The following is a 67,999-nucleotide window of genomic DNA, read 5'->3' as shown; positions in this document are numbered from 1 at the left end:
CAGTTCGAGACTACAAATACAAAAATCTTTGTGAAAACTTGTTCAGGTCATTCAAAAGTCATAGCATAGTATGTCGAAAAAAAATGAAATAAAAGTCATATTATATTATGTCAAAATAATGACATACTATAATATGACTTTTATTTCATTTATTTCATAGTATAGTATGTTGAAAACAGTGAAAAAAGTCAAAAGGTACACATTCAGCCAGTTGGAACAGAAGAACACACCAGAATAGGCCTGTTTAGTAAGCTGTATGTGATGGCCGCATTACTACACTTATAAATTGCAATTCAATGTGGAATTAATCCAAGTATTCAGAATACGTTACTCAGATTGAATAACGTAACGGAATACGTTACAAATTACATTTTTGGGCATGTATTCTTTATTCTGTAACGGAATATGTTTTGAAAGTATCCTTCCCAACACTGAAAAAGTCATAGTATAGTATGTCGAAAAAAGTGGAAAAAAGTCTTTGGTTAACTTCAAACAGAGAATACATCAATTACTATGTAGATATGTTTTTTTTTTAAATGTGATGTGCAGATTACAACTCAGCCATTGAGCCTTGTGCATGTGCTGGATGAAGACAATGACCCCATCCCCCAGATGTACCGGCAGCCACACCTGTGGCCCCCGAAGCCAGATGCACAAACCACAGCATCTGATGAACATCTGCCAGATGCACATACATCAACACCTGAGGAACATCTGCCAGATGCACATACATCAACACCTGAGGAACATCTGCCAGATGCTGAAACAACAGTTCCTGTTAAACATCTGCCAAATGCAGAAACAACAGCTCCTGTTAAACATCTGCCAGATGCAGAAACCACAGCGTCTGATGAACATCTGCCAGATGCACATACAACAACACCTGAGGAACATCTGCTAGATTCAACAACACCTGAGGAACATCTGCCAGATTCACATACAACACCTGAGGAACATCTGCCAGATTCACATACATCAACACCTGAGGAACATCTGCCAGATGCTGAAACAACAGCCCCTTATAAACATCTGCTAGATGCAGAAACAACAGCACCAGATGCACAGGCAGCCACACATCCAGAGGAATCTCCACAGGTAAATATTGTGATGGTCAATAATGACATGGCTGATATCAAACAAATACTACTCTATGTTAAAATAATGTTGATTGAAATAAGTACAAAATACGTCTTTTGTAGTTTCCCAGCAGTAAACAGTAAGAGATGGTAATGCTTAATACTCTGGTTCTTAATTGTGCTACTGGTGAAACATAGCCCTGGCCGTTTTCAGTATGACCCTTCTCTAGCCAGAGCTGATGAGCGTTATCAGGCGTGTTCAGCCAATCAACATTTAAACTGAAAACCTCTGCTTTAAATATAAGACCCTTTTTCAAAACAGATGTTTTGACTTGACAAAACAGGAAAAGCACATGTGTAAATCATAACATTGATGATGGAAACATTCCACTAGCTATCCCAGTAAACCATGTCATTGAGTGCATACTAAGGGTATGCATTTATTGTACATTTCAGAAAAATAATGCCCTATGACAGCTATGATCAAAGTGCATACAGTTCGATTTGGTATTAGGCAACTTCATGAAAACTTTAAGACTTTTTCTGATTAAATTTCATTGTGTTTTGCAGTTCAGTTAGTCAACAACAACATCATCATCAGGTGAAGAGGAATATGCGGAACAATTATTTACGCATGAATCGCCCAAGCAACCCAGTTTTTTTTCATTCACGAAAAGGAATGGAAAAAATTTATTAAAAATTAATTTTAAAACATTGAACTGGACAGTGGTTATAGCAAAAGGTATACGGAGTGTGCATCCTTATTGCAGTTTTGCATTTAAGGATCACAGTGTCCAGATGATTGGGTCCACAAGAAATGCCCCACTATTTGTGTGTTCTGGCTATTGCCTTTTTGACTGCCCTGTCAAAGTTCAGGTTACCATTAAAGACGAGTCACTTAAGGCAATAGTTTCCTTCAGTGGAGACAATGTGAGGCACCACTGCGAGCAACTCAAAAGACGGCCTGTACGTGCAGATGAAAGGGATGCCATAGCTAAAGCCCTGACCACAACACTGCCTCGAAGTCTCCACCTTAAAAAACTAGATAAGCTGGAGGACAATGTCGTGGCATCTGGATGTCGGGATGAGGTACCAACAACAGGTGTCATGAAAACACTGGCATATAATCCATCCATCCATCTTCGTCTGCTTATCCGGTGTCGGGTCGCGGGGGTAGCAGCTCCAGCAGGGGACCCCAAACTTCCCTTTCCCAAGCCACATCAACCAGCTCCGACTGGGGGATCCCGAGGCGTTCCCAGGCCAGGTTGGAGATATAATCCCTCCACCTAGTCCTGGGTCTTCCCCGAGGCCTCCTCCCAGCTGGACGTGCCTGGAACACCTCCCACCTCCCACACCTCCCACTGGCAAAAAAACAGAAGACACAAAACGGAAATGATTAGTCTTCAAATGATGCAAGAGGAAGAGCAGGGATCTGAGGATGCAGTTTTTCCAAAAACTAATACTGCACACCAAAGGCATAATGCTTTGGTCGGTCAAAACTGTCAACATCTTCCATGAATGATGCAAGGAAGACATTGTGTATATTGATGCAACAACTTTATCATGCATAAAGAAAAAGGAGAAACTGCAGTTTTTTATGTCTATGAAATGGTTGTAAGACATCCATCAAAAGGATCCTCCCCTGTCCCTGTGGCCACATACTTAACAACTGACCATACCACAGCATCTGTGTCGTATTTCCTAGGGTCATTTGTTACACACGCAACAAAACTCCATGGAAAGAAAGTAAAGAAAAGGCCAGTTATGCTTATTTGTGATGGCTCCATCGTACTACTTCAATCACTGTCCTATAACTTCTGCGGAATGAGCCTTCAGGAACTGCTCTGCAGATATTATATGACTGTGACAGGACAAGGACAGTAGGATTCTATGGGTCTACCAATTTTGCATCGCTGTTTGAGTCATGTCATGAAAAAGGACCTCTGCCGGAAACAGTGAGTGATTGCTATCCATCAATATGCTCATTATTTCTGAAATCATAACATGAGAAATCGTTGTAATATTAATTTTGTAATAATTGTTTTTTTGCAGTGCCTCAAGACATTACCATCTGGCCATGCATGTGTTTGGTCGAATGGCACAGGCCACAACACTTGAAGAGATGGATGAGGTGTTAATCAGTGCCACAACGGTTTTCTCCAGTTCCTACAGTGTGACTAATGTTGAGAAACATTTTCAAAATCTTCAGAAAATGTTGACTGAAAAAGGACAATGTGGCATTGATGACAGCCATTGTGGAGAAAGACTTTATGGTATGTAATCACTCTGCCAATTGCAAATGTTTGCCTTTCTCCAGATAAGGAAGTGTTGGCTTTGTCAGGACTTTTATTGTAGAAGTTTACATGATTTTATAAGATCCATGACTAAAGAAATATTATTTATATTTTTTGCTAGAATGAAGTTGGACCAACACCATTCCAACATCATATTGAGGATGTTATTAAGAAAGAAGAGCTTGAAATGAGGGTGATCCCAACGTGTACTTTAGCCCAACTTTCATCCCTACCTTGCTCAAGTACTTTCTTCCTCAGGCTGCTCCGTGGTCTGGCCTACTTCTGGGTTAGTACTCTTCTGTAGCAGTTTATTTGAAATCTGTTTCTTTTAATAGCTATTCCGGTAATGAAAAATAACAATGCATGTCTTATGTTTTGGAAGGTGACCTTGGACGCCACGGAACGGGTCCAGTGTATGACAAACTGTCACAGAGGTTCAAAAGAGCTGCTTATAAACCCACCCAGGTACAATAAACAAAAACATCAGTTAGTAAAATGGAATCATATTGTATTATGCCATCCTGGATATTATAGATTGAAATCCAATTAAAGTGAATTAAGACATATTTACTTTATATAACGTATATGTTCATCTCCAGAATTACACTCAGGACAATAAAACACAAGGGATAATGGAGAAAAGTCAGTGGGACTTGAAAAAGATCTCTTTCCAACGAAGACAACTGACCAGACTGGATGATTTTGTATCCACCTACAAGATCACCCTGAACGCCCTTCTTAGGGAATACAGAGACTCTCTGAAGAGAAAGAATCCCAGCAATGTGCATCTGTTGAGCAAGACTACAGTAATATTAGCATTAATTGACTCAGAAAATACTCTTTGGTTAATTGTAGACACATGGAGTGGATGTAGAGCGGTGGAAACAGAGAAAGCAAAAGAAGCGAGGAGTTTATGTAACACACATAACCAAGCCTTTTGTTTTCAAAAACTCAAAGAAAAAGGTAATAATTTTTAGGACTATTTATTATCATTCCATATGTGTAAATAAAGCTTAAAATGTTATAGATTTGATTTGTGTGTCATAAAGATTTATTTTTTCTTTGTTAGAGCACAAAGAAGCAAATATCACCACAAGCTCCATCTACACAAAACATGACAGCTGTTCCCGACAAGGACATTAAAGTGGTGACCACATGCTCTCAAGATCTTGCTCCATCACAGGTAATCCATTTTGTATTGTTTACCTGATGAGAGGAAGCTAAACAAAATTATTCATCTAAAACTACTTTTTTTAAAAAGGTTATTGTTTGTTAATTCATTTGTTGTATTGCCATGAAATGCTATTACCAACAAAGATTTTATCATGTTGGTGGTTTGAAAGCATGTTATTAAGGTTACGATAATATTGCTATTTCTATATCTAGAAAACAACAGACAAAGTCAGATCTCAAAAGCAATCCACATCCTTGACAGACCATCATGAGGAAGATACACAGGGAAGCATCATTCAAAGTACAGTTTATACCCTATCACAGGTAATCTTATGTACAAAATATATTATCAATACAGTCAATGCAAGAAATGTATCTGTATTGTTAATTGTTCGACATTTCTTTCAGTGCAATTACTTATACAGGATATGTGTTTCTCTAATTGACAAAATAATAAACAAATAATAAAAGTGCAAAATAAGCGTTAAAGTGAAATTAAGGAGGGAATAATTAAATTAAGAAAAGGAAGCAAAAGTACAGTAAAAATGCATAAAGAAAGGATTTACATTATTAATTAAGACTTAAACTGTGCTTAAATAAGGAAAAAAAGGATTGAAACAAGGTAGTAATTGTTTAAAAAGGACCAGCGAACACATAACACTATATCATAATTGTCTATTTACATAACATGTCAATGTTTACTGTTTTGAAAAGATAGGCTCTTTAGACCAACATAAATTGGGCACTGGAATTGCCCATTGGGTCCAATTAAATGTCTCCCTATTCCTCACTGCTTCCTTCTACTCCAATACTGCCTCACACGGCTGCTGCTGGCAAAGCTTGCCTACACCTTCCTGGTTTAGAGTGTCATTATAACTTATGTCTGACATTTTTTTTATATCTTGGATTGGGCCCACTCTTTTGTACAGGGGGTCTCAGCAGTGTGCTCCCTGTTTCAGCTTAGCATGCTGCTTGGCTGATCCAGGGAGCATCATTATAACAGAGCCTTCATCGCCAAGTATAACTGTATTTCCATTTGTTGCAATAAAAGGTTTAATCTATGACGATAGTTTTCCTGACTGAACATTCACTATACTGTTTTTCTGACTCTCAGCTCAAGGAATTGTGGAAAAGAAGTGACACAGAAGTGGTTGTGTCTGTGGTCCCCTCTCAAAAAACAGGGAACAGCATACTTATCCACCACAGTGAGCTACGGACACTTAGACCTCACTACTGGCTTACAGGCGAGGTATGTTGTCCTAATAGAACAGAACCAATTATCCTAAAAAAAAAAGACGAACAAGCAAAAATTAACTCTGCCACCGCCATGAAGACCACAGTGGTTGTTGAGTACTTGAAATTATTCACTATTTCTAGAGGTGTTATTAAGTGCATCCACACTTAAATATGGACTTAAAAGGCATTGCATGTAATTTTTACACTTGCGAACAAGTACACAAGTAAACTAGTTTGACAATTATATCAGCTGCATGTGTGGTTGTAATTGTCATAAATGTAAATTAATGTCTTGTCTATCTACATTTCAAATATCTCTCAAGATCATCCAGAATCTCTTCCATCACACTGCCAAGGACCTAAATTTGGGGAGTAAAATTTATATTCTCTTTGACAACTATGAAGCAATAGTGTCTTTTGTGAACGTACACAATGTACACTGGAAGTTTCTGGTTAGTAGTGACTCCGTTTGTATTTATTATGAATTTTTTTCATGAGGTTGGGAATCATTTGTGAATAATACTTAATGTGTTTCCTGTGTAGTATATGATTTACTTCCACACATGGTGCGATTTGGCTGAGACATATGGTTAGAGGTCACCTTCTAGAGGAAGTGACTTTGCTGAAGCAAATGGGGACCACTGACTGAGTGGCCCCAGGACTGAACTACCCCCATCACCATGTCTCATGTTACACAGGACAGTATATATCCACATTTGAACAGAAAATCCTTAGAGTAGCCATATTGACTGAGGAGCTCTCCAGACTTTCTATGGAGTCTTTTAATTGATGCTGAATCTTTGATGTAATAAACCTTTTATTATCAAGATCAGTGTCGGCGAATTCTTCTTCCAGCATACAGCACCGCAGCAATGAAACTAAAGATACCACACCTGTGTTTTCAGTACATCAGTACCGCAACAAGCAGCATGTATTTGGTTGATCCAGCACGCAGCTCCACAGAGCTGACAGACCCAACCATGCTACAAAAGATTGAAGTATGCAATTTGAGTTTTTTTTTTCCTAAGTAGATTTAATACATTCCCTCATCAATTTATGTAAACAATATTATTCATGGTAGTAAAAGGAACATTAGTTTAGAAGCAATGGTCAGTAACAGACTAACAATAATTGGCCGCTGTTCATAAAACACAGTTATGAAGCAGATTTACAATATGGAAACAGGCTGGACAGCAAAATTACATTAAAGTTACATGTAAAGGGGACTAGGAATTTGGAGCAGTTGTAACGGTTTGTGTGGGGATTTGGTGACAAGAATGGTCATGAAAGTGTGATGACCGGAAAATATGGGGTACCTGCCAATGCCCTCATTGGTATCTTTTTATTGCATATGGGTCCCTGTAACCTTTGGAGGAAGACATCCAATGAATACAATAGGAAACACATTGTTACTAAACATAAGATGTCCTTCCATCTTAGGCACATCAAAAGTGTCCCATCAATTCCCGATGAGAGAGGAGAGCTGGATCTCTTGACCAATCACAATTAGAACTGACACTTGTTAATTTTTAGCATTTATTTTTTTATGGACTGAAATAGTTGTTGGACCCTGCGACCACCTAACCCTAACCCAGCCAAAAAATATATTTAAATAACTTACTTGGCGACCTTCATTTTACAGCACAGAAATAAATTAACTAAGAGAAAAAAAGAGATGCCTTTCTCTGGTACTCAGATGTAAAAGGGGATTCAAATTAAGAAACCAGTAAACACCAACAGGGATTTTAATTTTTTTCAAAAAAAAAAAAAAAATAGCACGTAGTGTGTGTGATCAATGGTAGAAGCATGTTACTAGGAGGATCTTGAGCAAAGGAAGACTAAAACTCTTCTCTCATCTTAATTTGACACATAATGATGTTGATGGTTTATATGTTATACACATTGTGTGTGTCTAAGTGCATATAGAACATTATTAATCTCATAAATAATTCTCACACAGTGAGTACTTCAAAATGAGGAGGACCTCCCTCGGCAGGACTGACTGGGTTGACATAAAATGGAAAGGAGGTGTTATGCAACACCCAGTGCAGCAGGATGGAAATAGCTGTGGGGTCCTTGTCATCATGGTAAGATTAATATTGCAAGATATTACAAGATTTTTTAATAATCTCCATTAATTCAGCATTTTGGATTTCATTTTCCAGCATTTACAATCGCTACATTTTTTTATCAAAAGTACATCACATATTGTGTCATTGTTTAGATGGCAAAGGCAGTCATGGAGGCCTTTCTGAAAATTCCAAAACTTGCATTTGGTACAGCAAAGAGAGAGATGGCACAGCAGCGTAAACATTTCGCTTTGGAAATACTTAAAGCCTCAGGTGGGTGAGACCTTTTCTTAGTTATTATGTTATATTGTAGTACTACAGATCAAAAATATTCTTTTGTATATTAATGTTTATTTAGAGATTATAGTGCAATAAAAAAGAGAAGTGATTGTCTATGTTTGAGATGATTACAGAGAGGGGGTGTTTGACTCTCCGAGGGAGGCGTTATAAAGTCTAATGACCACAGGCAGGAAGGATTTCCTGTGGCGCTCTGTGGTGCATCTGGGTGAGAGGAGTCTTCTGCTGAAGGTGCTCCTCTGCTGGGCCAGTGTGTCGTAGAGAGGGTGTGAGACATTATCCAAGATGGACTGAAGCCTGGACAGCATCCTCCTCTCAGCCACGGTCGTCAATGTGTCCAGCTCCTCCCCCACGACATCACCAGCCCTCCTGATCAGTTTGTTCAGTCTGTTGGTGTCAGCGACCTTCATCCCACTGCCCCAGCATGTGACAGCGAAGACGATAGCACTGGCCACAACAGACTGATAGAACATCCTCAGCATCGTCTGACAGATGTTAAAGGACCTCAGCCTCCTGAGGAAAAAGAGTCGGCTTTGGCCCTTTTTGTAGACAGCCTCAGCGTTTCTAGTCCAGTCCAGCTTATTATTTAAGTACACCCCCAAGTACTTATACTCCTCAACAGTGTCCACAGGGACCCCCTGGATGGAAACAGGGGTCACAGGTGATTTCGCCCTCCTCAGATCCACTACGAGCTCCTTCGTTTTTGTCACATTGAGCTGCAGATGGTTCAGCTCACTCCAAGTGACAAAGTTGCCCACAACAGTCCTGTATTCATCACCCTTTTCTATGCAGCCAACTATTGCTGAGTCATCAGAAAACTTCTGAAGGTGGCAGGAATCAATGCGATAGTGCGAGGTGAAGAGGGTGAAGAGGAAGGGAGAGAGGACAGTCCCCTGTGGGGCCCCAGTGTTGCTGACCACCCTGTCAGATGCACAGTTCTTTAGGCGTACGTACTGTGGTCTGCCCGTCAGGTAATCAACGAACCAGGACACGATGGGGGCCTCCACCTGCATCGCAGTCATCTTCTCACCCAGTAGAGCCAGACGGATGGTGTTGAAAGCACTGGAGAAGTCAAAGAACATGACTCTCACAGTGCTTGCAGGCTTGTCCAGATGAGTGTAGACTCTGTTCAACAATTCAACAATACATTTCACAATTTAGTGGAAATTTTTTTGTATAAGGGACAGACACAGGTTACATATATTTTACTTCAGGTGAATATAATCCATTAATCTTGCTTTTATATGTACTTTGTACTAACACCTTATTTTGAAAAACGGAAGTAGTCCCATGTGTATCATCTCGCTAACTTTGTTAGTTTTCGCTAGTCCGTTCTGTCTTTACTCAATCTGGGCTGTTTGAATGCATTTACTATGCGTGCCGGTATAAGGCCGGCTACACACTGGCTGCGTGGCGTGAGCTTGGCGTTTCTGTTGCGTGTCAGTTACGTGGCGGCTGCGTGGATTTTTCTATGTCTTTACACACCAGAACCGTGTCTGACGTGGCACTGCTGCTGCTAGCCTTGTCTGTACACATGGATGTTTCCTATTGATAAATGAATAAATGAAATACCATGTTAAACATAAATATAGACTGATCTGATCTGATTACAGCAAAGACAACGTCGGCAGTATTGACGGCAAAATAGGCTACAGAATATTTCGTTCTGTATTGACAGGTGCAATGTTAGAAAATCGATTTTTTTTAAATTACATTTATATCTGCGTTTATATCAAAACCTAGACTTTCAAACATCAACATGTCATTTATTAATATGTATTCGTGTCAAAATGACATATAAACATATTTTCGTATTCTATTTTGTCTGGAAACACTTCCAACACGCTTGTGTGGAAGGTTCTATTTCTAGCATGCATGCATTTTTGGCGTGGCTCGCAGGCAGTGTGTAAGCTCTAACCTGTTAACATAGGAGCCGAAATATAAACGGACACTCCACGCAGCTGACACTCTCACGTGATGCATCCTTGCATCAACAGACGCGATTGCCTTTAGCATGCACTGCTATGTTTCCAATTGCATAATTTTGCTTGTGAAAGATTATTACTTCTCTTTAGCCTCGTGTTTTTGCTTGGGGAAGTGTATTTACTATGTAACAAAACTGTACTTTAGTGGTGTATTTTAGAAGAATAATTACGTTTCGTAGTTGTTTATAAGTCTTGTAAAACCGAAAATTCTCAGTCCGTTTTTTCTGTCTCAAATCAGCTGTCTTCTGTCTTTAAACGTTGTCACAGCTTTCCTTTAGATTAAAGTAATGATTTAGTATGCTTTTTTAGCCGTTTCATCTGGTTTTCTCCATCGAAAATCGTGTAGTTAGAGCCGTGAATTTACTGCACGGCCCGAGTTTTTTTTTTTTTTCCTGCGCCATTAGGTGAAGCAATGACTTTGAGCTCAGCAATGCTTTTTTTCTTCAGCATGCACTGCCATGTATGCAACAGTATAATGAATGATTCCCAAAAGATAATAATAGACAAAAACACAGCATGTAGTTAAGCCACAGACAAGAACCTTAAAGCTGCAAAGGTTAAAAAAATGACTTTTTCGGATCACTTTTCTTTTTGCAGTATTTGTCCAGTTGTGGGAGAGGTAAATGCTGGTCAAATATTAGCGTCCAATTTTGAAGCCTCTCTGAGATACAACTTTGTCTTTATGTTGAAATAGCACTTTAAAGCTGCAAATAGTGAAAATTAAAGTTTTTCGGATTGCTTTAATTTTTACAATATTTATTCAGCTGAGTGAGAGAGTGAAAATGTATATTCTTAATATTGAATAAAACAACATTACTATTGCTACTAAGTCACTATTATGCATTATTAAGAGTAAATTAATAATAAATGTGATATATGACATGTCTAATAATGTGTAACATGTGTAATTTTATCATCAGCATCCCTATGGTATCAAAAACTTGATCTTCGGGACGAGGACAACAGCAGCGACGAACACCTTGACAGGGAAGGGGCTCCCGTCCCAGAGGATGAGGTGGCGGAAACGGGATGCCTCAACCCTGCCTGTCAGGAGCGGCTGTCCTCCTTCCTCCAGGTCAATGACATCTTTAAAAGGAATGAGAAGGGTCTGAAAAAACAGATTGAGAGATCGGAGAAGGAGCTGGCCTCCTGCAGGAGGGTCTGCCGTGAGCAGGAGAGAAGGCTCCGTCGGCTCACCGAGTGCTGCTGACTGGAAGGTGAGAAATAAAGTTCAGAAGTGCTTTAAAAAAATGACCCTCTCTTTATTTGCGTTTTGTTTACCAAAGTCAAAGAAAAGCCGGAGCGAGTGGGCGGAGGAGGAGAGGGAGGCCAAGGCAGCTGTCGGCAGCGAGGAGGAGGTTGCTGCTGCTCCGGAGGAGGCTGGCAGTGAGGAGGAGGTGGCTCGTGGTGAGGTGGAGGTGGCTGCCAGTGAAGTGGAAGACGCTGGCGGTGAGGAGGACGAGGAGCCTACCACATCCACTTCCGACACCTTATCACACCTTTAGAGGTCAACTCTAATCTTCGGTCCATGAAAAGTAAGACCTCCCCAAGGCCGGATGGCATTTCCAGGAAGGATCTGCTGGACTGGGATCCCGAAGGTCTTAAGCTGGCATGCATATTCTCCTCCTGGTTGGTTTCAGGGACCCTGTGTCGGACGGTGCTTATACCTAAGACCGCGGACAGGAGTTTATATGAGGATTTAAACCAGTGACGACCCATTACTTCTGCGTCCGTGGTCTTGAGAATTTTCTGGCGGATCTTGAAAGGTAGGATGACGGTAGCGTGTCCTATTCATCTGCGTCAACGGGGTTGTGTGGCCAATGCTGGTTGCTCTAAAAATCTCTCCTTGCTTGTCGGGTTAATGATGTTGAGCAAAAGGGGAAATTGCTCCTTAGCGGTGGTATTCATCAACTTTGCGAAGGCTTTCGATACCGTATCACACAAGCATCTCCTGAATGTTCTGAGGTGAAAAGGGTTTGCTCAACATATGGTGGAGTTGGTCAAGAACTCGTACGAGAACTGCGTGACACAGGTGAGATGTTTGGAAGGTGACACCGCACAGATTGCCATGAAGGTCGGGGTCAAGCAAGGTGACTCCATGTCACTGTTGCTGTTTAACCTCGCCTGGTTTAATCAAACCCTCGAACGCGAAGGTCGGGATTTGTCGCAGAGGCCGACTCTGCCATTAAAGCGATGGCTTTTGTGGATGATCTGGTTTTGTTGAGTGATTCTTGGGAAGGTATGGCTACCAACACTACCATCCTGGAGCTTACTGAACTGAAGGTCCAGTCCAGTAAGTGTTGTGGGTTTTTAGTCGAGAAGATAGCGGGGAAGCCTCTTTCAATCAACACCCGCAACTTGTGGATGCTGTGCGGGGAGGCCGTCTGCTGGATCTTGGCGATTGGTAAAGCGCCTTTGAGCCCGATGGAAAAGGTGTTGTTGTTGAATAGCTATGCTATACTGAGGGTCATCTTTTCAGCCGACAATTGCATGGCATCTGCGAAGACCTAAGAGCATTAAATTTGCAGTCAAAAAGTGGTTGAGCTGCTGTGACGCTTGGACGCAAGCGTTTGGTCCTGTGTGACTGGCGCCTGGTCGAGTTTAACAGGTGGGCTGAACTTGAGGTTCAAGGGAAGGGCGTGCGCATGTACAAGGCTTATACATTTAGTAACAGCTGGCTAGTTGAGGATAATTTCAGGTTGGGTAGCTCTTCAGCTAAGGGCTAATGTATACGCTTCAGACAAGAGGGCGTCCATCCGCCCTCGCTGCCATCTGTCGCCACTGCCGGGGTTCTCCCAAGACCTGTTGACATATTCTTGGTGCTTGCCCACAGGTTCGAGGAGGGTCCAGCTGCAGCTTGGGCGTTCCCATCATGACACAAGAACACCCATTGGGCGTTCCTGGTAGCATTTCATCAACCAATCGTCAAGAGTTTCGCAAGGCATACTGGGTATGATGTCATTTCCCTTTCCATATTGGAAATTTTTACCGGGAGAAGAAGATGAAGAAAATGTAGTCAAGTGGTGACTCAATGAGAGATTATGTCAGTAAGTAGGCTACTGTTTATTTCGACAACATTGACTGGGAAGTATTCTCATTTATATCACTGATATAGCTGTGTCGTCTTAATCGTATACGGTATCCGAATCCGATATTAATAATCGCGACAAGCGCATGGTTCGGCAGCAGCTAATGTCATGCTATCTCGTCCTAGCCATAGCTAATAGCCATAGCAGCTAGCCAGAAGACAGCAACGTGTTGCTAGAAGTAGCTAGAAGCTAGAGTTTCAGCCCGGTCTCATGGCAAGACAGCGCTACAGGGAGACAGGAAGCACAGCTGATCATCCTCGCAGTGGCAGACCATGTGTAACAACCCCTGCATAGGATTGGTACATCCCAATATCACACCTGTAGGACAGGTACAGGATGGCAACAAGAACCGCAAGAACTGGTCAGTCTGGTGCAGTACATGAGGAGGAGATGTACTGCAGTACTTAATGAACTGGCCAGTCTGGTGCAGTACATGAGGAGGAGATGTACTGCAGTACTTAATGAACTGGCCAGTCTGGTGCAGTACATGAGGAGGAGGTGTACTGCAGTACTTAATGAACTGGCCAGTCTGGTGCAGTACATGAGGAGGAGATGCACTGCAGTACTTAATGAACTGGCCAGTCTGGTGCAGTACCAGCCCGGTCTCACGGCAGTTCGTGTAAATGTCACGTTATTTTAATCTATTGATTCGTGTTTTTCTCGTTTTTTACGTGATGGCCAGCACAAACATGTGAAGTAATGTATTTCAATGGGAAGCATATTTCGTGGCCACAGCACGAAAATGGTAGGGAGTAGTATAAAAAGCCGAAAATCCACGTAGGGAGGTTGGTCGGGGTGGTGGATGGGTCATACAACATAGGACTTTCACCCGGGCCGTGTGGCGCTTTGTTTCCCGGGGATGTGTGCCGTTTTGTCCCGTGTGTTATTGTGGCATGTCCCCTGTCCTCCGCGGCCGTCTCCCGGCATATAAGGCGCCCTTTCCCCATCGGGTTTCTCCTACACCCAACCTCCGCCATCCCGTTATTGTGGCGCGTCCCCAGTGGGCCGCCTCCCGGCTTATGGAGCGTCATTTTCGTCCATCTCCCAGCTGTCTCCCGGCGTCCTTTCCCCGAGAAAATAACGTGACATTTACACGTAAAAAACGAGGAAAACGTCCCCGTGAACACGAATCAATAGATTAAAAATAACGTGACATTTACACGAACTGCCGTGAGACTGTGTTGAGAGTTTGCAGCGAAGACTTTGTCAATTATTTTACTGTGTAGTTAACATTGCCATAGTACATTGTCAAGTAGGATGTTAACGTGATAGTGTGGGCGCGTTGCTTCGTTTTGGTGGTAGGTAACTTTGTGTAACATAGTCTTCTAGAGGTACAGAATTTATAAATGCACATTGTTTACTAACTTCGTTTTCATGTAGTTAGTTTTTTAACAGAGTTTTAGCTTTCTTACGTGAGGATTCATTGGATTCAACGCAGCAGGTAATAGCTAGTGCTAGGAGGGTGAGATAAGTAAGTTGAGCTTGACTAATGTTTTCTATCTATCTCTAATCTATAGCTACATCTGTCAATTTTGCCGAGCGGCCACAAGCCCCAGGCCACAAGATGCTTTGAGGAAGGATGCCAATTTCTCCACTGCCCATTTTGCCCACTTTATAAGGGTGGCTACTCAAAAGTGGAAACACATTTACAGTCACATCTGAAAACAGTGGTACAGCATGGAGGTATGTTTACTGATTGCTTATTCATTGGTTTCGATTAATAACCTTTGTGTTGATAATATGAAGAAGGTGAGGACACTAAGCATGGTCAAGAAGGCACTTGTGTTTGGACCAGTTATTAAAGCCTGCTTTGTTTTTTACCTTCCTTTCAGAGTTTGTGATGTATACCTGCAAATGGGGCTGCAGAAAGGAGTCCCACTACCACTGCTGTGCTTGTATTCTAATGTTTCAAAGAAAAAAACAACTGCTTAGACACTTAAGCATATGCCACCCTCAGCCAGCTGAAGGCCAACCCCACCCTCAGCCAGCTGAAGGCCAACCCCATCCTGAGCCAGCAGAAGGCCCACTGCACTCTTTTTCACCTCAAGCCTTAGAAGGCCAACTGAACCCTATGGAGGCCATGGTAGAAGCCCAGCTTCACCCTGTGGAGGCTATAGTAGAGCTTCAGCAACCAAAAAAAGCAGTTGGCCTACGTTCGAGGGTCAGAAAGGTTAAGTGCACAAAGTGTGAGTTAGTGCTGAATAAAAAAAATTGAAATCAGCATATGAGACAACGCCACTCAACTGTCAAGGAGGACATTACAGCCGACCGTCATCTGGCATGTCAGCCAATAGAGATTGAAAGGGGAATAATTGCTGTTGTAAAGTCCTTCAGCAGCAATAGTGCACCCATCCATGTACAGAAGCGGACGTTGGGTGCAAGCCATCAAATTCGTTGTGAGCTGGATGCCTGTGTGCGCAACAGTGAGGTGATGCACAGGAGTGGGTTTATATCCTTTGATTATGCCCATCTGCAGTCCCTGCAATACTGCCCACCACCCATCAGCCCTCAGATAGAACTAAGGGAGGATGTCCTGAGGGGCATTGTCAGTGGCAGGTGGTTCAGTGAGGAGCGGAAGAGGGCTTGTCTTCTGAAAAAAGCGGCGGCAAACGCTGAAGGGATCCCATTCAGTGTTGAGGTTGAGGTGGAAAGCTCTTCCTCAAGAAGATATGTCTCCGTTTATGAGGCAAATCTGTCTTACTATAAAAGGTTTGGCAGGTTGATGGTCATGTTTGACACAGCAAATAACACGTGGCATTGCCATTGTGTTAAAGCCAAACAGGCCTGTGTCCACAAGGCCATTGCGAAATGGCACTTTTTCCAGACAAGAAAGGAGCTCTTCACTGGAGATGAGCATGAGGATACTCAAGAGAGTCAGGGCTCTGAAGACAAGGTGGAAACTGTCACCTCAAGCAATTTGCAGTATCCCCCTCGAGATCAGGACTTGGAGAGAATTGTTAGGTACATTCACAACAAGAAAAGGCTTCCTGCAGACTTGCCTGAAAAGGTGTATGGCTTGACAAGTGAGACAGAAGTACCTAAACATCTGATACCCAAAGAGTGTGTTTGTCCCGAATGTCCTGGCGATCTTCCCCTTGGTGAACCCCTGATCATCAGTAGATCAGCAAAAATCATCACTGTCAAGGGAATCATCGAAGGTCTGTGTCACGTTTAAACTAAAATTGACAGTTATTCTTCCTTTTCCAATTTGTATATATCACTAAATGCCCCAATGATCTACTTATGCATTTCAGGTGTGACAACTTATGGGAAAAAATGCAGTAGATGTGTTATGATGGTGCGATACCAGGAATGGGAGGATGGCTTACATAACTTTAATGACAAAGTCATTCTAACCCTCCATTTTTGCCTGTATCTTCGGAACTGCCTCCAGGTCAAATGTTCAAGAATTTAATACGTGAATTTTTTTTTAAATGTGACCATACGTAATTGATATTCCATATATTTATGCAAAGTAGTCCATTAATTAAGCAATTACAACTCGGGTGCAGGATGAGGTTTCTAAGCTGACAGCCATGACCATTAAATACATCATTGGAACTTTCCCTGTTCCACACTTGCATGGAATTACATTTTCTAATTTGTTATTGATGTTTTATTTCAGACTCACACAGCTCTGGGTCGAGCCATCGAGACATGGGAGCTGACGTCGGGACAGCAGTACCCAAACAAAAATAGCCTAATACATGGGTACCTACATTTTGAAGCACTGACGGACCATGATTATAACTTCTCCTGTGTCTGCTGTGAACATCACCCTCCTGTGGTGGTCATGGATCTCCACAAGAGCTGTGTCTTCAGCTTGGCAGGTACAATACAGGTTTTATTTACATGGTTAACCCCTCCACCCCTCCAGGTCGTCTAACTACAGTATATTGATATTTCTTTTTATTTTAGTCAGTGAACTAGAGGATACACCAGATGGATTTGATGGGGAGGTGGACATTGATAAGTTCTGGGACTCTCTATGTTTACAGAGGATTGCACGTGGGTTTGTTCCAAGTAAGTTACTTTTTATATAGGTTTGTTTCTCATGTTGCCCAGAGACATATAATTTCTTGGTAACCTTTTTTCCCTGTCTTTCTCACTCCACTTTAATAATTACAAAGTTAATTTTGAGCCATCAATGCAGACTATTTTTCTTTCCGTTGATCAACAAAATCCTTTTGCCGTTAAACCTTCATACCACCACTGGGCCCCATGGATTGGACCTCACACCCGCAAATCCAACAAGGTGCTCAATACGTAGCATAAAAAGGTCCACACAACAAGGCACCCAAAAGAACAGACAGAGATTGACATAACAGAGGACAGGCTACTGGATGAAGTATCCAATTTGAAGGTAAACGGGTATGTGTTACGAGTGTCTTATGGAGGGGAGACACTGATGTTTGAAACGCCGTCGGAGGCGGAGGCATTCTACACTCGAAGGATTGAGAGGAAGGCCGGCACTTCTGCTGACCCTGAACATGAGGATTGACTGAACGCTGGCTATTCAATGATGCCGGGTAAAGTAACAGCCGGGGCTAGCTCAGTGTAGCTCAAGTCCTGATTTGCAATGTTATCATGTATGATTAACCCTGGGCATTTCAAAACATTTGGATTTGTTATTTCATTAGGGCATGTTTAAGTGCTATTGCATATGGCTGAATACTGGATCTTGATTTGTGTTTGGAGTTGATTTGTTCCGTTAATATTCAGGAGCTTTCGAAAGCAAAGTTTAGGAGATTAAGGTGAATTGCTGGAAGTGTTCAGAGGGGGGACGAATCCTGCGCGCTGCCAGTTTGGCAGAGAAAGGGAATGTTCTGGGGCTAATGACTGGACCCTTTTTCTTTCTTGTATTTACTGTAAATTTTTTGGGGTTTTATTATTGTTCTATTATTTATTTATTTATTTTTTCTCTATTGAGGAAGGAAGGCGTGACATATACATGGTTATATACATGAACAAAACGAACTATGAACACTACATTTATACCTTTATTGTGTGGCTATGACTAACAATTTAAATGGTGGGGGGCCAGCGATCAGGTTTGCATCATGGAACATTAAAGGGCTCAACAGTCCAGTAAAGAAATCTAAAATACTTACTCACCTTAAGCATTTAAAAGCCGATATTATATTCCTTCAGGAAACTCACCTACGTAAATCTGACCAACTACGTTTAAAAAAACAATGGGTGGGACAAATCTTTCACTCTAGTTTTAATTCTAAAGCAAGAGGAACAGCAATACTAATACACAAGAAAATTAAATTTACCTCCTCTGGTGTTATATCTGATTCACAAGGCCGCTATGTTATAGTCTCTGGACAGCTTTTCCATACACCTGTTATACTAGTGAATCTGTACGCTCCTAACTGGGATGATGCAGGGTTTGTGCAACAAATTATCTGTCAATTGCCAGATCTTAATTGTAATTTTTTGATTTTAGGGGGTGACTTTAACTGTGTCATGGACCCCAACTTAGACAGATCCAACCCTAAAGTACACACCCTCTCGAAAATGGCCAGTACATTTTCAAAAATTTTCGATCATGCAGCATGTGTGGATCCCTGGCGCTTCTTGAATCCTCAGAGCAAAACTTTTATCTTTCTTTCTAACGTCCATCACTCATACTCGAGAATTGATTACTTTTTTATTGATAAAAGACTGATGAGCTCCTTGGAGAAGATTGAATACGGTGCCATTGTAGAATCAGACCACGCCCCCGTACTGATGGATCTCTCTTTCGACCACAACTACAACAGTTGTCCTCAGTGGCGCTTTAATACTACATTATTATCAGATGGGAAGTTCTGCAATTTAATTTCTACGGCCATCAGTAGGTTTTTGGAAACTAACAGGACAGACTCAGTTTCTCCATCATTACTTTGGGAAACATTTAAAGCTGTTATTAGAGGAGAAATAATAGCATATTATACATTACATCAGAACAGAGAAAGAAAGAAAAGAAAACAGTTAACAGATTTAATATTTGATCTAGATAGGAAGTGTTCCATCTCTCCGAGTCCATCACTATATAAAGAGAGAATAGATCTTCAAACTCAGTATAATTTACTGTCTACTTCCGAAACAGAGCAACTTATTATGCGATCACGTGGGATGTTTTATGAATATGGTGAAAAGGCGGGCCGGCTTCTGGCTCATCAACTAAAATCTAAATCGGCATCACAACATATTTCTCAAGTTGAAGATATGACAGGAAAGCTGACCACAGATCCTCTAAAAATAAATGATATTTTTAAAAATTACTATTTTGATTTGTATAATTCAGAATCATTTAAAGACATCACTTTTCTTGAAATTTTTTGATAAAATACAAGTTCCTACCCTCTCTGATGATCAAAAAGAACAATTAGATCAGCCGTTGGGCCTTGAAGAGGTTACCTTTGCCATCTCTGCAATGCAAAACGGGAAGGCCCCAGGGCCTGATGGCTTCCCCATTGATTTTTATAAGAAGTTCTCTGGTCAGCTCGCCCCCCTGTTGCTAGATATGTTTAATCATTCCTTATCCCAAGGTAAATTGCCAGGATCCCTTACTGAAGCATCTATTACACTTTTGCTGAAACCTGGTAGGGATGCGTCTAAATGTGGTTCATACCGACCTGTGTCGCTGTTAAATTCTGATGTTAAAATACTCTCTAAACTGTTAGCGATGCGATTGGAGGCACCCTTGCCATGCCTGATCTCAACCGACCAGACAGGCTTCATTAGAGGGCGGCATTTATTTTCTAATGTGCGACGTCTTTTAAATGTACTTTACAGCCCTTCACCTAATGTCGTACCAGAAGCTGTGGTTTCATTAGACGCAGAAAAAGCATTTGACCGCGTGGAATGGGATTATCTTTTCTTTGCTTTGAAACAATTTGGTTTTGGTAAAATATTTAGCCAGTGGATCCGACTTTTTTATTTCTCCCCACAAGCATCAGTGGTCACAAACCAGCTACGCTCACAAAATGTTCTCTAGAGGTCTAGAGGTACTAGACAAGGTTGCCCACTTAGTCCACTTTTATTTACATTAGCAATAGAACCATTATCCCTGGCCCTAAAATCTACACCCTCAATACAGGGTATTCCCAGATGGGGAGTGGAAAATAAACTATCCCTTTATGCGGATGACATGTTACTTTACATATCAGACCCACTGTTAGGTATCAATGAAATACTTTCACTGCTGCGTACTTTTGGACAGATTTCTGGCTACAAACTTAATTTTTCAAAAAGCGAATGTTTACCTGTAAATGAATCAGCGATGAAAATCCCAGATCATGCTCTACCATTTCATATATCAAGGTCAGGTTTTAAATATCTGGGCATTAAAATAACTCCTACCTTCAAAGGTCTTTTTGATGGGAACTTTGCCCCACTCATTGTCAAACTTAAATCGGACCTACAAAGGTGGGATATCTTACATTTGACCTTAGCTGGCAGAGTGAACTGTGTCAAAATGAATATATTACCAAGGTTTCTATTTTTGTTTCAATGTCTCCCTATTTTCTTATCAAAATCCTTTTTCCATCAGATAGATAAATTAATCTCAAGATTCATATGGAACGGTAAGACTTCTAGGATAGGTAAAGACTTTCTCCAGCGACCTAGAGCAGTAGGTGGGTTGGCCCTCCCTAATTTTAGGAGCTATTACTGGGCAGCAAACATTCACAAAATAACATATTGGATGCAATCTCCAGATACAGACTGGTGTGAGTTGGAGTTCAGGTCATGCATGTCGACCTCTCTTAAGGCTCTGGTCTCATCTAGCCTCCCTGTCAAGATTTAGCAATTTACATCTAACCCAGTGGTCATCTCCACTCTCAGAATATGGACTCAGTTTAGAGGGCATACTAACACGAGGGGAACACTTTTGATTCAGAGCCCGCTGTGTAATAATCACATGTTTTTACCAGCCAAATTAGACCAGGTCTTTGCAGAATGGCATAGGAAAGGGATCCACAGATTTAGTGATTTTTACAGGAATGGGATATTTTCTAGTTTCAATGACTTGAGTTCCAAATATGACCTTCAACAAACCGATCTATTTCGTTACTTTCAAGCTCACCAATTTGCTAAGAGCCATAGCTCACAATTTCCCACTCTCCCGGAAAAGTCACTAGGATCACTTTTGGAAATTCCTTCTAGGCTGAAAGGTTTCACAGCACACTCCTATTCAATGATTATGTTACTTGATGATGTTAAGATAGACAAGATCAAAACTATGTGGGAAAAGGAACTCGGAACTGAAATCTCAGAAGATGTATGGACTAAAGCTCTAACAGGAGTGAACAACAGCACTTCCTGTGCAAGACTGGGTCTAATTCAATTCAAGGTAGTTCATCGTCTACACTGGTGTAGAGCTAAGATATCCTCATTCTACCCTAATGTTGATAGCAAATGTGTAAGATGTCATGTCAATGTAGCTGACTTGTCACACATGTTTTGGTCATGCCATAAACTAGCAGGATATTGGTCAGCTATATTTGATATATTGTCTGGAGTGCTTGGGGCGTCTTTAGAACCATGTGCTATGATTGCCATATTTGGCGTACCAGATGAAGGAACAAACTTGACGCCAAAGCAACTCAACATCATAGCATTTGTCTCTTTATTGGCACGTAGGCAAATTTTACTACATTGGAAATCAAGCGCCCCGCCCACTGCAGCAAAATGGCTCAAGGATGTAATGCTGTTTCTACATCTGGAGAAGATTACATTTACAATAAGAGGTTCTAACAAATTCCTCTCAGTGTGGGAATCTCTATTGTCATACTTTAGTAACCTCCAAGCCCTACCGGTGCAATAAGTGACCATCCTAGTTGACGCCAGAGGAATGACTACCCCCCCTATATTCAAGCTACACTATGTATAAACACCTGGCTATAGTATTCCACTGTGGTGTGTCATGTCACAGAGTTTAGAAGGCATACCATCCTCCACGTAAACCATATATGTTCATGTTTCAACTTAAAGTATGTATTTCCTTTATAATTGTCTGTATTGTTAATACTTGGTTATTTGGTCCAGTCGGGGTGGGAAGGGGTGGGCTGGGAGGGGGGTGTTTTGAGTTTAAGAAAATGAAAAAATGAAGAAAAAACGAATATACCTGTACCGACGTGTCTATTTTTATGTATCTATATTTCTCTATATGTATCTATATGTATCTATATTTCTCAATAAAAAGAAAAGACGGGTATGTGTTTTTTTGTTGTTTATTCTATAGAATCAGTATAGCTAGTATAAATGTATTTACAGTGTACACCTTTATTTATCTATTACAGGTCCATGCCATCCGAAAGATCTGCAGGGAGTGCAGAATTGATTCACAAGGTTCCAAAATGGAATTGATTCTACGGCTGAGAGAATAAATGAAAACCCGAAGCAAATTTGATAAAATCTTTCAAAAGGTTTGGGGAGCATCTGGTAAGTAAAAAAAAGAAATGTCAACAATGTTGATCTATTCTCCTTAGATGACTGCTGGTAATTTAGTTTGACTTCCTTGAACACTTGTTCTCCTCAGGTGACTGGGCTGTTGTTATGTGCCCCTGTGGACAGGTTGTCTCGCTGAAATTTAACATTAGGGCAGAAAGTCCAAGGGACTTCACTGATTTATTGTTATCTTGGAAGCACATGCCCAACATATGCATATATGACTTTGCAAGAGGTCTGGCGGTGCATGCTAACCTTATAGAGCCCGAGACGATGCCTTTCAGCCCTCATGAGGGTAGGCTGTTGGACCCCAGCCATGAAAACTTACAGTATGCATCCAATGGTGTTATGGTCAATTTACCACTAGGAAAACTGTGCCGGAACCGGGTGGACATCCATTGACTGGGTCAGCAGACCACTATTGTCTCTACGACACATTCCATGAGGGAAACACTAAAGACCCTAAAGATATCCTCCGGAGGATAAAGATGGTACCTGAACTGGCAGGGAGAATTAACAGCCAGGTTGCAGAACAACTCTTCTCAACCATGAAAAAAAACAACTATTACATGAATATGCTCTCGCCATCTGCTCATGTTTTCCTGATGCGTAATGTTATTCACAATTACAATCAGCGGAAGAACAAGAAGATCAAGGAGGAATTAAAGAAGCTTCTGACTCCTGAAATTCCGCTGTGTCTCAATGAGCATGGTCAGGCAGAATTCTGTGCCTCTCAGCCAGCAGAGGTAAGACCAGATCCAGTTGTCACCACCTCCTCTCAGCCAGCAGAGGTAAGACCAGATCCAGTTGTCACCACCTCCTCTCAGCCAGCGGAAATGGAGTTTAGCTCCGAACCAGCTCTTTCACCACCCTCTAAACGTAAGGACATTTTCTGTATTGTATGCATTGTATTAGTGATTGTGTATATGTATCCAATAACACATGTCCTGTCATTTTTGTCTCATCTCTTCAATTTGAATTAGGCTCAAGGTTAGCGTTGCTCTCCTCAGCTGTTGACCGTACTAATCCCAACTTTACGGTTGCTGATTGGAAACGAGAATCAAACGCAAGACTCTGTGAATTAGTAAATTTGAGATTAGTTTTTCTGAATTAAAATATGCTGAAATATGCTTGCATTCATACTTTTCTGTATATTTCCCCATAGCTGGACTCTAAGGGGGACCCTAAGGAGGAAATTGTCCAAGCCCACAACTCAATCCTCACAAGGTCTGACTTTTCTGACTCTGGGCCTAGAACGAGATGTTGAAGCAACGGTAAATCTGAACCAGGTGTGTTTAACTGTATTTCCTCATGGTATGGGATTATTAATTGTCTAATCATTGTTTCCTTTTAGATTGCAAATTGTTGTTTCAACATTATCGTCGAGACTGCAAATGCACATGTAAGTTACATTTATTACATTTTACATAATCTGTGCATTCATGTTTCCTGACTGTATATTTTTATGTTGCCTACACAAAGTGTGTTATGCATCTGTTTTCAAATAAAGGGCATTGCAACCGTGGCTGTGGATGCCTATGTGGTGGTCACCTGGCTTCCTCCATATGAGGCTTCTCCTGTTGCTAAAATTATTGTGAGTAGTAATGTAACAGAACTTGTACCTCAGGTTCAATTTCCTCTTTGAACTATTTTTGTTTTCCTCAGTGTGACTTTGCATCCAAAGACGTGGTGCTTCTCCCATTTTATCTGAAATACTGTTATTATTGAACCCTCTTTGTTGGTACATTTAATGCCGTACATCACAACATTTTTGATATGCATAAAGATTCCAGGTCTAAGAATCTAACCCGACCTTTTCCGGATCAATTCCAACCTCTCCTTGCCCCCTATTTTGGTTTGTGTGTTGAAGGGTCTTACCATGCAATGTTTTTGGCCATGCTGAACATGAATTTGAATGGTATTTTTGTTTCAGCCTCAAATAATGGGTGAATGAGAGCAATCACTTGTAAAACACTTTGGATAAAATTATATTCATTATATATATATGTAGCCTTATAAATGCACTATTTACTATAACTGTAATTTTGTTTTAAGTAATATTTGGGAGTTTAACCAACCTTATCTTGCCATTCCATGAAACTTTTAACAGGTTCTCAAGCCAAGACTGAGGATTATGCAATACTCTGATTCAAGACACCCTAGTGGCTGGAGATGGCCGATACCTAGAAATCTTCAGGTTTTTCATAGAAAGCTGATTACTGGTTCCCTATGTTCCTATCTAACTCTGGGTCTTGCAGCAGTAACTGTCTATTTTTCTATTCAAAGCAATTTAAGTATTTTTGTTTAAAATAAAGTTTTTCATTGGTTCACTAAAAACCTCATCTGCATCTTTACTTTTGAAAAATGTTATTTAGACCACCCAAATACTGCTTTGAGAACCCAAGAACTTATATATGATCAAGTTTTGGGTTTTTTGGAAGTATGGTAATTCTGTTTTGGACTATACTTCCTTTTTGTTTCGTTTTTTTCTTTTCTTGTTTTGTTGTGAATTTATTGTTCCTCCTGTTCATATGTTCCATACGTTTTATAAGTCTCTACTAGGAATTGCTGCTACTCCCAGGTCACCTTTTAGCACAGGAAGGTGTAGTTCAGCCCCACTTACACGTCCTACACGTAACCTGGCACATGCTGTGTCCGATGGACCATGGAAGGCATTTTACTTGGTTGACGAGGTAAGTGCGGCTGGAGCGTGATTCATTGCATTTAGTAGAGTAGCATACACTGGTACATAAGCAGGCTTGATTGTTTGTTGTGATTTGATGAAGTGATCCTATGTGCCGCTGATAGACCCTGGTTGCTGCTAAATGCAAGTTTAAAGCGCATTGTGTTGCACTTTTTGTATGATTAAAGCTACGAAATGAGGGTGGATATCAGTAGCCATCATATAATAAGAATCATTGATAATAAATCACACTGCCCTTTTACCACCAGAGGGCGCATCTCACCAGCATCAGAGCAACAGCTGTGGGGTGTTTATGCTGATGGTGAGATGCAATATTTTCAGAAATTATGACTGATGACTAGTTTACAGAACAACTAACACATTTGTATGTTCCTTTCAGTACGCAATGTATGCTACCCTCCAAAAGCCATATGATTTCAGTGAGGTGAGTTTCTTAAAATCTCAATCAGATGTAGCATGAATTATAAGGCTTTTAATAATGTAGTCCTATCTGGAGGCTACAGTTAACATGCATCAATATGCCATACACCTAACTTTGTCTGCAGGTACTGTACTTACTGGAGGAGATGGCTACATCTGTAAAAATGCACACTGCCATAGTTCCCATCAATGAGTAAACAGTACTGTAACATGGATTTGTATCAGGCTATGAAGACATTTAAAGCATAACTTTACTTTTCAGGTGAACATGCTCTCTATCAGGAAGTGGTGGTGTGGGCAGCTGCTGGACACCTTTACGCTTGACAGGTGTTGCATACTGCGTACATATTTTGGTATTTAATTATATTTGGTGCTCATGAAGATGGAAGCCAATATACTGATCTCTCTCACTCTCTAGCACTGCAGGACTAGCTGGCACACCCATCTCACCCTCTCCATCTCCCCATCTCAGCCACACCTTCCAATCTCTAAGCAGTGAAAGGTATTATATACTGTGTTCATATTTTGCTATTTATTTATATTTGGTACACATGAAGATGGTAGCCAATATACTGATCTCTCTCTCTCTCTCTCTCTCTCTCTCTCTCTCTCTTTCTCTCTCTCTTTCTCTCTCTTTCTCTCTCTCTCTCTAGCCCAGCTGACACACCCATCACAACAGAGGACAGGCCATTCTTACCACCTGTAGTCCTTCAGCATATTATTGAAGAGACGCTGAGTATGAACATGGCTATGCTTGGCGTGTTCAACAGAGTTTCGAAAACTTTCCAGGAACTCGCAAAGCCATTCTGCCCCTCCGTTTATATTAATGATAGTTTGGCAGTGGACTTCAAACTTAAGAAATAGGCTGATACACATAACTGTTAGAAAAATGTATAAGACTGCAGGCATTTGTAGTGGCCTTGCACTACGCCTCAAATGCTTTTCCAAAAGAAGGAACTGGCCGAGCGCACGCCTGGTGCTGAGGCACATGGCTTATGGCAGGTATCTGATTGAAGATGTCTACCTAGCATAGTGTTGTTCTCTGTGGCTAGTGTTGTTGACGTTGTTCTCTTCAGTGGTGGAAGAAGTATTCAGATCCTTTACTTTAGTAAGTACTAATACCACACTGTAGAAATACTCTATTACAAGTAAAAGTCCTGCAAATGTTACTTAAGTAAAAGTATGTAAGTATCATCAGGAAAATGTACTTAAAGTATTACAAGTAAAAGTACTAGAAACTGGAAACAATCCAAACAGTTCTGTGTTTAATCGGCTAATCATTTCAACTGTACTTGTAGGCCTATATGTTGTTGTGTAGTTAAATTTTCAATAAAACATTGTATTTTATAAGATATGTATTGTTTTGTGTGCAGAAATGTGAAAATTAACTAGTAACTAAAGCTGTAACAGATGAATGTAGTGGAGTAACTAAAGTAACTAGTAACTAAAGCTGTAACAGATGAATGTAGTGGAGTAAAAAGTACAATATTTCTCTCTCAAATGTAGCAGAGTAGAAGTACAAAGTGGCATGAAAAGTAAATAAAGACTCAAGTGAAGTACCTCAAATTTGTACTTAAGTATAGTACTTGAGTAAATGTACTTAGTTACATTCTGCCATTGGTTCTCTTTTATTACTCCTTTATTTTGTTTTATTTGTGACATGTTTTATTTTGTAATCCCTTTAATTTTACGTAAATTGTTCAAGAGAAATGACTGTATTTTGTATCTTAATTGAAAACATCCAAAGTGCCAGTGGGGAAAGTAAGTGAACCCTTGGAGTCAAATAGTCTACTGTTTGAGCCTTCATAAAGTGTGTCTGGTAAAGGAATTGGAACTGCACAATGTCCTGAGCGTTATTTTAATCTCAATTCCGGCATATTGTTAGACAACTGTATTGGTTTTGGACTGGATCTCCAAGAGTTCCTTTATTTGAAGTTATATCTAGGGCATAGCCATAGAGAGAGTTGTGTCCTCAATGATCGTGTTGTAATATCAGTAAATTAAACCTTATTAAGCCGCTCAAGTTCGTGCTAGCTGACGTCTGCCTATAGTTAGTTTTATGCTAACTGTACAGACTACTATATCTTATTTTGAAACCGTTTTATGCTAACTGTACAGACTACAGTTTTATGCTAACTGTTAGTTTTATGCTAACTGTACAGACTACTAGATCTTATTTTGAAACTTCTGTTTCCGGATCCGGATGTTGACAGTTAGCAGGGGGCGTTGCAGTCTGCGAAAACGGGAACCCCCACAGCACCAGAACGCCCATTTGTGGCCGCAGTTGGATGATATTGAAAGGTTCGGTTGAGGTTAAGGAGGCACCACAAGATATGTGATTTGCTTGTTGTAGAAGCTGAGTGCCTTGATTGGGTAACTGAGGGAAAAGAGGTGGACAGGTCCTAATGGAAGGATACTGGCCCTTCATCAAGTCAGGAGTGGCGCTCGTAGTGGATGTGACGATTCGATACGAACACGGAGAGGAGTTTCTCAGATAGCGCGAGCTGAGAAAGTATCTAAGTATCGATCGCTCTGCCCGTTCTTGATACAGAGCTTACTGGAAATAAGGAGTGCTAAAGTCTAAAGCCGAAGCTTGTTATATTATTTGTTCTCTCATATTATATCCACCCTGCCTTTCCATGAACATGTTTTGTAAATTACCCGGAAGTGAATTATTTCTTGCTTTAAACATGATTTGTGCCGTCTTAAATTTAACCAGATCAATGAATTTCAGAATATTGGATTTGTCTGTTCCAGGTATCCAACAGTATAAATACATCTAAATGCTCTCTTTTGAAATGTGCATAACGACTGTAGGTTGTTTTTGTATGTGTTTCCCCAGATGTCCACACAGTAACTCAGATATGACAGTATGAGTGTGTAACAGGTGATGTATTTCACCAAAATAATCTTTTATTTCCATTACATTTTTTTATTTTGGGGATTTTACCTCCTGCCTGTTGACCACGTGTGCACATGGTCAGCGTGATGATGAAGGTACGTACGTGCACGCTCCAGTCAGAGCCGTTACTGATATGACCAGAGGTTGATTATTGATTAGCTAGTTAAGCTCCGCTGATAAAAGTTTATAAAAGATATTATTTGTAATTTGAACGTGACCAAACAAATGTATTCAATTATATGTAATGTGCGATTTGTCCTGTGTGATTTATACAGTGGTTTAAATTCGCCATCTAAAGTGGCTAACGCTAGCAAGCGAAGACCGTTGCTAAGGCCGCTAAGGCCGTTGCTAAGGCCGCTAAGGCCGTTGCTAAGCAAGCCTGTCGGTACAATAGAGTAACGGTAAAAGAAAACTCTGCTGTACCTTATTAACCTCATTTATTCGCTTTTGTCGGAGGAGCTAACCAGATGTAGCGACCACACAAGTTATGTCCTATCTCTTTGTTGAAACCACAGGTATGGAGAAGTTTCTTTGTATTTTGATGTTATTTTAATTTTGTAGTACTACACCATTGAAAAGCATCAGAAGCGAATAGAACAAAAATGGCGGAGAGACTAGAACGACTGATTCTGTCAGTGTCTGAATGTATGATTCTGTATGACCTCTGATGAGGGTTATAGAGATATAAATAGAAAGGCTGCTGCGTGGAGAAAAGTTGCCCAGGACGTTGATATGTCAGGTCGGTTAAATGTGATATAGCGGTATAATGTCAATAGTTTGTCTGTTGCTAGCTAACCAATTAGCATTAGCAGGTATTCTATGCACTGTTGGTTAAAAACCCATGTAACATATTGTCTGTAAAACAACGTATAACCTAGCTTGATTCAAGAGCCAAAACCATCCCATTCCTGAGAAGAAGAACTTTTCTCATACTCCAAAATTAATTAATTGTTGTAGCTAGTGTTTCATTATCATTACCATGGTGTTGCTGTGTGACTGGAATTTTGAATTTCCCTTTTGGTTTTGTTATTAAAGTATCTATCTATCTATCTATCTATCTATCTATCTCACACACACACACACACACACACACACACACACACACACACACACACACACACACACACACACACAAAGTGTAATAGGGGCAGTGTTGTGCAAGTTCATACTTCTCATGAAGTAGTTCCCAGGAGGGAGAGGTCTCACAGGAGAGAGAGGGAGAGAATCAGGAGAGAGAGGGACAGACACAAGAGAGTGTGCGCCCACTCGAAATAAAGGGCCGCACAGGGCACACCAGACCTGTCAGGGGAGCGCATATTGCGGGTTGTCTCTGCAAGCCCCTCAACATTTGAACAGAGGACTGTGACTGCTATGGAATCTGCCAATCAACCAACAACACAGGAGAAAGATCCGGACCAGGCCTTCTTGGACAGCCTGCTCCCCGCCCTAAAAAGGATGTTGATCCAAAAAAACGCAGCTACGAAGCTGAAAATGCACCAGCTGATATATGAAGTTTTTGTATTTGAGTGTAAGTATTTTGTTGTGAATGGTCTCCACACTGGCATTGATAATGTGTAACATGCTGCCATCTCACCTTTTCATTTTTATAGAATCTGGTGCATCTGGTGGAACTGAACACACACACACACACACACACACACACACACACACACACACACAAAGTGTATAGTATCATTAGTATAATAAAATTCACTTCAACTATTATTCAGTATTGTGGTTTCATTTTGGGTTGAACTGCAAGAGAGAGAGCTAGAAGAGACTGCAACACACACAAACACTAATAGAAAGCGCATGTAGAAAGTGCACATGATTACTTGCATACTTTACACTTATGTTCCATACAATTATTGACATGAGTTTTCTACTTGAAATTTTAATTTAGTTAGCAAAAGAAATGACATAACACTGACATGGAATTGCAATTGATGACATTGTGGTCGGCCCTTAAAAGGGCCTTTTGGTCATTGCCTGTAATTATGACACAGGATCATGTCGGTGGACACCTCCCGCCTCAGAGGAAAAGTAGGTGGTATAGTCCTCTCTGACACAAACTGCCTCCGTGGTGGAATTACTGGCACCTTGTCAGATGACACTGGGCAAGCTGGGGGGTGGGTGGGGCACTCGACTCCCTTGGTCTCGAGGGGCGTGGTGGGGCATCACAGCAAAGAAGGTTGTGGAGGACACACGCACACCTCCACATTGTGTGGATGCTGCCACATCACTTGATGGTAGATCCTGAACCTGGCTGCCAGCAAACCGAAGGCTTGCTCTACTACCATTCTTGCCTGAGACATGCAGTAGTTAAACATCCGACGTCGTCTGCAGAGGTTCAGGCGCAACGGGAAGGCTTCGTCCCCCACAAAGGTGTGAGGAAGTGGCCCAAGATCCTCTGCTCCAGGGATGATGGCATCTGGCGGGACTCCCAAGGTGCCTGCCTGGAGAGCGCGACCAAAGGCAGACTCCCTCAGTGTGCCTCCATCACTCCTGCGACCAGGGCTTAATTTGAGCCGGACACGCCGGAACATGTTCTGGCACCTCCGACGTTGGATCAGGAACCTTTTTTATTGGATCCGGCACCTCCTTTGTCACTATGAAAAATGAATCGCCTAAATGAAAAAAAAACAACTACTGTTTGTGTACTGTTTAATGTTGTTATCTGTCTTGTTAATCTTTATTCCCCATTGAAGTTCCACAAAAATCTTGTGTTTGCATTTTCGATGCGTTTTGAGGTGAATTTTCAGGGTAAGACAGAGGGGGGGAGAGGGACGGAGGGAGGGGAGGCACTTCAAGTGACACAGGCGGTTGTGCTGGTTGAGATTGCTGTTAGCCTCGTTTCACTCAGGGGAAAAATGTCAAAAAGACAACAAAGTTTGCTTAACTTTTTCAAATAAGCTGGCCAGTCCGATCCCAAACAAGCAAAAATTGTTTCCGCCGATCAAGAATGTGGAGACATTACATTTCGTACCCCTGCAGTGCATGTTCTGAAATGACAATAAACATTGGCCTGATGTACACACAGGTTTTTTTAGTCAGAGAAGCTACATAGGCAGTGTAATTTTTTTTTTTGTTCCGTTACCTCCAACCCCTGTTTTGAGTCGCTGGATCCACCCCCTCTCTGTGCTCTGGGACCTCCCACTTTACAAATTAAGCACTGCCCCCGACCATTGGCACCCACATCAATAATGCGGAAGCAGAGGTTGGCATCGACAACCGCAAGGAGCACGATGGAGAAGGTCCCCTTATAATTAAAAAAAAGGGAGCCTGAATTGGGTGGTACCACAATCCTCACATGCTTCCCATCAATGGCCCCCACGCACCTGGGGAAGTCACGGTTAACCCGGAACTGCTCCGCAATATCCTGCCAATCACGCTCCTTTGGCACAGGCATGTACACATCCACTAGCTCCTCCCAGATAGCCTTGGCCACCTCAGGCACAATGACACAGTGCTCCAGCCCACTCGGAAGCGGTAGGAGAGGGAGTGGTAGGAGTCACCAGTCGCCAGGTGTCTGAAAGAACATAATAATAATAATAATAATAATAATAATAATAATAATAATACATTTAATTTGGCGGACACCTTTCTAGATACACAAGGATATCTTACATGTTTAAGAGGGCATAAAAGAAGAAAATGAAATAGATGACATTTAGCTTCATAGAAATACACTTAACAAAATAGACTTTAATAATACTGAAATAACCAAATGAATTGATGATGAAAAAGTCAAATGATTTTCCCATTTATACAATTCCATCATTTAATCAGTTCTGTGTGGTTTTTAATTGGTTACGTTGGGTAAAAAAAAAAATCAGTTGCAGGGCCATGGTCTTTGTAGGCTACAAATACTGGGCTATGCATAGAAAAAGAAAAAACGCTGAGACAATATGCCCATTATCTATAATGTGATATTTAATATCAATGGGCTAGAGACAAGTAGAAACTCACCGGAGACAGATGGCTAGGCATTCTGCCGGACAAATACATCTCCGAAACCGGGTGTTGATTCTCTTGATCCATGGACCAACACGGTGGAGGATTTCGTCAAACTGACAGCGCGACACCCTGAAATACTCCCTGAAATCCTCACCGTCGTTCAGACGCAGCTTGCCCACCAGACGGTGAAACTCCCCGTATTGATTCCTCTCCGCCAGGTAGTATTTCACCCACACGGCTCTCTACTTTTTCTGCTTGTGTCTCCAGTATAGGAGAGCAACAGCAAGAGCATTGACCATTTTTTAATTATACATTTTAATTGTATTAACTGCCCTAATAACATTAGGAAATCATGTAAATAATAAAAAATTACATGACAACTCCGCTGGAATTGTCGGATAGGAACCGTCCGTTGCCTGTTGCAAGAGCAATTTTTTTAACGCATCCGGATGACCAACTGACATGATTTTTTTTTGCACCGCACTCGTTTGGACCCATTCACATGCGGTCTGCGAATCTCCATAGGAAATGAATGACTTCCGGTCATTTCGCAGCCGAATCGGAGCTGATTTCAAGTGCCAGTGGGAAGGCAGCGTTAGAGTAGGAGAGCTGTTACTGATATTACCGGAGAGGATCTAACCAGATGTAGCGACCACACAAGTTATGTCTGTTTGTTGAAACCACAGAGTAAAGCAGAAAGAAAGCAGCACTCCAATCTCCTGCCTCATCTGTCGCCAGAACACAACGCAGAGATAGAAAAAAAAGGGGAGAAGCAAACACACGGGTTACAAGTATATTATACAGAGTATGCAGTGATTTATTGTCTAGAATATGTCTAGATTTATTCAATATTGCTATTGTCTTTATGTGGGGTTTCCAGCAGAGTTTGTGGTCTAAAAACACACCAAGAAATGAATATCCATATACTCTTTCTATACTGTATGCTTACTAGGACTAGATGTTAGAATCCCTTGATATTCAGCACAAGCGCTGTTGTTGGAGATGTCCTCTTGGTGGGGTTGGATTGGGGGATGACCGCCTGGTGCCTCCAATACGACACATCATCAGTTGTGCACCCTGGCCTCATTGGGTGTTTCGGCCTTTTATCACAATACACCCTTACCCGAGGCTGGCCCACCGCAGGCTGATCAGACCTGGGTGTGTGTGTCGCACTGGAGGCTTCATGAGGTCACTTGGCAGCCCATACAGTCTCCTTCCGCTTCAGCCACAGTCAGTGACTGCTTCTTTCGGCAGCAGTTGCAAGGTCTTTGATGGTCTTCTGCTGAGCCTGTCCTCTGATTCCGACCTCCTTTAGTAGCCTTGTGGTGGAACTAGCTACAAAGCCCCTGCAGCCCACTTCCAATGGACGCACGTTTACCTTCCAGCCCCGGTCCTCTGCTTCGGCAGCCAAGTTTACATATTGCAACTTATGTTGTCGATTTTTTTATTCTACTTGAGGGTTAGTTTTACAAATAACAATCTTTGTTTTGTTTACATCAAACCACTGTTTTAATTTATTAATTTCTCGTGTGATCATCTCCAACAGCTGCAGTAAATTGTCAACGGAACAGAAAATTTGTGTCATCCGAGAATAGAATAAATTTTAGTATATTTGATATGTAGATTATGAAAATCTTTGGTCCTAAACCGACCCCTGTGGTACACCACAAGATATGTTCATGTATGTCGATTTGTGTTCACCAATAAGGTTGAAAAGTGTAAGGAATTTAATTATTTAAAAGGAAAAAGGTTATGATGAGCAGGCAGGCAGAGATTCTATGGCACAGGAAAAACAGGCTAGAGGCAAATCAGACAAAGTACACAATTGAAGTTACTAATGCTGACCGTACACCAAACAACTTTTCACGCTATTTCCGCAGACTTAATTTCCAACATCTGAATGAAATCCTGAGAGTTGCTAGAGTTGGGGTGCACCCGTCATCTCAATCATTTGGTGTAAGGTGGTCATAAGACTCAGTCCCAGTCCGTCTTTTTCCTATCTTGATGTTCCTACAACATCAAACGTGATTGATAATTGGAGACAAAAAGCTGCGGTAAAGTCGGACAGTTTCCAGCCGATTCCAGCAGCCTTCAGGCTGAATAGGAAGTCAAAGAAATGTACATCCTCTTAGGTCAGATTCTGATTTAATAAAATGTTATCAGACCCAACAAACAGGGAGCAGCAAACGGCTAGAGCTGGTGTGGTTTTCAACCCTTCTGAAGCGAGTCATCCAACCGGTGGATAAACACAGACCTCCGGGTACTGGAGACATTCATCTGCATGTACGGCAGAACAGAAAATCAGCAGACTTTCCCTCAAGTTACCAGTTAACGCTAGCGGTGCAATTTCCCCAGTCTTTAATGTTAGATGGTTGTCATAAGATGTGAGTTCAGTGTTCTAGTGTATGGTAGACATAAGCCATGCCACTACCACTGAGCTAAGGCTGTGGCCAGCAGAGAGTGGTTGCTATGGTGCATTGTTGATTAGTGGATGGGTTGCAGGTGTGCAGCTGGGAGCAGGTGAATCAGCTTGGCACCAATCAGGAGCCGGGAGAGTGAGGGAGGCTCTGTATTGTGTATCTCGATTTTGGAAGTGAGGGCTCTTCTCTTCTCCCCATATTCACTCTGAATTCACAGGTGAATATGGGCTGGCATTATCGCATCAACGACAAATGCTCTTTCACTGATTCACTAATTTGGATCTGGGATCTGCACAAAGTTGACATGTTTTGTCCTCAACAGTCCAGGAAAAAGTGGGACAACTTAAAGAGGAAATACCAGGTGAGATATATTATTTATCAGGAGTTGAGTTCACTTGTAAAGTATGTAAAGTGCCTGTTGTGTTAGGCCTGATAATGCATGACATGTCTAGTGGTTTCAGTGTGTCCACACTAACTATAAATCCCTATGTGGGTGGATGACGTGACATGGGAGTTTTGCTGTCTTCAGTGTCAAACATGTACGAATACAAAATATATTTGCCAAAAACCTTCTCAATATTGTGCAGAACATTATGCTTTATGTGAACATACTCAACATTAAAACAGTTCATCACTCATTTTTTCAGAATTTTCAACCAAACACATCAAAACTCATATGGTGTGGCTGTCTGGCACTTGTTTCTCAAAGTGAGAAACTTTAGAAAATACAGAAACATAATACAGATGTCTATTTGTGAGCCTACTCTTTTCAAAGTCCAAGCATAATGTTTTGAGTCAGTTCTAATCAAAAAGAGTTTGTCACACAAATGAAAATCATATGGTGTGACACTATTTTGGGATATTTGAACGGGCAACTGTTTTGACACCCTTGGGAAGGAGAGGACCTTCTTCAGCAAGGTTGTACAGTACTAGCAGTGTATTGCTACTGTACAACCTGAGGTGAGTTATCATTTTTATATTTACAATAAATCAGATCTTGTTGGCACTCTGACAAAAGTCCCACTTCCAGATGTCTTTTGGTGTGACAGATTTTATTATTTTGTCATAATTACATGTAAATCTATGCTGCTTTGTTATAGCTAGCATGTTGTTAGTATGCTAATGTGTAGCTACAAGACTCAAGGTTGTGCTAAGTGCAGAAAACATATGGTGTGACACTTCATCATATGGTGTGACATGTCTGCCTGTCACGCCATATGATTTGATTGTCACACCATATGATATGAATTGTAATTCCCTGCAGATATAACAATAAATAACAAAGTCCAATGTATGTTTTGTCCTTTTTAAACATTTATTTGGGTCCATCACATAAAAGCTGTAATTATCCACAATCGATTGTTTAGTTTAGTTTTATTTTTTAGACCCCTTCACAGAAACCTTAGAATGCTGTTTAAGTCTAAATGTAGCAGGTGCAGATTGACGACAGAAGGATGAATCTGTTGCCACATATTTTAATTTAAAAAAACTCTAACAGAAGAAAGACAATATAAGTTGCACTGTAGTTTCCACAAGGCTAATGGCTGCCGACATTAACAGACGCTTCTGCAAAACTACGTAAAACTGACGTTGGTTCTGCGCCCTAGAGTTCACTCTGCCATTTACTGGTCAATGTCGCCGCCTAGTGGCGAGGAGTGCAACTGACTTAAACACTGCTAGACAGTCTTTCTTGAGGTAACTACATGCATCTTAAAATAACAAAAATAATGAGTAGGCGAGTAACTAAACTGTTCTAAATTGTATGGGGGGTCCTATGGACAGCATATATTCAATATTAACATATTAACCTCAAGACCTGGCGCCACATAAACAATGTTTTGTCTTCATCTCAAACCATCCATTCCCTTGTCTTTTGTCAACTTGAGGCAGATAATGATGACAAGTGCAGAGAGGACAAAGAGATACAGGGAGAGACTGAATTCAGACGCTGCAAAGACAGAGGAGTTGCTGAGGAAAAGAAAAGTCAACAACAACTGTCTGTTTCCATTCGCTGACCAATAGGAAGGTCTGAGGGAGGGTTTTAAGGGGTGCTTTCACTGTTGATTCAACAGGCCTTGAGGCAGATTTCTTGAAGCCTGACAATACATGATAGCTAAAATATCATTGGACTACAACACTGTAGGCAGTGCAACTAAGAGGAACGCAGTTATGAAGAGAATAGACAATGTTGAACTACTGTTAAAATGTTCACACCATTCTGTTACTCTGTTAACAGATATCAAGAAAAACAGAAAGGGGAGATGCCTAAATTTAGAATCCAGACTCTCCCACCGTCAAGAAGAGAGAAGCTGAGGGAGATATGGAGAAATTCTCAAACAAAATATAGAGCCAAAAGAATACATTTAAATGCATTACTCAACATGACTCCCCCAGATAACTCCATCTATGATGGAGACATCCAGGTAGACCCAGGTCAAGTCCCAGGTCGAGTCCCAGGTCCTACGTCACCACCACCAAGCCCACACACTGAAGAGATAAAGAAGCTGAATAAATCATTAAGGAGACTGAAGGATCAGAACAAAAGGCTCCAGAGAAAAGTCAGCAATGAAAAGAAGAGGGCTAAGAAATATAGGAAACAATGTGTGAGGCAAAACGTAACAAAACTAACAGTCAGAGAAAAATACCACTTGCCAGCCAGGAAAAAGTTAATAAATGAGACAAAGGCTCAGGTGGAATCCTTCCTGCTGTTAGATGAAAATAGCACTGTGCTTCCTGGGAAGGGCACAGTAGGTAGGAAAGAGAAAAGACAAAGACGAGTACTGACTTCCTCACTAAAGGACCTCCATAAGGCCTACGTGCAAAAATGTGAAAAAAGCACCAGCTGTCCTACAGACAGTTCATAACGTATAAACCTTTTTATGTCACATAGGTCCAGCGACCGCAACACGTGCCTGCTGGGAACATGCGAACATCTCGCACCTAATTGATGCTCTTTCAAGCAGAGGCTTGATCACGACAAAAAGCCTGTCAGCACTGCTGTCAGGTATCACATGTGATACTGAAAATACAAAATGCATGCAACATGTGTGCACAAAGTGCTGTTATGATGACCTGCAGGACCACAACCCAGCTGACACTGCAACATGGGAGCAGTGGGAGAAGCAGGATGTTGTAGTGGGAGAGAGAAGCTACAAGAACTGGGTGAAGAAAAAGAAGAGGGAGACAGTAGGAGAGTTGTGTTCAACCAGAGGCTCAATGCAATTGTGAGTCATCAGTTACACTGGCTTCATCGGTGAAACAGTTCAGACACATCAAGGAGAACATCCATCCCAATGAAATGGTCTTACACACTTACACGTCTTACACACTTTTTCAGAGAACTATGCGCGTAAACTCAACACTGAGATTCAGGCCTTTCATTTTGGTGGCAATAGGCAGCAGGCCACAATGCATACTGGAGTTGCCTACTCAGTCAGTGGCTCCTAGTGCTATGCCACCATTTCCCAGTCCTTGCGTCATGATGAGGATCAAGCCAGTTATTGATTTCCGAAGAAGACATGAAAATGCAATCGACACCCTGCATGTCCTCAGTGATGGGCCAGCAACCCAGTACCGGAACCGATCAAACTGCTTCCTCATGAGCAGCATTCCCTATACATGGGGATTCAAGAGGGTCACCTGGAACTTTTCAGAGCGTTCCCATGGGAAGGGTGCACCTGACGGTGTGGGAGGAGTGCTGAAGGGTAAGACAGACATGTATGTCCTCGGAGGCAGTGACCTACAAACACCAAGGGATCTGTATGAGTATTTACAAAAGTCCTCTGAAAATGTAACCATCATGTGGATTGAAGAAGAGCAGATCTCCACCATGGATGAAATGCTCCCTCCTTCAGTACGTCCAGTGACTGGAATCAGCAGGATACACCAAGTTCTGTCTTTTGCTCCAGGAAAGATATTTTACACAGCTCTTAGTTGTTTCTGCCAGTATCCAGGGATGTGCCCCTCTCACAAGCTGCACCAACTTGAGTTTGACCATGTATCCCCTGATGAGGTAACCTGACTCCGCCAGATGGATTTGCTCGGCATATCCATCTGGGAACTTTCCGTTGGAGAACTTTTGGGAAGGGGCGAAAATACTGGTTAGCTGATTGGATAAACCATTTGTCTATCACCACCTATGTTGGTGATAGACGGGCCAAATCAACCAATCAGATCAACGATATATCAAAGTCTTGCCGAAACCAGTCGGGAGAAGAGCAAAAACATCTTCTCCTCCGAGAAAAGCCTCCAGTGCCGTTTTTGCTCTTCTTTCAATGAAGGAATACTTTCTAAATCAGATAAAACTTGCGCGATAGCTACCCTCATCTCATCCGTGGAAGCCGCCATGTTGTTTAGACTGAACAGTCGCTTCTTGTTGAGTTGCTGATTGGTCGGTCGTTTGGCGAACGGCTCCAAATTTTCTCTGTCTCAAGACTGATCTGCGAGTGGAAAACTGGAGCTCGAGAGATCAGGACGGTCTCACGAGGCTACTGATGAGGTGCCAGGTGACAAGACAAGTGATGAGTAAGTATTAGGAGTTTCCATTAAATTATTTACATTTTACAATAATAATAATAAATAAATACATGATTCTCTTCCATCTGACTTTGAAGTGGTGGCCCATCTGCTGAAATGCCCTCTGTCCAACCCAGCTGGCCCACTACAGATTCCCGAGCCCAGTGAGTATAACATTTAGCTAACTTTAGGACCTGCTGGTGATAACATTTCACTGCAAACAAACATTTCCCTGACAAATAAATCTCTTTCTTTGACTTAAGTGATGGTGGCTCTGCTAAGGAGGTGCCTTCTTCTCCATCCAGCTTGCCCACTAGAGAGCCCCAAGCCCAGTCAGTATAAACCCTACATATTTGTAAATTGGGCAAACCCAATTTGATGGAGTAGAAGCTAGTTATTGCAATCACTGCAGACAATCGTGTCACTGACATATAAATCTCTCCTTTTGAAGCTCTTCTACTCAGGTGCTGTATGCATGTGCCCAATCAAGTGCATCAATTGGAGAGGCCCAAGCTGAGGATTCAGACACCATTTCAGATGAAGGATACACAGGACAGTTTGTCTTAATTAAGTATGAGGGAAAACCATATGTGGAACAAATTGTTGACATAAGTATGGAGGGGCTGCAGGTGAACTGCATGAAACAACGTGGAGACAAAAATGGTTTTGTCTGGCCAAATAGGCGAGACTGAATTTATTATCAAGATCATGAAGTTATTTGTGTCATATCACAACCTCATCAAGGCAGTCGGTTTGCTACTCTCTCCAAATTTGACTGGCTTATGTACAATGAAGTCTAGATGAACTGATTTATTTTTGGATCCACTCAGCTACCCTGTATGTTCACGGTTCATATGATATAAAAAATGTGTTTGTTTAACTTATATTAATACATATTGCAGACCAGTTTTGAATTGAAATGACATGAAATTTGATACACAAACATATGTTCATATGGTTCATACGATATTAGAAAAAAATGTTTTATTGTTAAATATCAAATAAATCAATAAAATTGTAATATTACCTTCCAGCATTTAAGAGTGGTTAAATATTTCCTGCCTTATGAGTGATCAGTACTCACCAATAAGTAGGATAATACATGGTTTGCATTGACACATGGCGACATTATCATATGGTGTGACACTATATCATTTGGTGTGACATTCCAAATTGTGAAAATAACATACCTTTATTAATGCCTGAAAATGTCCATGGAATACATAGAAAATAGTATCAGCAAGAGTCACAAATATTTTTTATAATTTTATAGCAAGGTTTGTCACAATAAATAGAAAATATGTTGAAAGACCGACGGCATAGGTCTCACATTGAGCAATGTTTGAGAAAATAATACACACTTTTAATTAATTTTCACAAAACTATAATGGATCACAGTTTAGTTATGATAAATGACTTTGATAAAGTGAGTAACTTAAGAAAGGTATAATCCATTTTCAGTTTATATACAATTATTTTCATGTCACACCATACAACAAATTGTCACATAAATTCTGATTCCAATTGAAAATCTAAAAACAACATATGGTTCTATAAAGATGAGGGTTAGTAGAACAAAAGCCAACCATTTTATGCCTGTTATTTTAAATTTTGACCCACGTTCATATTTCCCAGGGGCTTAAGGATCCACCCACTGGGACGGGGACAGGCGGGGGGGAGGCCACTGCAGCCAGTTGGCCCTGGTTTTCCCTGATGCATGAGGCCATCGGGACACGGCGCTCTATGGAGCCACCAGTCCTGATGGAGTCATGTATTGGGGGAACCATTGAGCTGCTGGCTGACGGGGGCCTCCAGTGCTGATGGCTCATCATCACCCAGAGCTGGGGCCACTAATGTAGCCAGGCATGTGAGGAGGAAGAGGATGCTGCACAGCCTGGCCCTAGTAGAGGCTGATGATGAGCCATCCACCTCTGCTGGTCCCTGTCCCAGCAAAAGAAAGAGGACCACGCAAGGTGCTATACTCAATTTCCTGAAACAGCAGGCCGAAAAGGAGGACCGCCAAATTGAGGTCACCCAGACAAATGCCGAACACTTTTTAAAGTTATTTGAGAAATTAGTTGTTAGTTTAACTTTATTGCATTATTTGTTCATTTCTTTCATGTTATGAAACCGCTTTACATTGTCACTTTGATTTGTTTTACTACTTTGTGTTTGTTTCAATAAACCTTATAAAATCCTTTTCAGTGCCATTCCTAGGTTTAACAATGAGTGTGTATATATCTAGATACTAACTTTTAATATTCGGTAGTAAATAAATTCAGCTGAATAAAAGGTAACATAGGTCAACAAAGGATAGATGGCAACCATTTGATTTAAACGTACAACTTGTAACGTGTAACTTTCTGCCGCTAGGGGCCTCTCAACCAAAACAATGGATTGTAAACACAGACGTTTTATGACGTTGGGAAGTTGCGTGGAATTATGGGAGTTTTTATTGCTAAACACTATCGTGGATTAGAATGCATCTGTTCACGGACGAGTTTGCCCATTCAAGTTTATTCACGATACGTTTAGTAACGTTTATTCATATCATGCTAATAAAATAGCTGCAGTTTCCCCAACATAATTACGTTTTGCTGGTGCTCTCTACAGCAAGGATTAACAAAGCCAAATCATCAACTATAGACCTGTGGAAAGGTGCAGCAGCACAAGTATCAGTCCTAATGACCTCAACATCACAAGAAGTAGAGAGTGATTAGGCAAGGTGGGATTTCTGTTTTTGTTAATTTCTTTGTTTTTGAGGGTGGGGGGTGGGAGAGGGTTGTTGTTCTTGTTCAATTGTGTTTGTCCGTTCTGTATGTTCAAAAATATAAAAACAATAAAAAATTGATCTTAAAAAAAAATAAATACTGTACTTTACACCTCAAGTTATCAAAGTTAGTTTTCTTTGAGTCAATGGTTGCTATGTAAGACGTTTCTACGGTGGGGAGACAATAGCAATTTAAAAAAAAAAATAATAATTTCAGTGGCCGAATAAACTAGCCTGGCTCCGCCCTCCTACTTACTTCCGCTCAATTTTCATTTCCCTTCAGTACTCCGTCTGGGTTTGCGGTATATTCTTAGGTTTTCTCTGGTCAAATATTTGTAGGTCCAATCAGCGAACAGAGGGAGTGGCTGAGAACAATGACGTTGAGGACATGCACTAGAAAGATGTGAGCGAAGCCATTCGGTCCGTTGTGGCAACACTGCCGAATATCCAGAAGTTAAAGCCCAAGCAAGAACAATCTTTGCTGAGTTGTGTTGGTGGCCATGATGTTGTGGTCCTCCTCCCCACGGGGTTCGGGAACAGTTTGATTTTCCAGCTCGCTCCGTTAGTGGTGAAGGAGTTGGCTAAGGCTAACGCTAGCGATGCTAATGCTAAATATATCCCCTCTTGTTGCACATGCGCATGACATACGTCACGACCAAACGTTAGCGATTGGTTATGGCAGATCCAGAGTGGCTCTGGGCAGATCCAATAGTTTTAAACTTCAACAGAGTACCCGCCTTCAAGGAAGTTAACACTTGTCAATGGAGAGAGGCCAGACTCTCTGTACAAATGAAATGTACCAGAGTCTGGTAGGACCAGGCTACGAATAAACAGCTTTCATTGCACAAATTGCGATTCCTTGAGATTTCATTTCGGTTTAGTCTTTTCTTCTGTCTTTATGGTCATTTGACAGTTTATACATTCATGTGGCATCCCTGTAGCATGCATATCCTGATAGCCCAGGTTCTCCTGAAAGAAATGATGTCTACAGTATAACTTCACTTTTTTGTGTTATCACATTATCTGGGTCATATAACAGTCATGTAACCCAAAGTAGAATCCTGGAATTCATTGAAACTTTAAAAACAAACAAAGTGATACATACATAACTATGTATAAATTCTATTGTTGATCACATTTATTTCTGAGACAATTAATTGTACATCAAAATCATTACTGTTTCATCAAGATGATAAATGACACAAATCACAGGAACACTGAGGACACGGAGACAATTGAGAGCCCAGGAGCCAACCTCTCTCAGCTCTCTGATGGTTCCAGTCTCGACACCACTGAGCATCTGCAATTGCAGCAAAACGTAATGCTTGGAGTTTTCCAGGAGGAAGTGAAGAAATTTCGGGATGCCCTGGAGGGCTTCCAAGAGGACCTCAAAAAAGACTGAACTTGGCGGGCACCGACACAGGAAATCCTCCCCAGGAATCCCAAGTATCCTCATCACACCTGTCGCCCCCAAAAAAATCTCGCAGCCCCACCTGTCCCCTCCACATCTGTCAGCAGTCAGCACCAGTCCTGAAGCCGAATCACAGCCGCCTCCACCTCCCACGGCATAACCTGCGCCACAACCTCTAGCTCTAACGCTGGCAGACCTGCCTCCCGCCGTCGCTGAGCTGATGGAACCCTTTTTTTCGGCCAGGCACTCTGGACAGGAGAAACTGTCCGCTCTGCAGAATGCATTCTTCCTGTGGAAAATGGAAGACCTCAGGATCACAGGTGACCTACTTTAAATTCATGACGGCCTGAGACAGTGTTATTTGCCATCAACAACGCATTTAAACACTTTTTACAAATATTTAGAAAAGGTAGATGAAGCCACTTGTCAAGCTTTTATTTTCAGACACCAAGGACCTGATGGGCAAGGCGTCTGCCATTAAACAGCAGGGGGAGGAGCTGAGGATTTGGCTGCCTGGTTTCACACCAAGAGGGACTGTGTGCTTGAAAGAATTCCTGGCAGAGAAAACAAAGACTGTTTTTAAAAAAAGAAAAAGAACATCCTGGATAGAGGATGAACTCAAAACTGCAAAAATTGATGTACAGTATATAATTATGTATTTGTTGTTTATTTAGTGACTTTTTCCATTTTAATAATTTTTTGAAGTGCTTAAGCAGTGATTAAATATGTATATAATAACATGTGCTACAGTATGAATAAATAACTGATACATAAGTAAATAGATATGTGTCTAAGTGACCGATATAGGCAAGAGCAATTTTGACTTTAAATACACTTAAACATAGTATGGTGCTAATAACGTTATATAATAATAATAACCACAACACAACAACTCCTCGTCCTCATTTCCCCCTACCCCTATTTTTAATCGGCGACTCCATCACATGGGGCATGCAATTGTTTTTAATGCAGTCACACACTGCTTTCCCGGAGCCAGGGTTGAACTTTTTGGCCATAATTCCAAAAGTATGTTTGGCGCAAAAACAACTGCACATCACCCAAAGAACACCATTGCCACAGTCACGCTCCCCAATCATGCTTTGGGGGGGGGGTTTGGGTTTTTTTCCTCAACTGGAACCGGGACCTTAGTCAGGGTGGAGGGAATTGTGAACAGTTCCAAATACCAGGTAATTTAACAAAACCTTCTGGCTTCCGTTGAGCTGCTGAATACAAGCTGAAGAGGAAGTACACCTTTCAACACGACAACGACCCAAAGCACACATCCAAATCCACAAAAGCATGGCTTCACCTGAAAAAGATTAACGTTTTGGAATGGCCCAGGCAGAGCCCTGACCTGAATCCATTTAAACAACTGTGGTGTGATCTGAAGAGGGCTGTACACAGTATTACAATTAGGGACATGGCGAACCCAAAAATGCAGAGACAGCAGGGCAGTGGTGAGCTTGAGGATTTAATAAAAATAAAAAAAAAAACCATACAACAAAAGGAGTCCTGAAGACAGCAGGCAAAAACGGTACCAAATCCGTTGAGGAACCAAAAGACCAGGAATCCAAAAATAAACTGGCACACCGAGACAAAGGGGTTGACATACACACACAATGACCTGACACCAGACAAAGACAACACAGACTAAATACCAAGGTAACGAGGGTGAAACAAGGGACAGGTGACACGAGGGATCAGGAACAGGTGAAACACATCAGGGCGGGGCAGACAATCACAAAGGCGGGAAAACAAGGCAGGAAGTAAAACAAGACATGACATGGGAGAAAACAGACTACAAAATAAAACAGGAAACTGAAGCATAAAACATACAAGGATGAAAACAGGGTAAAACGCAACAGAGAACACAAGAGACAGTAAACAACAAGGGAACGGGGAATAAATTAGCACAATAAAACAGGAAAAAATATAACAGAAAAATCACAACCATGACACACAGGAGATGTGACAGATTTGGAGCGCTTTTGCAAAGAAGAGTGGTGAATATTGCCACGTCAAGATGTGCTATGCTAATAGACTCCTACCCAAAAAGACTGAGTGCTGTAATAAAATCAAAAGGTGCTTCAACAAAGTATTAGTTTAAGGATGTGCACACTTATACAACCAGGTTATTGTAAGTTTTTTATTTATTTTTTCCCCCCCTCAAAGATTTGAGTTTGTTTTTCAATTAAATTGTTCACGTTATATGTCACATTAAAGGTCAAAAAAGTTCTGACATGATTTATCTTGGTTTAATTTTTCTACATCACAAAAATCTGGCATTTTAACAAGGGTGTGTGGACTTTTTATGTCCAGTGTAAGTATATAGATATGTGTTTAAGTAACCGATAATGCAGCAGAAATCAATAGGCAAGAGCAATTTTTACTTTAAATACACTTAAACATAAAGTCAGGAAAAAAAGAAACACCCCTTTTTCAGGACACTGTATTTTAAAGATACTTTTGTGAAAATCAAAATAACTTTAGAGATCTTCATTGTAAAGGGTTTAAACAATGTTTTCCATGCTTGTTCAATGAACCATAAACAATTAATGAACATGCACCTGTTGAATGGTCGAAAAGACAATAACAGCTTAAGGGTGGTGGGCAATTAAGGTCACAGTTATAAGAAAATTAGGAAAGTAAAGAGACCTTTCTACTGACTCTGAAAAACACCAAAAGAAAGACGCCCAGGGTCCCTGCTAATCTGCGTCAACATGCCTTAGGCATGGTGCAAGGAGGCATGAAGACAGCAGATGTGGCCAGGGCAATACATTGCAATGTCCCTACTGTGAGACGCCTAAGACAGCGCTACAGGGAGACAGGAAGCACAGCTGATCATCCTCGCAGTGGCAGACCATGTGTAACAACCCCTGCATAGGATCGGTACATCCCAATATCACACCTGTAGGACAGGTACAGGATGGCAACAAGAACCGCAAGAACTGGTCAGTCTGGTGCAGTACATGAGGAGGAGATGTACTGCAGTACTTAATGAACTGGCCAGTCTGGTGCAGTACATGAGGAGGAGATGTACTGCAGTACTTAATGAACTGGCCAGTCTGGTGCAGTACATGAGGAGGAGATGTACTGCAGTACTTAATGAACTGGCCAGTCTGGTGCAGTACATGAGGAGGTGTACTGCAGTACTTAATGAACTGGCCAGTCTGGTGCAGTACATGAGGAGGAGATGCACTGCAGTACTTAATGAACTGGCCAGTCTGCTGCAGTATATGAGGAGGAGATGCACTGCAGTACTTAATGAACTGGCCAGTCTGCTGCAGTACCAGCCCGGTCTCACGGCAGTTCGTGTAAATGTCACGTTATTTTTAATCTATTGATACATGTTCATGGGCACATTTTTCTCGTTTTTTACGTGGTGGCCAGCACGAAAATGTGAAGTAATGTATTTCAATGGGAAGCATATTTCGTGGCCACAGCACGAAAATGGTAGGGTGTAGTACAAAGAGCCGAAAATCTGTGTAAGGAGGTTGGTTGGGGTGGTGGATGGGTCAAACAACACAGGACTTTCACCCGGGCGAGCGGGGATCACGTCCCGCGTGTGGCTTTTCTTTCCCGTAGTCTTCTTAAACACAACCGTCCCGTTATTGTGGCGCGTCCCCCGCGGCCGTCTCCCGCCGTGTGAGGCGCCCTTTTTAGTTTTTCCTAAACCCAACCTCCGCCATCCCGTTATTGTCGCGCGGCCGCCGTGCAGTACTTAATGAACTGGCCAGTCTGGTGCAGTACATGAGGAGGAGATGTACTGCCCCCCCCGCCCACCCCCCCCATCTTTGTTCAGGGACACATTATTCCATTTCTGTTAGTCACATGTCTGTTTAAATTGTTCAGTTTATGTCTTAGTTGTTAAATCTTTTAATGTCCATGCAAATATTTGCACATGTTAAGTTTGCTTAAAATATAAAAGCAGTTGAAAGTGACAGGACATTTCTTTTTTTGCTGAGTATATATTTCTATAGAAGAATGCTGTGGTGCCTAGGGAAGTCATTTTGGAGAATTCAGAGCTAATGAGCACCAGCATTGCAGGTTCCTACAGACAGCTTTGGGTTATAGTAGAGACCTGCAGTTCCTTACTGTAAAGGGACACATGTGTAGAATCTGGGTATTAGATTAATCTGATGAGTTGGATTTCTTCATATTTTAGAAGAATACTTTCTCTTTGCTTGTTATTATATCTTTGTGTAGTCAATGTGTGGTCAGAAATGCTGTTCTATTTTAGTCTTACTCATGTTGTCACCTAAGTGTTGGCTCTTGGGCTCAAGCTGGGCTCTGTGAAGCACCTTGAGGCAATCCTGATTGTGGAAACTGCTATATTGAATGGAATCCTCCAGACTGCACCTTGCCTACAAAGTAAAAAAACTGCACGTAAATAAAATTCTGACAATACTAGAATATATTTAGAGAGACTACAATGTTTAACTTCTACATTTTCAGCATGACATGATGACACTATATCTTCAAAAAGCCAAGGACCTCCTCATTCCTGTGTTTTCTTTAATGGCACTATCTCAGTGCACAAAAGTGTTCAAACAAAGGTAATCAGAGAACGGTATATCACTGACAACACCAGTGAATCATTCATTCAGCTTTTCTCCTCCACACCCACCCTCTCAGGGGTCTCAGTCACTGAGCTTGTAGATAATTTCAACTGTAAAATTACAAATGTTATTGATGCCATTGCTCCCACTAGAATTAAAGCTGTCTCTGGTAAGAAACGATCTCCATGGAGAAAAGCCACACTGGTAAGAACGGAAAAAGAGAGTGTCGAAAAGCTGAACGCAGTTGGCGAAAAACTAATCTCCAGGTGCATTATGAAAACTATAAAAAGAGATACTTCGCTTTTATAATTTGTTAATTAGCTTAAGATAAGAAGAAGGGAGGCTGGGTTGGTTCAGTGGTTAGAGTAGGCACACATATACTGAGAGGCTTATGCCTCGACGCAGAGGTTCAGGGTTTGAGTCTGACCTGTGATGATTTCCTGCTTGTTTTTCCCCTCTCTCTCCCCTTTCTCACCTCACTGTCCTATCAAATAAAGGCAGAAAAGCACCCCCCCCCAAAAAAAAAAAATAAAGATAAGAAGAAGCAAGTGGTTCCTTCAGATTTCCTACTCAGATTTACCCATCCTAAATACTGAATGCATCCATTTCCACTAATCCTCCTTCTTGTTGATCAAGTTTCAGTGGTCTTGACTATTGTAAGCAATGAATAGACAACCATCATCCAAATGTATGCATTCCATTAACAGTCTATGAGTGGTCAATTAGAGTCCAATGACTTTCTTTGGTGCAACTCCTTTTGCCTCCAGATAGAGCTCATTCAGCAATAGAAAGTACCAGTTAGCACCGAATATCTATTCCAAAAGTCACATTCTTTTATTTATTTAGCTAGTGGTGGGAAAACTGGTGAAATGGACTGTCGCTGCATTTGTAAGTGTCTGATGATGAACTCACTACCTAGACAACCCCAACAAGAAGCACTTATGAACACAATAATCCTCAGTGTCTCCATTTGAGGTGATCTGAACGTGATTCCAATGACATCTATCTGCAGTTACAGTCTGTAGCATTGTCATGTTCAACTGCCCCAACAAGTAGCACTTAGTGAATTCAACAGTTAAGTCAACGCTAAAGTTCGGGTTATAAGAATGACTTACAAAACATTTAAGCATTGTTCAACCAGTAACCATGGAGAATAGCTTTTTTAAACATTTCTTTAGGGAGGAAATCCTGGACTTCAGAGGTCAGCAAAACTGACCCAACAAGTAGCACTTACTGCACACAGAACTCAGTGCTGTTGTTTGGGTAGTTTTGGTGCCAAATGAATGCATTTTGCTAGTGGAGGGAAGATTGGTGAAATGGATTCTGCATTTGTTCAGAGATATGTCTGATGATAAACTCAGAACCAAGACAACCCCAAAGAGAAGCACTTATGAACACAATAATCATCAGTGTCTCCATTTGAGATGATATGAACGTGAATCCAATGACATCTATCTAAACAAATTTTTAAAAAAAAACGTAATAATTGGATTAAATGATTCAGAGAATTCTTTCTTTCTTTTTTTTAAAGATAATTTTTTTGGGCATTGTAGGCCTTTAATTCCATAGGACAGATGAAGACATGAAAGGGGAGAGAGAGGGGGAATGAGGAATGTGCGCCTGCTCTACCAACTGAGCTAACCAGGCCACAATCCAGAGAATTCTTGAAACATTATTGAACATGTGTAATAATGCCAATTAATGGCTTGAAAGATCAAAAGATAAAAATGGAAAAAAAAAAAATATAAAAAAAAAAAAGATATATTTAAATGTAAACAGCTTTAGCCACACTACAGCAGGGCTATAATGTAGAGGCAACTTTAAGGTTTCTCTGTGATTTAAAAATCTAATCAAGAAATACAGGGCAGAAGATAAATTAGTTTAAACAAGTATACTTTAAAACCTTAAACCATTTAGAAGTAATTCCATTACCTATAACATATTTCACTTAATCTGAGAAACGTCAGCACTGGTGCTGAAAGTCTTAGACATTGTCACTTCATTTCAGATTTTTCTGTGCCTGGTAAATAGTCGGAGGAAGTTTTCTATCACTTACTAAATGTACTAAACATTTAAAAATGTTTTTTTTTTTTCCTTTCCAGAATATTTTAAAACCTTAAACCAAAGCATACTAACAAAGATGTAATCAATTGAAAGACAATACTCATTGTTCACAAGTATGTTGAAAAGTTTAAATAAATGTAATTTAAAACCTTCAAAAACTAATTAGTGTTGAAACATTAAGCCATTATTTGTCCAATCACAGAGTGGTATGGAACATCCCAACTCCGCCCCTGCCTGACTCAGCTCCCCATCAGGGTACTTAATGGTCCCCTCACACACCCAGAAGCCACCTTCTCCTGAGACTGCTGAGATCACCTGACCTCACCTTTCAACAGAGAAGACCAGAGCACACTGCTCTGAACCTACCAGCGACTTTTGAGAAGCTCAGCAGAGATCAGCTCACTTCATTCAGAAAGACAACACAATTCTGCTGTTTGTTCTGACAAAAACGCTATTCTAATTGCTCAAAAGCATTTATTCCTTCTGAGACTGCATCAGCTCCTTTGGTTTTAACAGCACCAAAGTTTAGAGTTCCAGTCTTCTAGAGAAACTTCACCAAGGATTCTTCCTGACAAATGGCTCCCAAGAAGTAAGTTTGACTGAATTTAGCTCAACATTGAAAAAAAAAAAAACCGCTCTTAAGTGTAATGTGAAGTTACATAGACAGCTTTAAGTAAAATTAAATGTGTCTTTTTCTGTTTCCAGTGTGTCCAACAGGCACTTCCTGCTGTGCCCGGTGTGCATGAAGACCCAGGACATGCTGTCGGTCCATCTGCGCAGGGTGTGCATGAAAAAGGACACTCCTGAAGCCAGAGAGGCTGCATTTGAGAAGGCGAAGAGGGACGCGCTTGACATCCTGGAGACTGGCCGGGTGTTTGATTACAGGCTGCTCAAAAATAGTATAACTGATGAGCATCAACTCAGCTGGCTGGTTCGGGAGCTGCAGGGACGCCACATGGCAGTGGTTGGTGTCCCACTGCAGACCCCTTCTACCAGCCAAACCACCCAGCCACCGGGGAGTGCTGCAGCTGAACAGGCCGCACAGGGGAGAGAGAGACAGACACAGGAGAGCATGGGCCCACACCAGACAGAGGCCGCACAGGGCACACCAGGCCTGTCAGGGGAGCGCAGGAGTAGGCGGCGGGTTGGCTTGGCAAGCCCCTCGACGAGGACTGTGACTGCTAGTGAATCTGCCAATCAAGACACACAAACACAGAAGAAAGACCCAGACCAGGCCTTCTTGGACAGCCTGCTCCCCGCCCTAAAAAGGATGCCGGTCCAGAAAAATGCAGCTACGAAGCTGAAAATACACCAGCTGATATATGAAGCCGAATTTGAGTGTAAGTATTTTGTTGTGAATGTTCTCCACACTGGCATTGATAATGTGTAACATGCTGCCATCTCACCTTTTCATTTTTATTTGTGTTGTTTCTTTTACAGAATCTGGTGCATCTGGTAGAGCTGTTTGGCACAGTTTTTGTTGAACCTTAATAGGTATGCCAATCTGATGACGCCTCAGATGGAGCCAAAGACCTGCTTGGCCGTGCTGACAGCCGCCAAAGTGGATTTCATGAACATCATGGGAATGCGGCTTGCTGACAAAAATCTCCCCTTGGAAATGACAGAAGCTGCTCTTGTCCTCTACTATCTACAGGCAATTCCAAGACACCTACAGTGACACTCACTTTTGGTTAGGTCCCATACCCGGGCACTACACCTATTGTGAATCCAGCTCCCAGCAAAGACACGTGCTGTCTTGGCCAGACACTCACTTTGGGTTAGGTCCCATACCCAGGCACTGCAGAGACACCTGCTTACATGACCAGACACTCACTTTTGGTTAGGTCCCATACCCGGGCACTACACCTATTGTGAAAGATCCTAGATCCTAACGGTCTCCAGCAACCGGCACTCAAGACACCTTGCCTGTCGACCCCACCACCCCTCGCCATCCCAGTTTCCCCCATCGCCCATGCTGTTCCGACATCTCTCTTTCCGTGTACCCCAAGAAGGAGGTAGAGACGGTAGGAACACGACGACTCTGTGGTGGCAGCACATCTGGCACAGCTCAAGGAGCACAGGGAGAAGATGTGGACTGATTCAAGGAGAGCCAGGAGTGGTGTTTTCAGCTTGCGATGTCTCATACGGGGGGCTTTTTCAAAGGCCTTGCAGACATGATGGAGAATGTCGATCCACAGTTGGATGAACGGCTGAAGCAGAAACTGTACCAGACGATGTTTAAGCACACCCAGCAGCACCCGCGATCAATGTCACATTTCAAATGCACATTTTAATGCACCTTATTGCTAAGGCTATACCTTTTATAGTCCTACTATCATTTAGCACATCTTATAAGCCTTCTTTCTTTATATTTTCTACTTCATTGTGTATATTTTAAAGTCATTATTATATTGTTATGTTATAGGCGTTATCTTATTGTTTATCTTTTCGTTAATAAACCGTGGTTTTACGTAATCGCTGTCTGCTCTTTTTGTGGTCAAAGACGAGTGAAACAAAGAAAAACGGTGACTGACTGAAGCATTGAAGTGTCTATGAGCTGTATATAAAATTACAAAAATAACAAAAGGTACACTTGATACGTGCACTGTGATCCAACAAACTGTTGAGTGCATCACGTTTGTCACAAACGCCATTCTGCAGCCATAACAACTCCGTAGAGCACCAAATGTGTATGAATCTGCAGCTAAAGGTAGTCCCAAATGAAAGCACTATTTACTTCTGTTTGAGTAATGTTTGCTAAAAACTACAGTGGCCAGCTGTTTGAGGAAACTACTGAGCCTTTATGAAATTACACTTTAAATGATCAGAAGATCATACATCTTCAGTAGACAGCCACAGACACAACAGTCAGAAGAAACTGAGGGCTCCTCATTGTTTTATGGCCTTTGTTTGGCAATAAGAAAACTATAGAATAATGCCAACTTTGTCAGCAGTGACACAGGTTTTATGTCAATAAACATTCACTCAGGACTGAAACTCTCCTCTGGGTGTCACATTAAGTCTTTATTCTTCCTCTTCTCTCTCTGCAGATCATTGTAAGCTTCAGAGCCTGCTGGAGGCGTGAATTCAGAGTTCAGAGAGACACACACACACACACACACACACACACACACACACACACACACACACACACACACACACTTATACAGTACCGGGACATGCACCAGAGGCATGAAATCAAAGTTCATTATTGACAGGTTCATTTTGGACCTGCAGCTTCTTTGAATCAGTTTAAGCCTTGGTACTTATAGAATCAGACAGATACTTTCACTGGGAATAATATATAAGATCATATTAAAACCTGTAACTACGTTTATTGCAATGAAACCTTAAAAGTTAAAGAGAATAATTTCATTAGGGAATGCAGCCAGTGTCATGTTTAATTCAGAGAAGTTTGAAGAAAAAATAGCGTGACATAATGCTCAAAACGGCATTAAGTTATAACATCAGATAATTATTAAGTTATTAAGCTAGATACTTACAGTCATACACTCTTACAGATATGCCATACACTCTGGAATGTTGATGGCTGACCTGGGTACAGGTGGTAATGTGTGCCAGTGGTGTAGAACAATAGTCAGCCAGGTGCACATGAGGACACTATTCATGTTATACCATGGTCTGGGTGAATACTCGATTCTGATTGGCTGCAAGGTGTCCATAAAAAAGTGATGTAGGACACCTACTAAAGATGTTCCGATGAAACTGACTGTTTACTGTTCTAAATGAATGCGCTACATTAAATCAAAAAGGAAATGTGGATCTGTTATTTCCAACTCTGAACACCACAGGATGGAGCTAACACACAAGCTGCAGGAAGTAAGTTATACTTCCCCTCTGGACTGACTTTGTTTCACAGAGAATAACGTTATCTCACATCCCGTTCACTGTTCAGGTCGCTACTTCAGGCTGCGGCCGACAGTAACGTTACACATCGCGGATATAATTGTTCGTAAAAGTCGTTATATTGTTTTGGGGACAATGACATGGCTGATAGCTAGCTTGTCTTGTTGTTCAACATACTGTCAGGTTATTTTTACTGATTGCCAACTGTACACAATGTGATAGACTTTGGATCTTGCTAGCATAGCGCTAGCTTTCTGGCTCTTAGCTGAGCTGAGCGGACTATAAATATCTCCCATTGCTACGGGAGGCAAGTCGTATTTCTATTTCCTGGAGGAGTGAACAACGTTTGCATTGCATAAGAACCTTATAGGATGGGAATGATTGTTCCAGGTATCAGTCCAACCCTCAGGCGTAACCAAGGAAACAAAGATATTGTTTGGATAAACTTTAGATTTCGATTGTAAAGCAAATTAAAATATAAACTAATGTTTTAAAAATATGTTATTTGGCAAGTGACCATGGTATAAGTGGGTTAATGCCCTTCGAGGTGTCCATTGTCAGGTATTAATGGACTTCACACCTCGCCGTCGTCCATTAATACCTGACAATGGACACCTCGTCGGGCATTAACCCTTACATAACGGCTGCCATACACTCTGGAATGTTGCTGGATGACCTGGATCCAGGTGCTAATGTGTGCCAGGTGTGCCAGTGGTGTAGAACAATAGTCAGCCAGGTGCACATGAGGACACTATTCATATGATAACTGCTGCCATACACTCTGGAATGTTGATGGCTGACCTGGGTACAGGTGCTAATACTGTATAATGAGAGACATCCTGGTGCACTGGAGGATACTATTCACATGATAAGTGAAAAATATAGGCCACAGTATTGAAACAGATCACCTCGGTATTATAAACGAGTTGAGCCTACTGTGATTATGTAAGATCAAGAACTAAATCTTAACTGATATAATAGTAATGATGTGTAAGACATTAAAGACACAAGGGTGTTGGTCCCTTTTTCTTCTAGTCCGTAGAAATAGCAAAGTCGGTAGCCTTTTCCTCATTAGCGCCACCTCTGTTCAGGAGAAGACTGCAACTAGTGTCACGAGCACCACGCGCCAGTATAAACAGTTACGGCGCTCTCATGATGTTACACTGTTGCGCGACAGGTCGGGAATGGCGAGAATAATGAATGCTTTAGTCACTTGAATTGTGCATTCATGTTTATGTCCTCATGTATTTTGTCTGATTAGCTTCTAACCAGCTTTTCCTGTGCCATAGAATCTCTGCCTGCCTGCTCATCATGACCTTTTTCCATCAAATAATTCAATTCCTTTAACTTGATGGAAGAGTGATAAAGAATGTATGTGAATAAACGCCACATTGGGCGCCTGGGTTGCTCACCTGGTGGAGCGTGCACCCATATAAAGAGGCTCAGTCCTCAACACAGTGGCCGCAGGTTCGGTTCTGTCCTGTGGCCCTTTGCTGCATGTCATTCCCCATCTCTCTCCCCTTTCATGTCTAAGCTGTCCTGTCAAAAATAACGGCCTAAAATGCCTAAAGAGAGGACTACATTGTATTTTAGTCAGAAAGCTCGTCAAATTAAACCAATAACATCTGCAGTGAGCTCACTGACAAAATGAATAACCAAACTTTCGGACACAATTTTTTTTAAAATTTATTATTATAGTTATTCACATCATTACTGTTGCACAATTAAAACATGTCAGATCAACGTCGGCCGGTGGACCATCTGTAATAAATGCTGACATGAATTTTTGTGAAAGATACATATTATACTGAGTGTATTTTCCAAAATGAATAAATACAAAAGTAGGTTGTGACTGTTTGTTTTGTGATGTGCTGCTCTGCTCACATTAAATATTATTTTCGTTGTTTTCATGTCGTCATAAAGAAAAACTACTGCAGTCAGTCAGACACTATAGGAGAGTTAATTTTCACAATAAGAATTCAGAAATGATGTATGTATTTATCTATTTTAAATACAAATGTAAAAGGTCTAGCATCATCATCATCTTTTCTCTTACAAGTTGACGACGTCTCAGTTTCATGTCTAGTTTCTTCTGTTTCTTCTCCTAATTGAAAATATTTCAATGGTCATGGGAACAAAGACAGAAAAAGTAATACTGTATGGTGTGGCATTTCCACAGAGCTCTAACAACTGTTTATAAGAGTATTATTATTATTATTTTTGATACCCATACATATCTGGGACTGTACTGACTTGGAGCCTGTACCATGATGGTAGTTGAACAAACTCAGGGTTGCAGGATTGGTTTAGAGTTGACAAAACCAAACCGATGCAATCAGGCTTTATTGGTACCATGACGCAGCTCATCAACTTTCTCTGTCAACCCAGGCTTTGATCCTTAAACTCTGATTACTCCGCGCACGCGCTTGCACATAAAAGAGTGACGTCGGCACTGAACAACCAATCACGTTCGATATGGATAGAGCGAGAGCAATATATTTTTCCGCGGAGGAGCAAGAAATTATTCTTCAGAAATATGAAGAATATAAAAATGTTTTTCAAGCACGCAGTAATACCGTCTCTGCTGCCAGAGAACAATCTTGGAGGAAGATTGCTGATTTTGTTAATGCGTAAGTTAAAGAAATACATTCTATAGGCCATTAATGTAAAATTATGAATATAGGCTAATCATATTAAAAATGTATTAAACAAAATGAAAATGTGTGTATTCATATATGCTATATATGTATGTGTGTAAAATGTGAATGTATTGGCTTTGATCCTAAGAAAGATTAATATTAATTGATTTTTAGATGCAACCCCAACTCCAAACATTCTTGGCAGCAGATCAAGACAAAATATAAAAATATAATTCAACACATGCACACAGTCTCCCACACAGAGGTCAGTATGCAGCAGACAGAACACCATGAACATAACCTTCTTTATAACAGTTATGGTTTACATTGGCCTACTTTTACTTATTAGGGTGAAGCAAATGAAAACACTCTGTCTGTGTGTTCTGAGACAGTTGCTGAGGTGAATGCCCAGCATGGGCTTTTTATTATGGCACACACTTGAATATTTCATAATTAACATAATTAAGTGACTGGCCCTTACACATCTCTTTTATTGTAATATTTTTCACAACCTGACCCAGAAACTGAGGCCTCTACCTCAATGGGCTACAGAAGGAATGTGAACAAGGTAATATTTACACCCTTGACAAAAATTATCTATGTTTGTAAAAAGTCATGCCACTTTATGTGATTTGATTAACCTCCAGAAAACTTGTGATGATTGTTTGTGGTGGAATTGTTTCAGGTGGAAACAGACTCAGTCAGGGCCCTTTACAAAAGGAGTCTCGAACTAGACTGTTCACTAAAGGAGCTGGACTGTGAGCTGAGGAGGCTCCAAATAAAAAACATTAAATTGGAGATCAATCAGCTGGAAAAAAAAAAAACAGATCTCAGTATGTTAACTTATTTAATCAAGTAACCCTTTAGTGTGAACACCATGAATATTTATTAATATAACTTTCTCTTGCTCTCTTTTTCCTCCCTATAGCCACATGACCAATTAAACAGTTTGAGACCTATCTGCAGTGTGAATGTGTTTTTATTAAGTAAAATATTGTGTTGTGATTGCATCTCTGACAGCTGCACCAGCTGGGTGGTCATGTGTGATGGGGTTAATTTCATCTGGGAGAAGCTGGTTTTGTGGTGGTACTCGCTCCTTTCTGATAGTGGCTATATTGTGCAGAATGGCACATGCAGCCACTATCTGTGATGCCCGCTCTGGTGACACTCTTAAGCGCCTAAGGCAGTTGAAACGTGCCTTTAGGATGCCAAAGGTCATCTCGATCTTGACCCTGGTTTTACTGAGGGCCACACTGAAGCGGTTTTGTGGCCCTGTCTGAGGGTCAGGATAGGGGGTTAGCAAAAACCTCTGGCATGCATAACCCCTGTCTCCTACCAACAGGCCATCAAAAAGCCCTGTCATAGAACTGAAAATGGGAGAAAAAAAATAAGTTTTGCTGTCACAATTAAAAAAAACACTTTAACATGTTTTGTACTGTACCAAATTTAACTTGCCTTCCTCAAAGCGCTGACACAACATAGACTCATGGAATGGAGTCATGCACTGAGCCAGGACATTTGGATTCCAAGCTTGTGATCATGCATTCATGATCACAAGTCATCTGCAGATGAAATCTGTTAGTTACTATTCATTTAAAGATTTATTTAAATTGCAAATAAAAATCATCACATATATATAGTACCTGAACATTAAGGCTGTGAAAGGACTTGCTGTTCACATAATCTGCCTCATGTTCTCCTAGAGCTGTGGAGATTGCAACATGTGTGCAGTCCATTGCTCCAATGACTCTAGGGAATCCTTTCATATGAAAAAAAATAATATATATATATATATATATATATATATATATATATATATATATATATATATATATATATATATATATATATATATATATATTAGTGGTGGGCATAGATTCATTTTTTTAATCTAGATTAATATCACTGTAATCTTGGAATTAATCTAGATTAATCTAGACTAAAATGGCTCATTTGAATTCTGCCGAAGGCATTCAGAATATGTGTGCTACCCAAATAATGACTAAAAGTAAGTCTTTGAGAACGGGTTTCTCAAGCCCATTAGACCAGGGGCTCATCTCCTGTTTCCAAAATGCATCACAAACTGCTTGAGAAAGCTGTTCTACTATGATCATTGGTGATGAAAATAAATCATGTTCAATAAGATGTACTTGTGTTTACTAACTGTTTATTCAGTTAAACATGAATTTTGAACTGTAGGCCTACATAAGAGGTCTTGATGAACTGTTTCACAGTCAGTAGCTTTGTGTCAATCAGTCCAAGCTCTATTTCTCCTTCTTCCACCAGTCACTCAGGCAGACCAGCTTGTTCACATGTTCTGGTGACAAACTAGATCTCCTCTTCTGCACAATATGGACTGCTGAAGAAAAAAGTCTCTTGCATGGGACAGTTGTGGCAGGAGTCCCCAAGTATTTACGGGCAATGTGGGCCATCTTACCATAGACAGCAGTGTGCTCCGACCACCACTTCAGTGGACACTGATCTAGACTGGCACTGCGCTCTACCTTGTACCTCTCCACAGTATTGTCTTCTGGTGTCTCCTCATCTGATTCTGAGTCTGATCCCATCAGTTTCAGGGCTGTTTTCTTCTTGGGTGGCTCAGGGTTCTCCTCCCCGAGTGGCTGCAGAGCAGGTTCTTCTCCCTTCACCAACTCACTTAGCTTTGCCCACACTGGCTCCCTCTCTGCTCTGGGCAAGCACTTGAGGTCCTTAAATCGTGGATCTACAGCAGTTGCCACCTTTGATGAATACAAAATAATAATTATTGATTGATGAAAATTTCACTTTCCAAATCCAACCTCCATATTTCTTCATGACTCATTCATCTATTCATTGACCGATCTACTGGCCTAACAGTCTATAATGGTCAAACAATGCAGTTATCTTCTAGTCAGTCTGATATACCTTAAGCCATTCCAGGTTTATTTTCTCGCTCCGCTGGTTGAGGTCCTTGGTGAAGGCAGCCTTGAATCGCACAATATAGGCAGGATCATCATCTGAGATCTTCATCGCCTGCTGGAGGTGGCACAGGGCAGGTAGAACCACAGAGCAGGATACATACTTATCCCCACCAAGGAGCTCAGTGATGTACTTACACAGACAGACAGACAGACAGACAGACAGAGAGACAGACAGACAGACAGACAGAAACAGAGCAATTTATAATTAATGACTGATTCAGTTAACTCAGATTACACATTTTTAAAGTTCTTAATCACATTACATTTAAGGGCACTTGTTTCTTAAATACAAAGTGACATTTATAAGAACTTGTATGCCAATTAATGATCACGCTATCTTTGTAGACCATACCTGCATGGCTCCAGCAGTTTCTCTAGCTTTGCCAACTTCTCATATTCAGCATTTGTTGGGAGGGCCAGATTGTGCTTCTGCTGAGACAGCGTTGTGTGCAGTGCGTCTCTGTTGCGTATCACACGCTTGATCATCTCAAGGGTGGAATTCCACCGTGTTGGAACATCTTGCACATGTGGCTCCTGAACTTGTCCAAGGGAGGCTTGCTGGACATTCAGCTCGTCTGAGTTGGCCGGACTGTGTTTGAAATGTCTGACCACTTTACGGCACTTGGCCAGTGCACCATCAAAACCACCTTCCCGAAGTGACATTACAATAGCTCTCTGTACAACATGCGCAACACAGGGCAAATGCTCGAATGGCAGTATCCTCCCTGCTGCCACCATATTAGGAGCACTGTCTGTTCCAATAGTGCTGATTTTGTCAGCTATCCCCCACTGATTAGTGAAGTTGAGAAACTGCCTGGCACACGCTTCTGCAAAGTGACGCTCCTCTGTTTTCATCACACCTACCGGACAGACAAAGTAGATCAGAATAAGTTCACTACTAGTAGTAAACAACTAGCAATCATCAAGAAGCAAACAATGTGGTGGTAATTTGTGGTGTTGTGGTAATTAATAGGCTAAGTAATTAAATTAAGTAATTTAAAATTACATAACGTAGCCTACCTAAAGCGAAGGAGTGAAGTTCCCAGCTGGCATCGATGAGGTGTACAGTAACGCCGAGGTAGTTATCGTTGTTGACAGATGTCAAATGGTCCCCAGTCAGTGCTACACACCTCGCCTCTACCATCTTCTCATCTTTTGTGGCTTTCTCTGCGGCGTGCTGGTCATGTATTCTCCTCATGATAGTTCGCCTCGCAGGTAGTTTGTAAGATGAGTCACCTGTGGCCGCCTGGAGAACAAGCTCGAGCCCATCATCTTCAACCACGCTGATGGGCCGGCAGCTCCTGGCAATCCACTGAGCGAGGAGATTAGATAGCTTGGCTGATAGAGCTGTGATGACGGGCTTGCCTCGGTTGCACTCAAACATAGTAGTTTGACGACGACTCTTCCCCTGCGCTACATCAGTGCTTGGCCCGGCATCTTCCACATTAGCTAAGGGATGCTTTGCGTTTAGGTGGTACTTGAGACTGGAAGAACTCCTACAGTAAACTAATTCCACCTTGCACAAGGTGCAAACAACCTTAGTCTTGTCGAGGTTTCCATTGGGAAGTTTCTTTTTTTTTTAACGTGTTTTTATTTGAGAAAATAAGTGCTGGTCACAGATATTCAACATACATAATTTTTCTTATTTTCTTTCCCCCACCCATCCCCGCCATGCTGCCAATCCAAAAATAAATAAATAAATAAATAAAATAAAAATAAAATAATAATAATAATGATAATAATTTAGAAATAGTAAATAGTGAGAATAAACTTGAAAAGCACACCTCCATCATTACACTGAAATGTTACAAGCATGAAAATATACAAGATTGAAATAATAAAAAACAATATATATATATATATATATATATATATATATATATATATATATATATATATATATGCACACACATACATACACACACAGAACAAAATAATTAATAAATAAAAAAATAAATAAGAGAGAAAGTGGATATTCAAGACAGTACAAGTAGGCTATATGCCTTCCGTGATTATCACTATGCAGGTTTTCTGAGGTCCCTGAGTCTCCAAGGAGGTACAAGCACAAACACAACAGGATTTATTCCTGCTTAATTTTCAGTTTTGTGGGAGGACAAGTTTCTCAAAATAAAACAGTAGAGTGGCCCATGTATCATGGAATTTTTGGGTCGACCCTCTAATACAATATTTTATCTTTTCTAGCTTAAGGAATAGGATCAGGTCTTTCATCCAAGAGGCGGCTTTGGGTGGATGTGCTGATTTCCATTCCAACAGGATTCTTCTCTGGGCCAGGAGAGTTGAGAAAGCAAGCACATTTTTAATTTTATTTGTCATTGATATACCCTCCCCTGGAACTTCAAAAATAGCCATTACAGCACTGGGTTGAATATCTCTGCTAAAAGCTTCAGATAAAGTTTGAAATATCGTAGTCCAAAAATTATATAACTTATTACAGGACCAGAACATATGGGCCAGATCGGCCTTAGCAACATGACAACGTTTACATTTTTCACTTACATTAGAATATATCTTAGAGAGTCTGACTCTACTATAATGGATTCGATGGAGAACCTTGAACTGAATCAAGCCAAGGCGGGCACACGAGGTGGACCCATTTACTCTATATAATGCACCATCCCAGGTTGTATCTGAGATATTTATTCCAAGTTCTTCCACCCAATCTGCTCTGATCTTATCGAGCGATACTTTATTAAGTGGTGCGATACTATTATAGATTTTTGAGATGAGACCTCTATGTTGCATGGGAATTTGCAGAATGATATATATTCCTTTTTTTGGAGGTAAATTAGGAAAGCATGGGCTAATGGTATGAACAAACTGGCGAATCTGAAGATAGCGGAACAGGTTAGAGCGCTGTAAGTTAAATTTGGAGGAAAGATCATCAAATGTAGCGAAAGTACAATCTATGTAGAGATCACTGAATTTACTTAATCCTGCCCTCTGCCACTGGACAAAGACAGGATCTAATTTGGCTGGGAGAAAGACGTGATTATTGCAGATGGGACTATAAAGAGAGAAGTCCGTCAAATTGAAATTTTGTCTAAATTGTGACCAAATTTTTAAGGTGGAGATTACAATAGGACATGAGGTGTCATGATGTCATCATGGCAGCCCGTGCTTCTTTTTTGTTCTGTGTGTTTTTGTTTGTTTTCTCTCATGTCCCTCCCTCCTGTGCCAATTACTGTGAGCTGTGGGCGCGGCTTAGCTGGCAGGTGGCACCAGGTGAAGCTCATTCCCATGCCATTCGGACTCACCAACGCTCCCGCTGTGTTCCAGGCGCTAGTTAATGATGATCTCTGTGATCTGCTCAACCGGTCAGTCTTCGTGTACCTTGACGACATACTTATCTTCTCCAAGAACATGGAGGACCATGTCCAGCATGTTCGACAAGTTTTAATGAGACTACTGGAAAACAAACTGTACGTCAAGGCTGAGAAATGCGAGTTCCACTCTTCTTCTGTTTCCTTCCTGGGATATATTGTGGAGAGCGGGCAGGTGAAGATGGACCCGAGCAAGGTACAGGCTGTAACTGAGTGGCCAGTTCCCACCACCAGGAAACAGTTACAGCGGTTCTTAGGTTTTGCTAACTTTTACCGCCGTTTTATTCGGAACTACAGTTCTCTGGTTGCTCCTATGACAAGACTAACCTCTCCCTATATTCCCTTTGTGTGGTCTGCAGCAGCTGCCAAGGCTTTCAAGGAACTCAAGGACCGTTTCTCCTCTGCCCCCATTCTCGTTCAGCCCGATTCCTCCAGCCAGTTCGTGGTGGAGGTGGACGCATCGAACGTTGGGGTTGGAGCTGTTCTCTCCCAACGTTCAGCAGGTGATAACAAGCTACACCCCTGTGCATTCTTCTCCAAGAAGTTATCGCCTGCTGAGAGGAACTATGACGTTGGGAATCGGGAGTTGCTGGCTGTAAAACTAGCTTTGGAGGAGTGGAGACACTGGCTGGAGGGGGCCGTTGTTCCGTTCCTGGTTTGGACCGATCATAAAAACCTTGCATATATTCAGACGGCTAAGCGCCTGAACTCCCGCCAGGCCCGGTGGGCCTTGTTTTTTGGTCGATTCAACTTCTCCCTCACCTACCGCCCCGGCAGTAAGAATGTCAAGCCCGATGCCCTCTCGAGACAGTTCTGCTCGGTTCTGGAGGAACCCATCACTCCCGACACCATCATGCCTTCTACCTGCTTGGTGGCGTCCCTGACCTGGGAGGTGGAATCTAGGGTAAGACAAGCACTCCGCACTAACCCTGACCCTGGTGGTGGCCCACCGGGGTGTATGTTTGTTCCCGATTCTGTTCGCTCCCAGGTCCTCCAGTGGGGTCACACCTCAAAGTTTTCCTGCCATCCTGGAGTGGCTCGTACTCTCTCCCTCATCCGGAGACACTTCTGGTGGTCCACCATGGCTGTGGACGTACGGGAGTTCGTCGGGGCCTGTACCATCTGCGCAAGGGGCAAGGCGTCTCATCGCCCACTGACTGGTCTTCTCCGTCCCCTCCCTCTACCTGGTCGACCCTGGTCACATATTGCTCTGGACTTTGTCACGGGACTACCGCCCTCAAGAGGTAACGACACAATTTTGACCATTGTTGATCGTTTTTTTAAGGCAGTCCATTTCGTGGCTCTCCCTAAACTGCCGTCGGCTGCAGAGACGGCCGACCTCATGGTAAACCACGTCTTCAGAATCCACGGTATTCCTCTGGACGTCGTTTCCGACCGTGGTCCCCAGTTCACCTCTCAAGTGTGGAAAGCGTTTTGCCAGGCTCTGGGCGCCAAGGTTAGTCTCTCCTCTGGTTATCACCCTCAGTCCAATGGTCAGACGGAGAGGGCTAACCAGGATCTCGAGTCTGCGGTGCGTATGTGCCCGCAATCCCTCTGCCTGGAGTTCACAACTCACATGGATTGAATACGCTCACAATTCACTTACCTGCTCGGCTACCGGTCTGTCTCCATTTGAAGTTTCTCTGGGCTACTCTCCTCCTCTCTTTCCTGTTCAGGAGTCGGAGATTGCAGTTCCCTCCGTTCAACATCACTACCGCCGGATGCGGAGAATATGGAGGGAGACTTGGCAGGCCCTTCTCCGAACACGGGAACACAACCAGCGGGTGGCCGACCGCCATCGCATCCCTGCTCCTGTTTACAGACCCAGTCAGCAGCTTCCTCCTGCTCTCAGGATTCATCCCACCTTCCACGTTTCCCAACTGAAACCTGTTTCCACCAGCAATCTGAGCCCTCCTACCGTCACCCCACCACCCACCCGGGTCATTGATGGACATCCTGCCTATACTGTTCGGCGGATTATGGATGTGAGACGTCGGGGTAGGGGATTCCAGTTTCTGGTTGATTGGGAGGGGTACGGTCCTGAGGAGAGGAGCTGGGTTTCCCGGGCTCTCATTCTCGACCCCTCTCTCCTCAGTGACTTTTACCGGGCCCATCCTGGGAAGCCCGGTGGTCCGCCTGGAGGCGGTCGTTGAGGGGGGGGTACTGTCATGATGTCATCATGGCAGCCCGTGCTTCTTTTTTGTTCTGTGTGTTTTTGTTTGTTTTCTCTCATGTCCCTCCCTCCTGTGCCAATTACTGTGAGCTGTAGGCGCGGCTTAGCTGGCAGGTGGCACCAGGTGAAGCTCATTCCCTAATCAACCTCCTGCAGTATTTAAGGCTGGTTCTGTGATCCACTCGTCGCCAGATCGTGCCGTCTACCAGTGTGGTATAGTTGCACTCCTGGCTCCCTGTGTTAATTGTTATCCTGGTGTTTTAGCTTGTGTAGCTAAAGTATTCTGTGTTTATCTCTTGTTGCAGCCTGCCTTGCTTGCTCGTACTCCTGCCTGCCTGCCTGCCTGCTTGCTCACCCCGCCTGCTTCTCTGTAAGGATTGGACTCAAACTCAATTGTTTGTTGGACTCTGGAGGAGGCCTTAGCACATGGTCAACGCCACCACTTCACTGGGCACGCTCTGGAGAGCGCACTGCACCCACCACTCACCACTGGATTCCCTCGACACCACCCTCCTTTTTTGCCACCAGCACAATTATTGTATATATTTCACTCATTAAACACTTAATCTTGATTTTTGTGTTTTTCGTCTGCTTTTGGGTTCCACCTCCTGTGCCGTTCTGTAACAGAACAGGGGGAGCTTCGAGGTAACTAATGCAGGGAGTGATGATGATATACACGCATCCATTTCTGATTGGCACCAATCAGCATCTGGTCTTTGAATCCAATAAACTATTTTTTGTAAGTTTGCTGCCCAATAATAATACATCAGATTGGGCAGGGCCATACCTCCCTCTGTTTTATGCCTCTGAAGGAATGTCTTACGAATTCTAGGATGTTTGTTACCCCACAAGAATGAAGATAGCAGTTTATCAACAAGTCTGAAGAATGACTTTGGGAGGAAGACTGGAATACTCTGAAAGAGATATAAAAACCTTGGCAATATGTTCATTTTAATACATGCTATTTTGCCTGGTAGGGATAGGTTCAGAACACTCCACTTCTGAAGATCGCATTTAAGATTATTTATCAGGGGAGTGAAATTTTTGTGTCGTACAGACCAGAGAATGAGCGGGTAACATTGATTCCCAAATATTTAAATCCTGATCTAGAGAAAGGTAAGGGCAAGTCTGTTTCTGCAATTTGGAGGGCTAAGTTGTTGATTGGAAAACATTCACTCTTTAAAAAGTTTAATTTATATCCTGAAAACCTGCCAAATCTGTTTAGCATATTCACAATGTCAGGGGCAGATGACACTGGGTCTGAGATGTAAAGCAATAAGTCGTCTGCATATAAGGACACTCTATGTTCTAACTGTTTTCTGTAGATTCCCTTAAAGCAATGTGAGGTTTTCAGCATAATGGAGAGAGGTTCGATAGCTAAAGCAAAGAGAAGTGGACTAAGGGGACAACCTTGCCGGGTACCCCTAGACAGTGAGAAGGACTTAGAACACAATTTATTAGTAATTATGCATGCTTTAGGAGATGCATATAACAGCCGTATCCAAGATATAAGTTTGGGCCCAAATCCAAATCTTCCCAATACCGCAAATAAATATGGCCACTCAACCCGAATCAAATGCTTTTTCCGCATCCAGGGAGACCACCACCTCGGGAATCTCCCGGGATACGGGAGAGTGAACGACACTGAGGAGCTTGCGTATATTAGAAAAAGAATGGCGACCCCTAATAAAGACCGTCTGATCCGACGATATTATGTCCATCATAACAGTATCCAGCCTAATAGCAAGAAGCTTAGCTAGTATCTTAACATCCCCATTCAGTAGTGATATGGGCTTATAGGAGCCACAATCAGCTGCGTTTTTGCCAGGTTTTAACAAGAGTGTAATATTAGCTTCTGTGAGGGTTTGTGGCAAGGCTCCCTGATCCAGCGAATGACTGAACATTTCAAGTAACAGAAGGGCTAGTTTGGATGAACATTTTTTGTAAAATTCGACTGGGTAGCCGTCTGGTCCAGGGGCCTTGCCACTTTGCATTGCGGAAATAGAGCTGATGACTTCATTAAGTGTTATGGGCTTATCCAAATCTGTCCTCTTATCAGGGTGCATAGAAGGGGCATCTAAGTTATCTAAAAAATGTAGCATGTCTGAGTCATCCTCTGGGAATTTAGATGTGTATAAGTTTGAATAAAATGTCTTAAAAATATCACTTATTTCAACTGGGTCAACTGTTAGCTCACCAGAAGACTTCTGGATCTGTGGTATGAGCTGAGCTGCCGATCTACATTTAAGTTGGTGGGCCAAAAGACGGCCTGCCTTTTCACCATGCTCGTATATAAAACCTCGAGACCTGAGCAGATATTGTTCTGTTTCCTGTGTTGATATTAGGTTATATTGCATTTGTAAGACTAGTCTCCCTTTATACAGGTCACGGGAGGGTGATGTGGAATATCTACGGTCCAAGTCGAGGATTGAGTTTATGAGTTGTTCCTGCTTCCATTTCCTGGCTTTGTTGCGTGTTGCTGTGTAAGATATTATTTCGCCCCTAATTCCCACTTTCAGTGTCTCCCACAAGATAGACGGTGATACGGAGTCTGATTTATTTGCCTGTAAGAAATTATCTATAGCAGTCGATATTATTTCATAAAATTTCTTATCTGCCAGAGTTGAGTCCAATCTC

The 67,999-nt window shown here is 41.7% G+C and overlaps 2 long non-coding RNA genes and 2 pseudogenes across 2 annotated transcripts; 3 read left to right on the top strand and 1 right to left on the bottom strand.

The window, feature by feature from the left end:
• Positions 1-3,497: 3,497 nt before the first annotated feature.
• Positions 3,498-4,136, top strand: LOC116036718. Its single transcript, XR_004101696.1, has 3 exons — positions 3,498-3,656; positions 3,753-3,835; positions 3,970-4,136. It is a non-coding gene; the product is annotated as an uncharacterized LOC116036718 (long non-coding RNA).
• Positions 4,137-15,443: 11,307 nt separating this feature from the next.
• On the top strand, positions 15,444-23,507 carry LOC116036744 (annotated as a pseudogene).
• A 19-nt stretch (positions 23,508-23,526) lies between these two features.
• Positions 23,527-24,360, top strand: LOC118493782. Its single transcript, XR_004895789.1, has 3 exons — positions 23,527-24,062; positions 24,171-24,254; positions 24,326-24,360. It is a non-coding gene; the product is annotated as an uncharacterized LOC118493782 (long non-coding RNA).
• Positions 24,361-57,870: 33,510 nt separating this feature from the next.
• Positions 57,871-67,999, bottom strand: part of LOC116036745 — a 13,855-nt pseudogene continuing 3,726 nt past the window's right edge.

This window comes from Sander lucioperca, chromosome 18 (assembly GCF_008315115.2).
Source record: "Sander lucioperca isolate FBNREF2018 chromosome 18, SLUC_FBN_1.2, whole genome shotgun sequence".
In the NCBI taxonomy this organism is placed as follows: domain Eukaryota; kingdom Metazoa; phylum Chordata; class Actinopteri; order Perciformes; family Percidae; genus Sander; species Sander lucioperca.
The sequence above is the reverse complement of the archived record's forward strand: the minus strand, read 5'-3'. Positions and strand labels throughout refer to the sequence as shown.